At 53.7% G+C, this 70,753-nt stretch overlaps 1 protein-coding gene, 1 non-coding gene and 1 pseudogene across 3 annotated transcripts; 2 read left to right on the plus strand and 1 right to left on the minus strand.

The window, feature by feature from the left end:
- Positions 1-3,008: 3,008 nt before the first annotated feature.
- Positions 3,009-3,080, plus strand: trnag-ucc (transfer RNA glycine (anticodon UCC)). Its single transcript has one exon. It is a non-coding gene; the product is annotated as a tRNA-Gly (tRNA).
- Positions 3,081-15,568: 12,488 nt separating this feature from the next.
- LOC147082089 (uncharacterized) lies at positions 15,569-24,826 on the plus strand (annotated as a pseudogene). Its single transcript, XR_015076310.1, has 3 exons — positions 15,569-15,644; positions 22,902-24,001; positions 24,705-24,826. The product of XR_015076310.1 is annotated as an uncharacterized LOC147082089 (transcript).
- A 5,422-nt stretch (positions 24,827-30,248) lies between these two features.
- On the minus strand, positions 30,249-43,824 carry LOC147082090 (uncharacterized). The gene is made up of 2 exons (XM_085980453.1): positions 43,787-43,824; positions 30,249-40,988 (listed from the first exon to the last, which is right to left on the minus strand). The coding sequence occupies exon 2, from the start codon at positions 40,980-40,982 to the stop codon at positions 38,964-38,966; it is 2,019 nt and encodes a 672-aa protein (XP_085836579.1). The 5' UTR covers positions 40,983-40,988; positions 43,787-43,824; the 3' UTR covers positions 30,249-38,963.
- Between the last annotated feature and the right edge of the window lie 26,929 nt (positions 43,825-70,753).

Consider the following 70,753-nt stretch of genomic DNA (forward strand, 5'->3'; position numbering starts at 1 on the left):
TCTCTCTCTCTCTCTCTCTCTCTCTGGTCCCGGCCTCTCTCTCTCTCTCTCCCGGTCCCGGCCTCTCTCTCTCTCTCTCTCTCTCTCTCTGGTCCCGGCCTCTCTCTCTCTCTCTCTCTCTCTGGTCCCGGTCTCTCTCTCTGGTCCCGGCCCCTCTCTCTCTCTCCGGTCCCGGCCTCTCTCTCTCTCTCCGGTCCCGGCCCCTCTCTCTCTCTCCGGTCCGGCCTCTCTCTCTCTCTCCGGTCCCGGCCTCTCTCTCTCTGTCCCTCTCTCTCTCCGGTCCCGGCCTCTCTCTCTCTCTCTGTCTCTCTCTCTCTCCGGTCCCGGCTCTCTCTCTCTGTCCCTCTCTCTCTCTGTCCCTCTCTCTCTCTCTCTCTCCGGTCCCGGCCTCTCTCTCTCTCTCTCTGGTCCCGGCCCCTCTCTCTCTCTGGTCCCGCCCTCTCTCTCTCTCCGGTCCCGGCCTCTCTCTCTCTCCGGTCCCGGCCTCTCTCTCTCTCTCTCTCTGGTCCCGGCCCCTCTCTCTCTCTCCGGTCCCGGCCTCTCTCTCTCTCCGGTCCCGGCCTCTCTCTCTCTCCGGTCCCGGCCTCTCTCTCTCTCCGGTCCCGGCCTCTCTCTCTCTCTCTCTCTGGTCCCGGTCTCTCTCTCTCTCTCTGTCCCGGCCCTCTCTCTCTCTCAGGTCCCGCCTCTCTCTCTCTCTCTCTGGTCCCGGTCTCTCTCTCTCTCTCCGGTCCCGGCTCTCTCTCTCTCTCTCTCTCTCTCTGGTCCCGGCCTCTCTCTCTCCGGTCCCGGCCTCTCTCTCTCTCTCGGTCCACGGCCCATCTCTCTCTCTCCGGTCCCGGCCTCTCTCTCTCTCCGGTCCGTCGCTCTCTCTCTCTCTCTGGTCCGGCCCCTCTCTCTCTCTTCCGGTCCCGGCCTCTCTCTCTCTCTCCGGTCCCGGCCTCTCTCTCTCTCTCCGGTCCCGGCCTCTCTCTCTCTCTCCGGTCCCGGCCTCTCTCTCTCTCTCCGGTCCCGGCCTCTCTCTCTCTCCGGTCCCGGCCTCTCTCTCTCTCCGGTCCCGGTCTCTCTCTCTCTCTCCGGTCCCGGCCTCTCTCTCTCTCTCCGTCCGCCTCTCTCTCTCTCTCCGGTCCGGCCTCTCTCTCTCTCCGGTCCCGGCCTCTCTCTCTCCGGTCCCCGGTCTCTCTCTCTCTCTCTCTGGTCCCGGCCCCTCTCTCTCGTCCGCTCTCTCTCTCGGTCCGCCTCTCTCTCTCTCTCCGGTCCCGGCCTCTCTCTCTCTCTCGGTCCCGGCCCTCTCTCTCTCTCTCTCTCTCTCTCTCTCGTCCCGGCCCTCTCTCTCTCTCTCTCTCGTCGTCCTCTCTCTCTCTCCGGTCCCGGCCTCTCTCTCTCTCTCCGGTCCGGCCTCTCTCTCTCTCTCGGTCCCGGCCTCTCTCTCTCTCTCCGGTCCCGGCCTCTCTCTCTCTCTCCGGTCCCGGTCTCTCTCTCTCTCTCCGGTCCCGGTCTCTCTCTCTCTCTCCGGTCCCGGCCCCTCTCTCTCTCTCTGTCCCTCTCTCTCTCTCTGGTCCCGGTCTCTCTCTCTCTCTCCGGTCCCGCCCCTCTCTCTCTCTGTCCCTCTCTCTCTCTCTGGTCCCGGCCTCTCTCTCTCTCTCTGTCCCTCTCTCTCTCTCTGGTCCCGGCCTCTCTCTCTCTCTCTGTCCCTCTCTCTCTCTCTGGTCCCGGCCTCTCTCTCTCTCTCCGGTCCCGGCCCCTCTCTCTCTCTCCGGTCCCGGCCTCTCTCTCTCTCTCCGGTCCCGGCCTCTCTCTCTCTCTCCGGTCCCGGTCTCTCTCTCTCTCTCCGGTCCCGGTCTCTCAGTTCAGTTCAGTTCAGTTCAAATGCTTTATTGGCATGAAAGTTTACAGAGAACCATATTGCCAAAGCTTACATTGCAAAAAGGTACAGTTTTCCAACATTCTGTAGGTGTCAATCGATTTGACATTTGTTGGGTATATACAATATTACTTTTAAACAATATTAATTTTAAACAGTCTTTCTACTTCATTTGGTACGTTCAATATTAATTTTAAACAGTCTTACTTTTAAACAGTCCTCAGGTTGTGACATGTTGTTACATATTTAGCCCCAAGGTATGGTCTGTCTCCTTCTCCTAGGACTAATCTCAATTTTGACAGATCATCCAATTCCTTGAAATCTGGGGTTGTTTGGCTTAGCTTGTTGAATAATATGTTTCTTGATGTGTTGAATTTTTCGCATTTTAGGAGGAAATGCATTTCTGTTTCAACCTCGCTCCGGTCCCGGCCCCTCTCTCTCTCTCTGTCCCTCTCTCTCTCTCTGGTCCCGGCCCCTCTCTCTCTCTCTGTCCCTCTCTCTCTCTCTGGTCCCGGCCTCTCTCTCTCTCTCTCCGGTCCCGGCCTCTCTCTCTCTGTCCCTCTCTCTCTCTCTCTCTCTCTCTCCGGTCCCGGCCTCTCTCTCTCTCTCTCTCTCTCTCTCTCTGTCCCTCTCTCTCTCTCTCTCTCTCTCTCCGGTCCCGGCCTCTCTCTCTCTCCGGTCCCGGCCTCTCTCTCTCTGTCCCTCTCTCTCTCTCTCTCTCTCCGGTCCCGGCCCCTCTCTCTCTCTCTCTCTTGTCCCGACCCCTCTCTCTCTCTCACACTCACCCTCTCCCGGTCTCCAGGCCCAGTCCTCGGCCTCTCCTCTCTCGGGCTCACTGCGCAGGCGCTCACCCTCCGCCCCCTACCCGTGTCTCAAAATCCGGGAAAAGATCAGAGTAAACCCGATTGATCTTCAATTCATTTTTGTGGATTATTGTTTTAAGTCATAAAGGACTTTAAAATAATAAATGGGGTGAGGGCTCAGTCTAAGCAAGATAACTATTCACAGTGGCCATTGTTAATTGTAGGGAAAGTGCCTCAGCATCGTGCTTACGCTCTGATTAAAATGAATTCAAAATATCGTGTTTGTCCCGCTGAAGATCCGAAAGAAGTGGTTAGTCTGTAAATATAAGATGCAGCTTATGTGAGCGATGGTGGTATAGTGGTGAGCATAGCTGCCTTCCAAGCAGTTGACCCGGGTTCGATTCCCGGCCATCGCAACCGAGATTTTTTTAACCCCTCGCAGGTCAGAACTGATTTATGGGAGACCTTACAACAGGATTTTATAACAAATAAAAATCTTAATTACAATTGACAGAATACTTTCATCAACTAATAAATGGGTTCTCAGTCAGAAGCAATGTTAAAAATGGTAGTTAATAAAACTTTAATCCTCCATGATTGTCCATCCATAATACAGCTGCCTGTCAGTGCTGTGTTATTTCAGCCTCCAGACTGTATTGAAAGCGATAGCATTGCCCTCAAATAGCCCAGAATCCCGGACACAGCAACACACGTGTTGGGAAGCTCACCCTGGCTACACAAGGACACTCAGTATTACACCACCCACAATGGGACACACACACAATGACACACAGAAAACCAGCAAGGGGCTTTCAGGACACACAAAGGGAGAGCTAGAGAAAGACACTGAGGATACCAGAGAGAGACAGACAAACAGACTGAGTAACACGAGCCAGAGACAGAGACTGAGGGAAAGACAGAGACTGCGAGAGAGACAGAGGGAGAGATAGACAGACAGGGAAAGAGAGACTGAGAGGAAGGGAGGGACTGGTATGAAGATGTTTTCTGTTGTGTAAATGTGTTCCCTATTATGTAAAGGTGTGCCCTGTTGTGTAATGATATTCTCTGTTGTTTAACGATGTTCTCTGTTGTGTAAAGACGTTCCCAGTTGTGCAAAGATGTTCTCTGTTGAGTAAATATGTTCTCTGTTGTGTAAAGATTTTCTCTATTGTGTAAAGCAGTTCTGTTGTGTAAATATATTTTCTGTTGTGTAAAGGCGTTCCCTCGTGTGCAAATATGTTTCCAGTAGTGCAAAGATGTTCTCTGTTATGTAAACTTGATGTAAGTAAAATATAAAGTGTGATAAAAGTAAGTGCGCTGCAACAGATGTTTTTCATTGGTGTAAATCAGAATGCAAATAGCATAGGATGTTTTTTGATCCATCGATCTCTGGGTTATGGGCCCAGCATGCTTCCGCTGCGCCACTCTGCTACTGGGTACAAGTCTGCTCCAGCTGCCTGTCAGTGCTAAGTGTTAGCGAGACAAATTTCAGCCTCTAGACTGCATTGAAAGCGATAACACTGAGGAAAACAGAGAGAGGCACAAAGATGTTCCCTGTTGTGTAAATGTGTTCCCTATTGTGTAAATGTGTTCCCTGTTGTGTAAATCTGTTCCCTATTGTGCAAAGGTGTTCCCTGTTGTCTAAAAGTGTTCCCTGTTGTGTAAAGGTGTTCCCTGTTGTGTAAAGGTGTTCCCTGTTGTGTAAAGTTGTTCTGTGTCACTGTCCGTCTCCTCACTGTGACCTTGTGCCAGGGTTTCACTGCGGCCAAGACCACCATCTGGTGGTGGAGAGGCGGTGCTGCAGGAATGTGTTGAAAGGGGAAAGTCGAGGCTGCTGCCTGTTTGCAGCATTTGCAGCTTATGTTGGTGCGAATAAAATGATTTGAAAATTGTGTCGCAGGTTTTTGTGCTTATTGCAGGTAGGCAGTTGATGTAAGTAAAGTGTAATAAAAAATAAGTGCGATGTGATCAGCAACAGATCGCTCTTGTTGGTGTAAAACAGAATGTAAATAGCAGAGGATGGTTTCGATCCATCGACCTCTGGGTTATGGGCCCAGCACGCTTCCGCTGCGCCACTCTGCTACTGGGTGCAAGTCATCTCCAGCTGCCTGTCAGTGCTAAGTGTTAGCGAGACAAATTTCAGCCTCCAGACTGCATTGAAAGCGATTACACTGAGGAAACCATAGAGTGGCACAAAGATGTTCCCTGTTGTGTAAATGTGTTCCCTATTGTGTAAAGGTGTTCCCTGTTGTGTAAATGTGTTCGCTGTTGTGTAGATGTGTTGCCTGTTGTGTAAAGGTGTTCCCTGTTGTGTAGCTGTGAGCGATAGAATAGATCAGAGTAAACCCGGGGAAAGATCAGAGTAAACCCGGGGAAAGATCAGAGTAAACCCGGGGAAAGATCAGAGTAAACCCGGGGAAAGATCAGTGTAAACCCGGGGAAAGATCAGAGTAAACCCGGGGAAAGATCAGAGTAAACCCGGGGAAAGATCGGAGTAAACCCGGGGAAAGATCAGAGTAAACCCGGGGAAAGATCAGTGTAAACCCGGGGAAAGATCAGAGTAAAGCCGGGGAAAGATCAGAGTAAAGCCGGGGAAAGATCAGAGTAAACCCGGGGAAAGATCAATGTAAACCCGGGGAAAGATCAGAGTAAACCCGGGGAAAGATCAGAGTAAACCCGGGGAAAGATCGGAGTAAACCCGGGGAAAGATCAGAGTAAACCCGGGGAAAGATCAGTGTAAACCCGGGGAAAGATCAGAGTAAACCCGGGGAAAGATCAGAGTAAACCCGGGGAAAGATCGGAGTAAACCCGGGGAAAGATCAGTGTAAACCCGGGGAAAGATCAGAGTAAACCCGGGGAAAGATCGGAGTAAACCCGGGGAAAGATCAGAGTAAACCCGGGGAAAGATCAGAGTAAACCCGGGGAAAGATCAGATTAAACCCGGGGAAAGATCAGAGTAAACCCGGGGAAAGATCAGAGTAAACCCGGGGAAAGATCAGTGTAAACCCGGGGAAAGATCAGAGTAAACCCGGGGAAAGATCAGAGTAAAACCGGGGAAAGATCAGAGTAAACCCGGGGAAAGATCAGAGTAAACCCGGGGAAAGATCAGAGTAAACCCGGGGAAAGATCGAAGTAAACCCGGGAAAGATCGGAGTAAACCCAGGGAAAGATCAGAGTAAACCCGGGGAAAGATCAGAGTAAACCCGGGGAAATATCAGAGTAAACCCGGGGAAAGATCAGAGTAAACCCGGGGAAAGATCAGAGTAAACCCGGGGAAAGATCAGAGTAAACCCGGGGAAATATCAGAGTAAACCCGGGGAAAGATCAGAGTAAACCCGGGGAAAGATCAGAGTAAACCCGGGGAAAGATCAGAGTAAACCCGGGGAAAGATCAGAGTAAACCCGGGGAAAGATCAGAGTAAACCCGGGGAAAGATCAGAGTAAACCCGGGGAAAGATCGGAGTAAACCCGGGGAAAGATCGGAGTAAACCCGGGGAAAGATCGGAGTAAACCCGGGGAAAGATCGGAGTAAACCCGGGGAAAGATCAGAGTAAACCCGGGGAAATATCAGAGTAAACCCCGGGGAAAGATCAGAGTAAACCCGGGGAAAGATCAGAGTAAACCCGGGAAAAGATCAGAGTAATCCCGGGGAAAGGTCAGAGTAAACCCGGGGAAAGATCAGAGTAAACCCGGGGAAAGATCAGAGTAAACCCGGGAAAAGATCAGAGTAATCCCGGGGAAAAATCAGAGTAATCCCGGGGAAAAGATCCATGCTAGTATTAGCCCTAATTTTGTTTAATATCCTCTTGTGTGGCGCCTTATCGAAATGCCTTCTGAAAATCCTAATACACCACGTTGTACGAAAGGCTGATATTTAAAGATATTTAGTAGATGAGAATCATATATGTATAAACTGAAGTGTAGCCATTGACCAAATAATATTACCCATAATTACTCCTGGGTAACTAAGATACTAAGACTTGTTCAGAATGCAGCTGCGAAGGACGGTCACAGGCAGTTTTGATTAAGCTTTGATAACAAACAGCCACAGGCTGCAAGTGAAGCTCAAATTGTTAAACAACATATTATAATGCTAAGTAGAAATTAGCGTTCGCTTAACAAAACTAATTGCAACAATATTTAAAGGATAATTAGTATAAGGATGTAAAACGGGAGAGATCATGGAAGTTTAGGTATTTATCTGGTAAATTGAAGTGAGATAGTCTGGATGCTTCAAGACTAGTGAAACAGCGCTGACACTGGCCCCTGGTATAAAGGCCTTGTACCAGGGAGGCAGGAAATGAAAGAGATGCGGCAAATTCCAATGCAGTGAAAAGCTATAAGCAAGATAACAAGACAGCGGGGCAGAGTTAGGGGAAAAGTACTGGAAAAGGAGTGGCCAGGTTACTAGCCTTAACCTGAGTTACAATGGTATTTTGACCATTAGAACCAATTAAAACAGGTGAAGACCATATATGGACACTGGCCAGACGAACTGTTGATAAGGAAAGGGTTAAAACCTCAATACTCCAAGAACAACTTTACACAAGGTTTTGCTGCGAAGAAAAGGAACAGACACACGACAACATTGCCTGTGTCCGAAAGGCTCCAGAGACCAAGGGTTGCGACTATGGCCTTTTGTTAAGTATTGATTACGCTGTAAGCTTAATAAATCTGACCTATTGCTCAAATATACTGGCTGCTGCCTATTGGTGTCTTGTCCAAGAACTCTGAGAGGTCACTTGATTGACTTACAATGTCCACTGGTTCCCCCTTATCTGTTCTGCTAGTTACAACTTCAAACAACTCTAACAGATTTGTCGAACGCGATTTCCCTTTCATAAATCCGTGTTGACTCTGCCCAATCCTGTAATAATTTTCAAAGTGCACATTCTTAATAATAGATTCTAGCATTTTCCCCACTACTGATGTCAGGCTAACTGGTCTGTAGTTCCCCGTTTTCTCTCTCCCTCCTTTCTTAAATAGTGGGGTTACATTTGCTACCTTCCAATCCGCGGGAACCGTTCCAGAATCTAGGGGATTTTGGAAAATGTCAACCAATGCATCCACTATCTCTATAGCCACCTCTTTCAAAACCTGAGGATGTAGGCCATCAGGTCCAGGGGATTTATTGGCTTTCAGACATGAGGAGACCCAGAGGGTGAGTTGGGGGTCTGGAACTCGCTGCCTCGAAAGGGCGGTAGAGGCAGAAACCCTCATCGCATTTAAACAGTACTCGGACATGTACTGGAAGTGCCGTAACCTACAGGGGGACGGACCCAGAGCTGGAAAGTGGGATTAGGCTGGATGGCTCTTTCTCGGTGGCCGAGTGGACTCCTTCGATGCCGTGAATTTGTGCGAATCACAAAACATGATTTCGCAGCGAATTATTGTGATCAGGAATGCACTGCCTGAAAGGGCGGTGGGAGCAGATTCAATCCTAACTTTGGAAAGGGGATCTGAATAAACACTGGGAGGAGGAAGGATGCAGGGCTGTGGGGGGGGGGGAGAGTGGACAGGCGGGCAGGGACTGACGGGACGGGGCCAGCACCGAATTAATGGGCCGACTGGCCTCTTCCAGTGCGGTGTCACTCCCTGTGAATGGACTCAGACCCCGCCCCCTGGGCACCATATGACAGGAGAGGCCCCGCCCCCTGGGCACCATATGACAGGAGAGGCCCCGCCCCTTGGGAACATTGTGACAGGAGAGGCCCCGCCCCCTGGGAACATTGTGATAGGTGAGGCCCCGCCCCCTGGGGAACATTGTGATAGGTGAGGCCCCGCCCCTGGGGAACATTGTGACAGGAGAGGCCCCGCCCCTGGGGAACATTGTGATAGGTGAGGCCCCGCCCCCTGGGAACATTGTGACAGGGGAGGCCCCGCCCCCTGGGCACCATATGACAGGTGAGGCCCCGCCCCCTGGGCACCATATGACAGGTGAGGCCCCGCCCCCTGGGAACATTGTGACAGGATAGGCCCCGCCCCCTGGGGAACATTGTGACAGGAGAGGCCCCGCCCCCTGGGAACATTGTGACAGGAGAGGCCCCGCCCCCTGGGAACATTGTGATAGGTGAGGCCCCGCCCCCTGGGAACATTGTGACAGGAGAGGCCCCGCCCCTTGGGAACATTGTGATAGGTGAGGCCCCGCCCCCTGGGAACATTGTGACAGGAGAGGCCCCGCCCCCTGGGAACATTGTGATAGGTGAGGCCGCGCCCCCTGGGGAACATTGTGATAGGTGAGGCCCCGCCCCCCTGGGGAACATTGTGACAGGTGAGGCCCCGCCCCCTGGGGAACATTGTGATAGGTGAGGCCCCGCCCCCCTGGGGAACATTGTGACAGGTGAGGCCCCGCCCCCTGGGAACATTGTGTCGGGAGAGGCCCCGCCCCCTGGGCACCATATGACAGGAGAGGCCCCGCCCCCTGGGGAACATTGTGATAGGTGAGGCCCCGCCCCCTGGGGAACATTGTGACAGGTGAGGCCCCGCCCCCTGGGAACATTGTGACAGGTGAGGCCCCGCCCCCTGGGAACATTGTGACAGGTGAGGCCCCGCCCCCTGGGAACATTGTGACAGGAGAGGCCCCGCCCCCTGGGAACATTGTGATAGGTGAGGCCCCGCCCCCTGGGAACATTGTGACAGGAGAGGCCCCGCCCCCTGGGCACCATATGACAGGGGAGGCCCCGCCCCCTGGGAACATTGTGACAGGAGAGGCCCCGCCCCCTGGGGAACATTGTGACAGGAGAGGCCCCGCCCCCTGGGAACATTGTGACAGGAGAGGCCCCGCCCTCCAGGGCACCATATGACAGGAGAGGCCCCGCCCCCTGGGAACATCGTGACAGGTTAGGCCCCGCCCCCTGGGAACATTGATATAGGACAGGCCCCGCCCCCTGGGAACATTGTGACAGGAGAGGCCCCGCCCCCTGGGAACATTGTGATAGGAGAGGCCCCGCCCCCTGGGGAACATTGTGATAGGAGAGGCCCCGCCCCCTGGGAACATTGTGACAGGTTAGGCCCCGCCCCCTGGGAACATTGTGGCAGGAGAGGCCCCGCCCCCTGGGAACATTGTGATAGGTGAGGCCCCGCCCCCTGGGAACATTGTGACAGGAGAGGCCCCGCCCCCTGGGAACATTGTGATAGGAGAGGCCCCGCCCCCCTGGGGAACATTGTGACAGGAGAGGCCCCGCCCCCTGGGGAACATTGTGACAGGAGAGGCCCCGCCCCCTGGGAACAAAAGGCCCCGCCCCCTGGGAACATTGTGACAGGAGAGGCCCCGCCCCCTGGGAACATTGTGATAGGAGAGGCCCCGCCCCCTGGGAACATTGTGATAGGAGAGGCCCCGCCCCCTGGGAACATTGTGATAGGAGAGGCCCCGCCCCCTGGGAACATTGTGATAGGAGAGGCCCCGCCCCCTGGGGAAACATTGTGATAGGAGAGGCCCCGCCCCCTGGGAACATTGTGATAGGAGAGGCCCCGCCCCCTGGGAACATTGTGATAGGAGAGGCCCCGCCCCCCTGGGGAACATTGTGATAGGAGAGGCCCCGCCCCCTGGGGAACATTGTGATAGGAGAGGCCCCGCCCCCTGGGGACATTGTGACAGGAGAGGCCCCGCCCCCTGGGGACATTGTGACAGGTGAGGCCCCGCACCCTGGGGACATTGTGACAGGAGAGGCCCCGCCCCCTGAGGACATTGTGACATGAGAGGCCCCGCCCCCTGGGGACAGTGTGACAGGAGAGGCCCCGCCCCCTGGGAACATTGTGACAGGAGAGGCCCCGCCCCCAGGGGATATTGTGACAGGAGAGGCCCCGCCCCCTGGGAACATTGTGACAGGAGAGGCCCCGCCCCCTGGGAACATTGTGACAGGAGAGGCCCCGCCCTCCTGGGCACCATATGACAGGAGAGGCCCCGCCCCCTGGGAACATTGTGACAGGAGAGGCCCCGCCCCCCTGGGAACATTGTGACAGGTTAGGCCCCGCCCCCTGGGAACATTGATACAGGACAGGCCCCGCCCCCTGGGAACATTGTGACAGGAGAGGCCCCGCCCCCTGGGAACATTGTGATAGGAGAGGCCCCGCCCCCTGGGGAACATTGTGATAGGTGAGGCCCCGCCCCCTGGGAACATTGTGACAGGTTAGGCCCCGCCCCCTGGGAACATTGTGACAGGAGAGGCCCCGCCTCCTGGGAACATTGTGATAGGTGAGGCCCCGCCCCCTGGGAACATTGTGACAGGAGAGGCCCCGCCCCCTGGGCACCATATGACAGAAGAGGCCCCGCCCCCTGGGAACATTGTGACAGGATAGGCCCCGCCCCCTGGGGAACATTGTGACAGGAGAGGCCCCGCCCCCTGGGGAACATTGTGACAGGAGAGGCCCCGCCCCCTGGGAACATTGTGACAGGAAAGGCCCCGCCCCCTGGGAACATTGTGACAGGAGAGGCCCCGCCCCCTGGGAACATTGTGATAGGAGAGGCCCCGCCCCCTGGGAACATTGTGATAGGAGAGGCCCCGCCCCCTGGGAACATTGTGATAGGAGAGGCCCCGCCCCCTGGGAACATTGTGATAGGAGAGGCCCCGCCCCCTGGGAACATTGTGATAGGAGAGGCCCCGCCCCCCTGGGGAACATTGTGATAGGAGAGGCCCCGCCCCCTGGGGAACATTGTGATAGGAGAGGCCCCGCCCACTGGGGACATTGTGATAGGAGAGGCCCCGCCCCCCTGGGGAACATTGTGATAGGAGAGGCCCCGCCCCCTGGGGAACATTGTGATAGGAGAGGCCCCGCCCCCTGGGGACATTGTGACAGGAGAGGCCCCGCCCCCTGGGAACATTGTGACAGGAGAGGCCCCGCCCCCTGAGGACATTGTGACATGAGAGGCCCCGCCCCCTGGGGACAGTGTGACAGGAGAGGCCCCGCCCCCTGGGAACATTGTGACAGGAGAGGCCCCGCCCCCAGGGGACATTGTGACAGGAGAGGCCCCGCCCCCTGGGAACATTGTGACAGGAGAGGCCCCGCCCCCTGGGGAACATTGTGACAGGAGAGGCCCCGCCCCCTGGGAACATTGTGACAGGAGAGGCCCCGCCCTCCTAGGCACCATATGACAGGAGAGGCCCCGCCCCCTGGGAACATTGTGACAGGAGAGGCCCCGCCCCCTGGGAACATTGTGACAGGTTAGGCCCCGCCCCCTGGGAACATTGATACAGGACAGGCCCCGCCCCCTGGGAACATTGTGACAGGAGAGGCCCCGCCCCCTGGGAACATTGTGATAGGAGAGGCCCCGCCCCCTGGGGAACATTGTGATAGGAGAGGCCCCGCCCCCTGGGAACATTGTGACAGGTTAGGCCCCGCCCCCTGGGAACATTGTGACAGGAGAGGCCCCGCCCCCTGGGAACATTGTGATAGGTGAGGCCCCGCCCCCTGGGAACATTGTGACAGGAGAGGCCCCGCCCCCTGGGAACATTGTGACAGGAGAGGCCCCGCCCCCTGGGAACATTGTGACAGGAGAGGCCCCGCCCCCTGGGGAACATTGTGACAGGAGAGGCCCCGCCCCCTGGGGACATTGTGACAGGAGAGGCCCCGCCCCCTGGGGACAGTGTGACAGGAGAGGCCCCGCCCCCTGGGAACATTGTGACAGGAGAGGCCCCGCCCCCTGGGGAACATTGTGACAGGAGAGGCCCCGCCCCCTGGGGAACATTGTGACAGGAGAGGCCCCGCCCCCTGGGAACAATAGTGACAGGAGAGGCCCCGCCCCCTGGGAACATTGTGACAGGAGAGGCCCCGCCCCCTGGGGAACATTGTGACAGGAGAGGCCCCGCCCCCTGGGAACATTGTGACAGGAGAGGCCCCGCCCCCTGGGAACATTGTGATAGGAGAGGCCCCGCCCCCTGGGAACATTGTGATAGGAGAGGCCCCGCCCCCCTGGGAACATTGTGATAGGAGAGGCCCCGCCCCGTGGGAACATTGTGATAGGAGAGGCCCCGCCCCCTGGGGAACATTGTGATAGGAGAGGCCCCGCCCCCTGGGAACATTGTGATAGGAGAGGCCCCGCCCCCTGGGAACATTGTGATAGGAGAGGCCCCGCCCCCCTGGGGAACATTGTGATAGGAGAGGCGCCGCCCCCTGGGGACATTGTGACAGGAGAGGCCCCGCCCCCTGGGGACATTGTGACAGGAGAGGCCCCGCCCCCTGGGGAACATTGTGACAGGAGAGGCCCCGCACCCTGGGGACATTGTGACAGGAGAGGCCCCGCCCCCTGAGGACATTGTGACATGAGAGGCCCCGCCCCCTGGGGACAGTGTGACAGGAGAGGCCCCGCCCCCTGGGAACATTGTGACAGGAGAGGCCCCGCCCCCAGGGGACATTGTGACAGGAGAGGCCCCGCCCCCTGGGAACATTGTCACAGGAGAGGCCCCGCCCCCTGGGGAACATTGTGATAGGAGAGGCCCCGCCCCCTGGGGAACATTGTGACAGGAGAGGCCCCGCCCCCTGGGGAACATTGTGATAGGTGAGGCCCCGCCCCCTGGGAACATTGTGACAGGAGAGGCCCCGCCCCCTGGGGACCTTGTGACAGGTTAGGCCCCGCCCCCTGGGGAACATTGTGACAGGAGAGGCCCCGCCCCCTGGGGACCTTGTGACAGGTTAGGCCCCGCCCCCTGGGAACATTGTGACAGGTTAGGCCCCGCCCCCTGGGAACATTGTGATAGGTGAGGCCCCGCCCCCTGGGAACATTGTGACAGGAGAGGCCCCGCCCCCCGGGGAACATTGTGACAGGGAGGCCCCGCCCCCTGGGAACATTGTGACAGGAGAGGCCCCGCCCCCCTGGGGAACATTGTGACATTAGAGGCCCCGCCCCCCTGGGGAACATTGTGACAGGAGAGGCCCCGCCCCCCTGGGGAAAATTGTGACAGGAGAGGCCCCGCCCCCTGGGGAACATTTTGACAGGAGAGGCCCCGCCCCCCTGGGGAACATTGTGACAGGAGAGGCCCCGCCCCCTGGGAACACAGTGACAGGAGAGGCCCCGCCCCCTGGGGAACATTGTGACAGGAGAGGCCCCGCTCTGCAGGGAACATTGTGACAGGAGAGGCCCCGCCCCCCCGGGAACATTGTGACAGGTGAGCCCCGCCCCCTGGGAGCATTGTGACAGGAGAGGCCCCGCCCCCCAGGGAACATTGTGACAGGAGAGGCCCCGCCCCCTGGGGAACATTGTGACAGGAGAGGCCCCGCCCCCTGGGAGCATTGTGACAGGAGAGGCCCCGCCCCCCAAGGAACATTGTGACAGGAGAGGCCCCGCCCCCTGGGGAACAATGTGACAGGAGAGGCCCCGCCCCCTGGGGAACATTGTGACAGAAGAGGCCCCGCCCCCTGGGAACACTGTGACAGGAGAGGCCCCGTCCCCTGGGAACACTGTGACAGGAGAAGCCCCGCCCCCCTGGGAACATTTTAACAGGAGAGGCCCCGCCCACTGGGGAACATTGTGACAGGAGAGGCCCCGCCCCCCTGGGGAACAATGTGACAGGAGAGGCCCCGCCCCCCTGGGGAACATTGTGATAGGAGAGGCCCCGCCCCCCTGGGGAACATTGTGATAGGAGAGGCCCCGCTCCCTGGGGAACATTGTGATAGGAGAGGCCCCGCCCCCTGGGGACATTGTGACAGGAGAGGCCCCGCCCCCTGGGGACATTGTGACAGGAGAGGCCCCGCCCCCTGGGGAACATTGTGACAGGAGAGGCCCCGCACCCTGGGGACATTGTGACAGGAGAGGCCCCGCCCCCTGAGGACATTGTGACATGAGAGGCCCCGCCCCCTGGGGACAGTGTGACAGGAGAGGCCCCGCCCCCTGGGAACATTGTGACAGGAGAGGCCCCGCCCCCTGGGAACATTGTGACAGGAGAGGCCCCGCCCCCTGGGGAACATTGTGATAGGAGAGGCCCCGCCCCCTGGGGAACATTGTGATAGGAGAGGCCCCGCCCCCTGGGGAACATTGTGATAGGTGAGGCCCCGCCTCCTGGGAACATTGTGACAGGAGAGGCCCCGCCCCCTGGGGACCTTGTGACAGGTTAGGCCCCGCCCCCTGGGGAACATTGTGACAGGAGAGGCCCCGCCCCCTGGGGACCTTGTGACAGGTTAGGCCCCGCCCCCTGGGAACATTGTGACAGGTAGGCCCCGCCCCCTGGGAACATTGTGATAGGTGAGGCCCCGCCCCCTGGGAACATTGTGACAGGAGAGGCCCCGCCCCCCGGGGAACATTGTGACAGGAGAGGCCCCGCCCCCTGGGAACATTGTGACAGGAGAGGCCCCGCCCCCCTGGGGAACATTGTGACATGAGAGGCCCCGCCCCCCTGGGGAACATTGTGACAGGAGAGGCCCCGCCCCCCTGGGGAACATTGTGACAGGAGAGGCCCCGCCCCCTGGGGAACATTTTGACAGGCGAGGCCCCGCCCCCCTGGGGAACATTGTGACAGGAGAGGCCCCGCCCCCTGGGAACACAGTGACAGGAGAGGCCCCGCCCCCCCGGGAACATTGTGACAGGTGAGCCCCGCCCCCTGGGAGCATTGTGACAGGAGAGGCCCCGCCCCCCAGGGAACATTGTGACAGGAGAGGCCCCGCCCCCTGGGGAACATTGTGACAGGAGAGGCCCCGCCCCCTGGGAGCATTGTGACAGGAGAGGCCCCGCCCCCTGGGGACAATGTGACAGGAGAGGCCCCGCCCCCGGGAACATTGTGACCGGAGAGGCCCCGCCCCCTGGGGAACATTGTGACCGGAGAGGTCCCGCCCCCTGGGAATACTGTGAGCGGAGAGGCCCCGCCCCCTGGGAACATTTTGACAGGAGAGGCCCCGCCCCCCTGGGATCATTGTGACAGGTGAGGCCCCGCCCACTGGGAAAATTGTGACAAGAGCGGCCCCGCCCCCTGGGAACATTGTGACAGGAGAGGCCCCGCCCTCTGGGCCTGCACTCGGGCGGGAACCTGTGAGTGGAGCTGGCGAGAGACGGAGGTGAGTGAGGCCGGGGGAGCGAGTGAGAGAGAGGTCGGCTTCACTGTGAGCGGGGCCCGGATCAGTGGGAGAGAGAGAAGCCGGGGGACAGAGTGAGGGAGGGAGGAAGGCCGGGCCCAGACTGTGCGGGGCCGGGGATCGGGCGGTCCCGCGGCCTCCAGTCCCGAGAAAACAGCGGAATCTTCCCCGGACTGTGAACACTGGACCGCGGGGAAAGGGGGAACATTGGACCGCGGGGAAAGGGGAACATTGGACCGCGGGGAAAGGGGGAACACTGGACCGCGGGGAAAGGGGGAACATTGGACCGCGGGGAAAGGGGGAACATTGGACCGCGGGGAAAGGGGGAACATTGGACCGCGGGGAAAGGGGGAACACTGGACCGCGGGGAAAGGGGGAACACTGGACCGCGGGGAAAGGGGAACACTGGACCGCGGGGAAAGGGGGAACACTGGACCGCGGGGAAAGGGGGAACACTGGACCGCGGGGAAAGGGGGAACACTGGACCGCGGGGAAAGGGGGAACACTGGACCGCGGGGAAAGGGGAACACTGGACCGCGGGGAAAGGGGGAACACTGGACCGCGGGGAAAGGGGGAACACTGGACCGCGGGGAAAGGGGGAACATTGGACCGCGGGGAAAGGGGGAACACTGGACCGCGGGGAAAGGGGGAACATTGGACCGCGGGGAAAGGGGGAACATTGGACCGCGGGGAAAGGGGGAACATTGGACCGCGGGGAAAGGGGAACACTGGACCGCGGGGAAAGGGGAACACTGGACCGCGGGGAAAGGGGGAACACTGGACCGCGGGGAAAGGGGGAACACTGGACCGCGGGGAAAGGGGAACATTGGACCGCGGGGAAAGGGGGAACACTGGACCGCGGGGAAAGGGGGAACACTGGACCGCGGGGAAAGGGGGAACACTGGACCGCGGGGAAAGGGGGAACATTGGACCGCGGGGAAAGGGGGAACATTGGACCGCGGGGAAAGGGGGAACATTGGACCGCGGGGAAAGGGGGAACACTGGACCGCGGGGAAAGGGGGAACATTGGACCGCGGGGAAAGGGGAACACTGGACCGCGGGGAAAGGGGGAACACTGGACCGCGGGGAAAGGGGGAACACTGGACCGCGGGGAAAGGGGGAACATTGGACCGCGGGGAAAGGGGGAACACTGGACCGCGGGGAAAGGGGGAACACTGGACCGCGGGGAAAGGGGGAACATTGGACCGCGGGGAAAGGGGGAACATTGGACCGCGGGGAAAGGGGGAACATTGGACCGCGGGGAAAGGGGAACACTGGACCGCGGGGAAAGGGGGAACACTGGACCGCGGGGAAAGGGGGAACATTGGACCGCGGGGAAAGGGGGAACATTGGACCGCGGGGAAAGGGGGAACACTGGACCGCGGGGAAAGGGGGAACATTGGACCGCGGGGAAAGGGGGAACACTGGACCGCGGGGAAAGGGGGAACATTGGACCGCGGGGAAAGGGGGAACACTGGACCGCGGGGAAAGGGGAACACTGGACCGCGGGGAAAGGGGGAACATTGGACCGCGGGGAAAGGGGGAACACTGGACCGCGGGGAAAGGGGGAACACTGGACCGCGGGGAAAGGGGGAACACTGGACCGCGGGGAAAGGGGGAACACTGGACCGCGGGGAAAGGGGGAACACTGGACCGCGGGGAAAGGGGGAACACTGGACCGCGGGGAAAGGGGAACACTGGACCGCGGGGAAAGGGGGAACACTGGACCGCGGGGAAAGGGGAACACTGGACCGCGGGGAAAGGGGGAACACTGGACCGCGGGGAAAGGGGAACACTGGACCGCGGGGAAAGGGGAACACTGGACCGCGGGGAAAGGGGGAACACTGGACCGCGGGGAAAGGGGAACACTGGACCGCGGGGAAAGGGGGAACACTGGACCGCGGGGAAAGGGGGAACACTGGACCGCGGGGAAAGGGGAACACTGGACCGCGGGGAAAGGGGGAACACTGGACCGCGGGGAAAGGGGAACACTGGACCGCGGGGAAAGGGGGAACATTGGACCGCGGGGAAAGGGGAACACTGGACCGCGGGGAAAGGGGGAACACTGGACCGCGGGGAAAGGGGAACACTGGACCGCGGGGAAAGGGGAACACTGGACCGCGGGGAAAGGGGAACACTGGACCGCGGGGAAAGGGGGAACGTTGGACCGCGGGGAAAGGGGGAACACTGGACCGCGGGGAAAGGGGAACACTGGACCGCGGGGAAAGGGGGAACACTGGACCGCGGGGAAAGGGGAACACTGGACCGCGGGGAAAGTGGGAGCGTTGGACCGCGGGGAAAGGGGGAACATTAGACCGCGGGGAAAGGGGGAACGTTGGACCGCGGTGAAAGGGGAACACTGGACCGCGGGGAAAGGGGGAACACTGGACCGCGGGGAAAGGGGAACGTTGGACCGCGGGGAAAGGGGGAACACTGGACCGCGGGGAAAGGGGGAACGTTGGACCGCGGGGAAAGGGGAACGTTGGACCGCGGGGAAAGGGGGAACACTGGACCGCGGGGAAAGGGGGAACATTAGACCGCGGGGAAAGGGGGAACGTTGGACCGCGGGGAAAGGGGAACACTGGACCGCGGGGAAAGGGGGAACGTTGGACCGCGGGGAAAGGGGAACACTGGACCGCGGGGAAAGGGGGAGCGTTGGACCGCGGGGAAAGGGGGAACACTGGACCGCGGGGAAAGGGGAACACTGGACCGCGGGGAAAGGGGGAACACTGGACCGCGGGGAAAGGGGGAACACTGGACCGCGGGGAAAGGGGAACACTGGACCGCGGGGAAAGGGGAACACTGGACCGCGGGGAAAGGGGGAACACTGGACCGCGGGGAAAGGGGAACACTGGACCGCGGGGAAAGGGGAACACTGGACCGCGGGGAAAGGGGGAGCGTTGGACCGCGGGGAAAGGGGGAACATTGGACCGCGGGGAAAGGGGGAACACTGGACCGCGGGGAAAGGGGGAACATTAGACCGCGGGGAAAGGGGGAACGTTGGACCGCGGGGAAAGGGGAACACTGGACCGCGGGGAAAGGGGGAACGTTGGACCGCGGGGAAAGGGGAACACTGGACCGCGGGGAAAGGGGGAACGTTGGACCGCGGGGAAAGGGGAACACTGGACCGCGGGGAAAGGGGGAACGTTGGACCGCGGGGAAAGGGGGAACGTTGGACCGCGGGGAAAGGGGGAACGTTGGACCGCGGGGAAAGGGGGAACTTTGGACCGCGGGGAAAGGGGGAACTTTGGACCGCGGGGAAAGGGGAACATTGGACCGCGGGGAAAGGGGAACATTGGACCGCGGGGAAAGGGGGAACATTGGTCCGCGGGGAAAGGGGGAACATTGGACCGCGGGGAAAGGGGGAACATTGGACCGCGGGGAAAGGGGGAAAACGACCGTGGGGAAAGGGGGAACATTGGACCGCGGGGAAAGGGGGAACATTGGACCGCGGGGAAAGGGGGAACATTGGACCGCGGGGAAAGGGGGAACATTGGACCGCGGGGAAAGATGGAACACGACCGTGGGGAAAGGGGGAACACTGGACCGCGGGGAAAGGGGGAACATTGGCCCGCGGGGAAAGGTGGAACATTGGACCGCGGGGAAAGGGCAGGGGGAACGAAGTAGTTGACTCAGAGACTAGTGTCCTGAATTTAAATAAAGGAGACTACGATGGTCTGAGGCGCGAGTTGGGTAGGATTGATTGGGGAATGTCACTCAAAGGGTTGACGGTGGATAGGCAATGGCAAACATTCAAAGACCGCATGGATGAACTACAGAATTTGTTCATCCCAGTTTGGCATAAAAATAAAACAAAAAAGGTGACTCAACCGTGGCTAACGAGGGAAAGTAGGGATAGCATAAGATCCAAGGAGAGGACATATAAATTGGCCAGAAAAAGCAATATTCCTGAGGATTGGGAGCAGTTTAGGATTCAACAAAGAAGGACAAAGGGATTAATTAAGAAAGGGAAAATAAAATATGAGAGTAAGCTTGTAGGGAACATAAAAACTGACTGTAAAAGCTTTTATAGCTATGTGAAGAGAAAAAGATTGGTGAAGTCAAGTGTAGGTCCCTTGCAGTCAGAATCTGGGGAATTTATAATGGGGAACAAACAAATGGCAGACCAATTAAATACATATTTTGGTTCTGTCTTCACAAAGGAGGACACAAATAACCTCCCAGAGATGTCGGGGAACATAGGGTCTGATGAAAGGGAGGAACTGAAAGAAATCAGTATTTGTAGGGAAATGGTGTTGGGGAAATTGATGGGATTGAAGGCCAATAAATCCCTAGGGCCTGATAATCTACATCCTAGGGTACTTAAGGAAGTGGCCCTAGAAATAGTAGATGCATTGCTGATCATCTTCCAACATTCGATGGAATCTGGAACAGTACCCATGGATTGGAGGGTAGCTAATGTTACCCCACTATTCAAAAAAGGTGGTAGAGAGAAAACGGGGAATTACAGACTGTTAAGCCTGACATCGGTAGTGGGGAAAATGCTAGAGTCCATTATAAAAGATGTAATAGCAGAGCACTTGGAAAACAGTGACAGGATCGGACAAAGTCAACATGGATTTACAAAAGGTAAATCGTGCTTGACTAATCTACTGGAATTTTTTGAGGATGTAACTAGTAAAATAGATAAGGGAGAACCAGTGGATGTGGTGTATTTGGACTTTCAGAAGGCTTTCGATAAGGTCCCACATAAGAGATTAGCGTGTAAAGTTAAGGCACATGGGATTGGGGGCAAGGTATTGACTTGGATAGAGAACTGGTTGGCAGACAGAAAGCAAAGAGTTGGAATAAACGGGTCTTTTTCCGAGTGGCAGGCAGTGACTAGTGGGGTACCGCAGGGATCGGTCCTTGGACCCCAGCTATTCACAATATATATTAATGATCTAAACAAGGGAACTAGATGTAATATCTCCAAATTTGCAGACGACACAAAGCTGGGTGGGCGTGTGTGCTGTGAGGAGGATGCCGAGAAACTACAGGATGATTTGGACAGGTTGGGTGATATGGCAGATGCAATATAACGTGGATAAATGTGAGGTTATCCACTTTGGTGTCAAAAACAGGAAGGCAGATTATTATCTGAATGGCAATAGATTGGGAGAAGGGGAAGTGCAACGAGACCTGGGTGTTCTTGTGCACCAGTCGCTGAAGGTAAGCATGCAGGTGCAGCAGGCGGTTAAGAAGGCAAATGGTATGTTGGCCTTCATAGCGAGAGGGTTCGAGTACAGGAACAAGGATGTCTTGCTGCAGTTGTACAGGGCCTTGGTGAGACCACACCTTGAGTATTGTGTGCAGTTTTGGTCGCCTTATCTGAGGAAGGATGTTCTTGCCATGGAGGGAGTGCAGCGAAGATTCACCAGGCTGATACCTGGGATGGCAGGAATGACGTATGAGGAGAGATTGGGTCGATTGGGCTTATACTCGCTGGAGTTTAGAAGAATGAGGGGATCTCATTGAAATGTATAAAATTCTGACAGGACTGGACAGACTAGATGCAGGAAGGATGTTCCCGATGGCGGGGGAGTCCAGAACCAGGGGTCACAGTCTAAGGATAAGGGATAGGTCTTTTAGGACAGAGATGAGGAGGAATTTCTTCACCCAGAGAGTGGTGAACCTGTGGAATTCTCTACCACAGAAGGCAGTTGAGGCCAATTCATTAAATATATTCAAGGAGTTGGATATATTTCTTAAGGCTAAAGGGATCAAGGGATATGGGGAGAAGGCAGGGACAGGGTACTGAATTTGGATGATCAGCCATGATCTCATTGAATGGCGGAGCAGGCTCGAGGGGCCGAATGGCCGACTCCTGCTCCTATCGTCTATGTTTCTATGGAACATTGGACTGTGGGGAAAAGGCAGGGGGAACATATGCAGTCAATGTAGCTGAATATCGGGCGCTGCGTACGATGTCCGATCCGGTACCGCCCGTTATCATAGAATCGTTACAGCGCGGAACAAGGCCATTCAGCCCATCGAGCTTGTGCTGGCTCTCTGCAAAAGCTCCTCAGTTGTTCCCATTGCCCCAGCTTTCCCCGCAGCCGCCGTCAATGCAGCTGAATATCGGGCTGCGTACGACAGGCGTCCAATCCGATGTCGCTGCACTGCCCGAGACCAGTTCCTAGGCCACGATCTTTGACCCGCACCACAGACTCCACTCCCATACCATTGAATGCAGCCACCTCCCTGACCTAGCCGGTCTCAGACTGAAGCAGGCCACTCACAATTTTGTTTGTTTGGTCCTGAGCTGAGCTGAGCTGCTCCAAAGAGACTGGATCAATGACTAACCTCCCACTTCCTATCATCAATGACTAAGATTGCCTTCTCTCACCTCTGCCTCTACGCCAGGCCCTGAGACGCCGAACCCTGACACACACCCTTGTCTCTCCATACCCGGGTGCGCCAACACTCCTGCACAGTGGCTTCCCATGCTCCTCGCTTCAGAAAGTCCAGATTGCGGCCTTGATCCTGCACCAAGTCTCAGTTGTTCATCGTTCCGCGTCCTTGCTGACCATCATTAGTTCCTGTCAATAACATTCATTTTAAAATGCTCATCTTCGTCCCTAAATCCCTCCATGGCCTTTTCCCCACCTGACCTCTGCAAGCTCCTCCTCCCCAATGCACTGCTCTGATTACAGCTCTTTTATACATCCCCCCCCTTCTTTGGCCCAATATTGGTGGGCCAGCTTGCAGTTGAGGGGTCCTCTCCCTCGATCGATCGATTGATCTGTCTCTGGATCTCGCTGTTTCTCTGTCTCTCTCTGGACTTAACCTCTTGTCCTTTCTTCCACCTTTACAATTCTTATGGCCAGGTTTTTTGATCCATGTTTCTCTTTCTCCCTCCCTCTCTGGCTCATTGACAATTCTGTACCGTGGGATGTTTTCTACATTGAACCTGCTCCATTTCCATTAAGCAGTAAGTGGAACTCTCGTGGCTTGCTGCTGTTACAGGGGAGCGTGTGTTGTCAGCAGTGAAGCATTCGCTTTGCATGTGGCCGACCCTGGGCTGTAAACTGTCCCTAATTCACCACTCATTGTATAAAAGGAGGTGTGGGGTGTGGATATCGGGGCACTCGTGCTGGCCAGTTGTCTTGTGAGCTTGGAGGTGGAACACATTGTTCGGCTTTCACTGTACTTTGTGCTGGCAGACAGGGTCTGAGGACATCGATCGCTGGCAAGAATCCCGTGAGGTGTTTATTGAGGTGGGTTTTCTTTGTTCAGATTTGGCAGATGGAGTTTGTTCAGACACGATGGAAGGAAGGGTCACCATGGAAACGGAACTGTTGGTAAATGACCAGCCGGGATCATCCGCAGCCTCTGGACCCCGTCAACAGGTAGTAACCCCTCGGGAAAGGGGGCAGCTTTCGCTGTGCTGTGTGGGGGAAGGGGTTCAAGGGACCCAGCCTTTTAAACAGGCACCTGCCTGTTCACACCAGAGAGAAACCGTTTGTGTGCGCAGTGTGCAAGAAGAGATTCCGCACAGCCAGTCACTTGGCACAGCATTGGAGAACACACAGCGGGGAAAAACCCTTCCGATGTGTGGCGTGCGGAAAGCGATTTGGCCAGTCCGGTAACTTGACAAACCATCAGCGCACTCACACGGGAGAGAGACCGTTCGAATGCGCCACGTGTAAAAAGCGATTCCGCACGCACAGTAATTTGATGCAGCATCGCCGCAGTCACACTCGAGTGAAACTGTTCGAGTGCACGGTGTGTAATAAGTGGTTCTGCACCTCCCACGAGCTGACAGTGCATCAGAGAATTCACACTGGAGAGAGGCCCTTCGAATGCTCCATTTGTGCGAAGCAGTTTGCCCAGGCTGGTAACCTGATAAAGCACCAGCGGATTCACACGGGAGAGCGACCGTTCGAATGTCTAGTGTGTGAAAAGAGATTTTGTACCTCCCATGAACTGACTGTCCATCAGCGAACTCACAGTGGGGAGAAACCGTTCGAATGTCCAGTGTGTGAAAAGCGCTTTATCCAGTCCAGTACATTGACTGTCCATCGCCGGATTCACACTGGGGAGAAACCGTTCAAATGTCCAATGTGTAAAAAGCGCTTTATCCAGTCTGGTCACTTGACAATCCATCAGCGAACTCACGTTATGTAGAAACACTTGGAACTGTATTCTGCTCAACCGCCATGGCATCAGTGAATTCAGACTGGACACAGTTTTGAAGGCAGTAGTTTGGATTCCTCGAATTCTCCTGGAAGCGTTCCTGTGCCATCAGTGAGTGGGTCTCACCCAAGGCTCTGACGTTCTAAAGCTGATTGCTTTGCCACAGTGATGTGTCGGGAGATCACTGTGGCTGATAATTGGTAGGAGGATGTTTAACATGTTCGTGTCAGGCAAGACCTGTTTAAAATATAGGCTGGGCACCAGGAGGGGCGGGCAGGCCAGAGACCGAGGGGGGGGGGGGGGGGGGATGGCAGGGGTAGAGTTGGGGGGGGGTGGTGGGGGTAGGGGTGGAGTTGGGGTGAGGCCGGGAATCGCTTCACTTCCGCGGGCCGGTGGAAGGAAACTCTCGAGAATCCGGGCCCGGAGAGAGAAACACCGAGCCCAGGGACTGGAGCCTCGGCCTGGACCCTGAGCCATCCTCCTGTTCAAATCCCTCCATGGCCCTCGCCCCCCTCCCCATCTCTGTAACCTCCTCCAGCTCCAACAACCCTCCGAGATCTCTGTGCTCCGATTCTGGCCTCTCGCGTGTCCCCGATTTCCATCGCTCCACCATTGGCGGCCGTGCCTTCAGCTGCCTGGGGCCCTGAGCTCTGGAATTCCCTCCCTAAGCCTCTCCGTCTCGCCGCCGCCTCCTCCTTTAAAGACGCTCCTTAAAACCGACCTCTTTGACCAAGCTTTAGGTCACCTGTCCTAATTTATCCTCGTGGCTCGGTGTCGCTTTGTGTGCTGATCGCTCCTGTGAAGCGCCTTGGGACGGTTTTAAAGGCGCTTTATAAACGCAAGTTGTAAATGTGAGAAACTGATTGTTTTAAAATATTAACGTGCGATGCTTTTTGTTTCCAGGACTAAAGCCAGAGCCGGTGGACACAGGTTTGAAGCAGGCGACCTGCAGAGCCCACACACAGACCCACCCCCACCCCCAGTGATCTGACTGTTGTTGCAGAGCAGCAGTCGGACGGTATGAGTGCGATCAAGGTTGAGGGCAGGCGGACTGGAACCGTGGAGAGGCCCTTTGAGTGCACGGTGTGCGGGCTGCGGTGCAGCACCTCGTCGAACCTGGACCAGCACCAGCGCAGCCACCAGGGCAAGAGGAGCTTGGCCTGTCCCGTGTGTCAGCGGCAATTCAAACGCTCCTTTAACCTGGTGACCCACCAGCGCGTCCACAGCGGGGAGAGACCCTTCCGGTGCACAGATTGTGGCAAGTGCTTCACCCAGTCATCCAACCTGAACAGGCACCGTCGCAGCCACGCCAGTGAGAAGAGCTTCACCTGCTCCGTGTGTGGCAAGGGCTTCACTCAGTCTTCTTACTTGTCCCGGCACCGACGTATTCACACCCAGGAGGGGCCCGCCAGTTGCCCCAGGCCTGACCTGGGCACCCACCAGGTGGCACAGAGAGGGAGGGATGGTGACTGTGGGCAGGAGCCCAGTCCCACCTGCCTGGTGTACCCGGGGGCGCAGAGAGGGAGGGGCAGTGACTCTGGACAGGAGCCTTACCCGAGGGGACAGAGAGGGAGAGACACTGACTCTGGGCAGGAACCTTACCCGAGGGTACAGAGAGGGAGAGACACTGACTGTGCGCAGGAACCTTACCCGAGGGGACAGAGAGGGAGGGGCACTGACTGTGGGCAGGAACCTTACCCGAGGGGACAGAGAGGGAGGGGCACTGACTGTGGGCAGGAACCTTACCCGAGGGGACAGAGAGGGAGAGACACTGACTGTGGGCAGGAACCTTACCCAAGGGGACAGAGAGGGAGAGACACTGACTGTGGGCAGGAACCTTACCCGAGGGGACAGAGAGGGAGAGACACTGACTGTGGGCAGGAGCCTTGCCTGAGGGGACAGAGAGGGAGAGACACTGACTGTGGGCAGGAACCTTACCCGAGGGGACAGAGAGGGAGAGACACTGACTGTGGGCAGGAGCCTTGCCCGAGGGGACAGAGAGGGAGAGACACTGACTGTGGGCAGGAGCCTTGCCTGAGGGGACAGAGAGGGAGAGACACTGACTGTGGGCAGGAACCTTACCCGAGGGGACAGAGAGGGAGAGACACTGACTGTGGGCAGGAGCCTTACCTGAGGGGACAGAGAGGGAGAGACACTGACTGTGGGCAGGAACCTTACCCGAGGGGACAGAGAGGGAGAGACACTGACTGTGGGCAGGAACCTTACCCGAGGGGACAGCGAGGGAGGGGCACTGACTGTGGGCAGGAGCCTTACCCGAGGGGACAGCGAGGGAGGGGCACTGACTGTGGGCAGGAGCCTTGCCTGAGGGGACAGCGAGGGAGGGGCACTGACTGTGGGCAGGAGCCTTGCCTGAGGGGACAGAGAGGGAGGGACACTGACTGTGGGCAGGAATCTTACCCGAGGGGACAGAGAGGGAGGGACACTGACTGTGGGCAGGAGCCTTGCCTGAGGGGACAGAGAGGGAGAGACACTGACTGTGGGCAGGAGCCCACCCGCCCGGCGTACTCTGGGGTCTCTCGGCCGTTCCCTGGGTGCGCTGCGTCACTTGATTCCGCCAGTTACCAGCAGCTCCACCGGACTGAAGCAGCAGGAGGTCTCGCTCACCAGCACCATCCCAGGGATAGGAGATCGGTGAGCGGTCCTGGGCAGTTGAGCGACCCGGTTAACCCCGGCCGGGTCAGGTGCGCAGTGGGCGGGAAGCCCAGCGGTCCCCGCCTCGGTCCGGCTCAGCCTCAGCGTGCCCAGGTGAGCAGAGCAGATGCGGCTGATGTCCCACAGTTGCAGGTCTCTGGCACCGCGGGACCCCTCGCTTACCCCTCGCGCGGGAAGGTGGAGCCTCACCGTCAGTTCCAGAGCAAGGGGCTGACGGTCAGGTTGATGTGGGAGAAGGGCTTTAACCAGTCGTCCACCCGAACTCGCCACCGACTCACCCACGCACCCGAAGCCAAGCCATCCCTCGACCAGTTGGATGAGAATCCCTCCGCTTGTCCGCACTTTGGAGACCACTTCAACCGATCGTCCCATCGGTGCCCTCAGAGGGGGAAGAGACCCTCCACGCTCGGCCAGTTGTTCAACCGGGACAGTCACGCCGTGGAGAAACTGTTCACCTGTCCTGTTTGCAGAAAAGGCTTCCGGCGGTCCTATCAGCTCATCCGGCATCAGCTCCTCCATGTCCAGGATACACCGTTCAAATGCTGGGAATGTAGTGTGGAATTCACGGCCCCCTTCGATCTGGCGCAGCACCAGTGTCCCCGAGGCACGGGCCCCAAGCTCTTGAGCTGCGGCCTCTGCGGGAAAAGTTTCAGCCGCTCGTCCTACCTGCTGATCCATCAGCGAGTGCACACGGGCGAAAAACCCTTCACTTGCGCCACATGTGGCAAGAGTTTCAGCCAGTCCTCAAACCTCACCCGCCACCAGCGGACACACGTGGCCAATTCCAGACAGATTGCACCCAGGATCACAGAGCCCAGTATCGGCGAACACAGTCTGTAAAACAAATGGGGCAACTTTTGTCCTCCCAGCTTTTAAATCGATCGCCCTCTTGGTTGTTCCTGCACTCTGTTTCTGGCTCTCTTCTGCTCCCAGATCAGGGACTCAACGACCAGGCTCCAGCAGGGCTGGAAACCTTATTCTCGTTCATTAACTATAACTTTACGTTTTGCAAATTAAACGGGAGGACACTTTTTCCATCAAGATTGGGTTTGAAATCAAACCTGAAGTTTCTGTGCATTTTGGCAAGGTGATTGTTTCTGCAGTTGTTCCCATTACTCACAACAGCATTCATGTGGTAAAACCTTTGCTGCAGTAAAGATGACCCAGGGAGCCTAAATCGAACAGCATTAGACACCGAGCCACACAGGGAGAGGTGACCAAAAGCTTGGGTCAAAGGCAGGTTTTAAGGAATGTCTTAAAGGAGGAAAGAGAGGGGTTTAGGGAGGGAATTCCAGAGCTCAGGGCCCCAGGCAGCTGAAGGCACGGCCGCCAATGGTGGAGCGATGGAAATCGGGGATGCTCAAGAGGCCGGAATTGGAGGTTAGGGTGAAAGCCCAATGCTATTCCACCCGTCCATACATGTAGCAAGCTGTTATCCTGAACACAGACGGTGCGGTCAATTATAGCACCGTTACCGCTGCCCAGTCCACTCGGTGTGAACCCGAGATCTCCCTGGTTTGTATGTCTCGAAGCTGGAGACTTTCCCCTCTGTGTCATAGGCCTGGGGAATGTGATGGGCCCTACTTTGTAATAAGGAGAAACTGTTTCCAGCGGCAGGTTTGGGAACTGGAGGATGGACACAGATAATTGGTAACAGAACCAGAGGGGAGGTGATTGAAAAACATTTTTACACAGCGAGTTGTGATCTGGAACGCGCTGCCCGAAAGGGCGGCGGAAGCAGATTCAATAGTAACTTTCAGAAGGGAAAAAATTCACAGGGCTGTGGGGAAAAAGTGGGACTAATTGGAGAGCTCGACCACAGAGCAGGCACAGGCACGATGGGCTGAATGGCCTCCTGCGCTGTATCGTTCTATGATTCGAAGTTAAACTATGAATTTGCTGTTGATGCCGATTGACTACTTACAGCTTGTGATGTTTGCGACCATGTCCAGCCAAGGGAACACCATCTGTGGAGGTAATGCTGTCACTCCTAGCTGTGAATTAACAATGCAGAATCCCAACAGAAGGAACTCTAACCCTGTAAAGTGAGCAGTGAAACTCGTCCCACGGTCAATGTTGGCTGACTGGAATTGCCTTAAATTTAACCCAACTAATCCATTGTGATTCTGACACTGAGTTGTGTGTGTGATTATTACCTTGAGGTGTGATTACTTTTATGCAGTCAAAAAGGGGTGAAATAAAGTTGTTGCCAGGAATGAAATCAAACCGTGTTCAGTTCATTACTTAATAAATCTGTGGTGCTCCATTTCGCTTTATCTCCAACAGGTAATTTGGCCAAAATTCAACGCAAGCTATAGGTATTTGCACTTAATAGTAACGCATTTGTTCAAGAACTCAAAAGTGGTAACCTCAGTCAAAAGGTCGTGGGTTCGCGACCCACTCCAAAGACTTCAGCACATAAGCCAGGCCGAAATTCCAGTGCAGTAGTGAGGGAGCACCGTGCTGTTGGAGGGGCAGTGCTGAGGGGGCACCGTGCTGTTGGAGGGGCAGTGCTGAGGGGGCACCGCGCTGTCAGGGGCAGTTCTGAGAGCTCCGCACAGTCGGAGGGACAGTGCCGAGGGAGCGCCGCGCTGTCGGAGGGGCAGTGCTGAGGAGGCACCGCACTGTCAGAGGGGCGGTACTGAGGGAGTGCTGCGCTGTCAGAGGGGCAGTGCCGAGGGGGCACCGCACTGTCAGAGGGGCAGTGCTGAGGGGGCACCGCACTGTCAGAGGGGCAGTACTGAGGGAGCGCCGCGCTGTCGGGCAGTGCCGAGGGAGCGCCGTACTGTCGGGAGGTGCAGTACTGAGAGAGTGCGGAAGTGTCAGAGGGGCAGTGCCGAGGGAGCGCCGCGCTGTTGGAGGGGCAGTGCCGAGGGAGCGGCGCACTGTCGGAGGGGCAGTGCCGAGGGAGCGCCGTACTGTCGGGAGGGGCAGTACTGAGAGAGTGCGGCAGTCAGAGGGGCAGTGCTGAGGGAGCGCCGCGCTGTCGGAGGGGGAGTGCTGAGGGAGCGCCGCGCTGTCGGAGGGGCAGTGCCGAGGGAGCTCCGTACTGTCGGAGGCTCAGTACCGAGGGAGCGCCGCACTGTCGGAGGGGCAGTACTGAGGGAGTGCCGCACTGTCGGAGGGGCAGTACTGAGGGAGCGCCGCACTGTCGGAGGGGCAGTACTGAGGAAGCGCCGCACTGTCGGAGGGGCAGTACTGAGGGAGCGCCGCACTGTCGGAGGGGCAGTGCCGAGGGAGCGCCGCACTGTCGGAGGGGCAGTACTGAGAGAGTGCGGCAGTGTCGGAGGGGCAGTGCTGAGGGAGCGCCGCACTGTCGGAGGGGCAGTGCTGAGGGAGCGCCGCACTGTCGGAGGGGGAGTACTGAGGGAGCACCACACTGTCAGAGGGGCAGTACTGAGGGAGCACCGCACTGTCGGAGGGTAGTGCCGAGGGAGCGCCCTACTGTCGGAGGGGCAGTACTGAGGGAGTGCTGCACTGTTGGAGGCGCAGTACTGAGGGAGCGCTGCACTGTCGGAGGGGCAGTACTGAGGGACAGCCACACACGAGATCAACACACTGTATTGTCCCGCTGACATTGCAGCGCTCCCTCAGTACACGTGTGACCTGGTGTGACGTGACACTGTGTGTGTTGACCTAGTTTGTGACCTGGAGACAGAGACCCGGTGATTGTGTGTTGGTGTGCGAGCGAGATAGAGTGTGTAATCTGCAGCATATCTGTGATGAATAGGCTCAGCTTCATACAACACAAATAAAGTAATCGAGTTAAATCAATTCACCAAACTTTCCACTTTAATATTTCAAACAATTTTAATTGTGATACTTAAGAGAACATGTCCCACTTCTCAAAGGTGGGGATGGGATTTTTTGGAGAAGGTTTTGGGCTATAAAATGGCAATTGTTTGTAGTGTTTGTGATATGTGCCCCATTCCCAAGTGATGACAATAAATTGGTGGCAGTTAGTTGCACGGTAACATTCAATCTCTGGACATCAACTCACAAGAGCAACACTTGCCCGCTTCATTGATTTCAGAATGGAGCGATGAAAATTGATAATTCAGTTCCTCACACGCCGTTTCTTTCTAAACCTTGTAAATCCAATCAATGGCCGTCACTTAGGTGTGGTGGTTCTACTTTTAGTCCTTTGTCTATGATTTCCAGTATCATTCATTTCTCTAACCTGAACTTCCACCTCCTCCGTTTAAAAAAAAGCTGCTTAAAAACATTTTGTTTCCTCTTGAACCAAACTGTTTTCTCCCCTAAAGCCCAAGACTTGACCATATCTGGTAAAGCTCTTCTCCGGCAGCTCACTCACACTCATAAAGCTTCTGTCTGACAGGTCCCCGGTGGAGACTCCCTCTTTAGTGTCTGTTTTATCAATACCATGATCAGTTCTTCATTTTCTTCCCTTCCTAACCCTGCGCTCGCCCTCATCTTGTTTCCACAGGATCGAAATCAAACCCAGACTTCTCCAATTCATTCCTACCAAGACCTTCCATTCCTTCAACAATCCTCAGCCTTTTAAACCCCTGGCTTGGTATTACTACATCACCATGTGTGATTTACATAATCTCGTTCTCTTTCGCTCAGTGGTCCTGCACTATTAGCCCTGCTTGAGTGTTCCAATTAAAGAGAGTGTCTGTCAGGGACCCCTTTTAAAGAGGGAGTCTCTCTCTGTCAGGGACCCCGTTTAGAGAGGGAGTCTCCATCAGGGACCCCGTCTAGAGAGGGAGTCTCTCTCCGTCAGGGACCCCGTTTAGAGAGGCAGTCTCTCTCCGTCAGGGACCCCGTTTAGAGAGGCAGTCTCTCTCCGTCAGGGACCCCGTTTAGAGAGGGGTTCTCCGTCAGGGACCCCTTTTAAAGAGGGAGTCTCTCCCCGTCAGGGACTCCCTCAGCTGACACATTGATCCATGGGCCCTCGGCTCCCTCCAATACTTCAGCACAGTGGACAGTTCTCATACCCAAGGCCAGACAACGCTACACGCCTGAGGCCGACATCATCTGGCTGAGGGTGCAGCTGGGTTTGTGGACTGGGAATCCCATCTGACTGGGAATCCCATCTGACACCATCTTCCCCCTTTCCCAGCCACAGTTAATAGGAAAACCCAGAGCGAGCATCACTCTTTCCATTTAAAATCATCTGATGTGAAAGTAATAATGACCTTCCTTAAAGGTGAGGAAAGTCGGCAAATCTGATGTTCAGGCCTTCAGGTAGTTTTTGTAAATGTGCAAAATCTGCAGTAAGATTAATAATGCTCCAACTTTTTAAAGTGTGATAGATCGGCTGTCAATGTTTGTGGTAATAACCACCATTGGGCCTGTAATGTTATCGATCCCCAGGCTAGAGTTACAAACTGTTAGAATGAGCGTGGGGGAGAGAAAGGAGAGACATGTCCTCTTAGTTTGCTGAATACTAAAATAATCAGAGTCTCTAGGTTACGGGTAAAAAACAAAAACTAAATACACTTCATATTACAGCACGGCCCTAAACAGTAACAACTTAAACAGCTTATACATACGTCAGTTGTGGTCATAGATTAGATAATGCCGAGTCCCAGCAATTTATTCCCATGGTTAATCCTGCAATCGACTGGGAATTGCACCCTGGCAGTGCCTGAGATCTGTTAGTGATGGGAAAATCAAGTGTTCCCCACTGGCTACTGCTCTCCATCCTTTCGAATTCAGGAGAGAATGCCCACTATCCTTCCTCTTACACTAACTCGGGACACTGTATTTTTGGTATAAAACCTCAGCCAGCCCTTGCTGTGGACATGAATACTCGCGGTCAGTCTACTCCATGAGGTACAATGCGCAGAGGGATTCACACAATTACTGAGAATCAGTCTGTAGTGGAGCTGCAGGTAGTTCCATGTCCCTTATAGCAGCTGTTGTACAGGGCCCGATCCTCCTCTGCCTACACTGACCTTAATGGCAATTACTCAGTCTACCTGTGTATAATAGGCGACTGCACACAAACGCAAGACACAAAGGAACTGCATCAAAAAATGTGTAAAGGAAATCTACTTTACATTTTTCTACATAAATTTAGATTTATAGTTACAGCACAATACTAGATAGATTAGCAGAAATTGGAAAACTAGACAAGTTCATTCAATACATACTAATTTAATTGTTAGAATTAACCTTTTAACAAAGTTATTGCGAGCTGGAGAGAAGGAAGTAGAAATTTCACAGTGCTCCAGCACCGTAATGATCGCGGTGATAACATTCTCTGATGGAACAAAACACTGTCCAACTCCCGCAGCTTTGCTGCTTAACTCAATGATCCACGACTAAAGCGTTACCCTCAGATTAGGGTGCCTTCATTAACCTCTTTCGGTATCGATATTGGATCAACTCACCAGTATAGCTAAAGAACTCGGGAAAATTCGTGCAATCTTTCTGCACCTAAAACATAAGAACACAAGAACTAGGAGCAGAAGTCGGCCATTCGGCCCCTTGAGCCTGCTCCGCCATTCAATAAGATCACGGCTGATGATCTACCTCAACTCCACCTTCCTCATCCTTTGAAGATAAGCTTGGACACATGACGACTGGTGTCCCACCAGAGAGGGTGAGAGATTTAATGCTCCAAATTGTAAGTGTAGATGGCAGTAAATTACTTCTACAGATTGAAGGTCAGTACTTGCAGCAGTTTCTGCTGTCTGTTGCGAGACGATGGACTTGTCGGAAAGCAAGTCAATAAAAGTACTTAGTGCAGCTTAAACAGTTTGGTGCTCTGATGAGGGAAAGCCAGTGGGCTCTTTCCAGAAGCACCAATGTCTGAAAGGGGCTTTTCCCCTTTCCCCCTCAGTATGACTGAGAGGATGAGGAAAGATTCACTAGTGATCGTGACTGGGGTAAAAATGGCCCAATCTCTCACATCAAAGAGCAAAACACACCCCTAAATCTGCAGGGAAACAAGGTAAAGACTTATTCACTGCCCTTGGTCTGAATCTCAATATTCGCCCATATTTTTCCAGTCATACTTCGCCAAAAAGACAACAAAGATCAAATTCTCAATCACATTACTTAAGACTTGTGATCAAATACGTCAGAATCAGTCAAGAGTCACTTCAGTGTTCGATACCAGGATTCAGTGTCAGTAATTCACAAACACTGATTCCAAATACGTCAGATCAGGATCAGGATCTCCCTCAGTGTTCAATACCAGGATTCAGTGTCAGTAATTCACAATTACTCCAAATACGTCAGATTAGAATCAGGATGACCTCAGTGTTCAATATCAGGTCAGACACTGACCCACAGATGGGCTCCACTCACACAGCACAGCAGTGCTGGAATCTCGAATGTTTGTGGTACGTAGTTGCGTGTTGTACACATTGTGTAAACACGCTCTCCACTCTTCCTTTGGAGCAAAGTACTGATATTTAATTCCACAGGTATCTGCCAGTATCCTGTGAGGAAGGACTGGTTCAGACAATAGCCAAGATTCCCGGGGCCACGGGATTTGGGTCATTTTCAGTTTGTGACACAACAGCACTACCTACACCAGACCGCACAGGGCCCAAAATACCTCTGGAATCAAAACTTTAAGTAACATGAACCCGTAGGATGAGTGAGCAAGAATTAATACCGTGTTCATCATCCCTCCAGGGAAACATCATGGCATCCAACAGCACATTGAATAATTTAACTCATTCTGGTCCCTTGCTGGGCACATTATCTCACTTTTAATCCCAATATATCTGTTCCAATTTCCCATTTACATCTCTAAATCCTACTTAATTGACTTTAAATTAATATTCTGGGTTCACCTTATCTACCAATTAATAATAGTTTATACACTTCAAAGCAGTTTCCTCACTGCTATTTCTGTTCCCCCTTCTAAAAACACTGGAAATGTGACATAAAACCAGATAATGATGCAAGTACACATTATATCCATCAGCAGGGTCATATTTTGGGTGTATGTGCTTTGTAAGAATGTAATTTTTCCAATTCTGAAGGACCTGCAGTGTATTTCCAGCATTTTATGATTTATTTTCTATCTTTGTGATGTAGTGACTATAAACTAAACAACACTCTCAGTTATGAGGCCTCAGAGAAGGTTAGGGAGAGATTGACCAGAATGGTACCGGGGATGAGGGGCTTCAGTGATGTGGAGAGACTGGAGAAGCTGGGGTTGTTCTCCTTAGATCAGAGAGGGTTAAGGGGAGATTGACCAGAATGGTACCAGGGATGAGGGACTTCAGTGATGTGGAGAGACTGGAGAAGCTGGGATTGTTCTCCTTGGAGCAGAGAAGGTTAAGGGGAGATTGACCAGAATGGGACCAGGGATGAGGGACTTCAGTGATGTGGAGAGACTGGAGAAGCTGGGATTGTTCTCCTTGGAGCAGAGAAGGTTAAGGGGAGATTGACCAGAATGGTACCAGGGATGAGGGGCTTCAGTGATGTGGAGACTGGAGAAGACTGGGGTTGTTCTCCTTGGAGCAGAGAAGGTTAAGGGGAGATTGACCAGAATGGTACCAGGGATGAGGGACCTCAGTGATGTGGAGAGACTGGAGAAGCTGGGATTGTTCTCCTTAGAGCAGAGAAGGTTAAGGGGGAGATTGACCAGAATGGTACCAGGGATGAGGGACTTCAGTGATGTGGAGAGACTGGAGAAGCTGGGGTTGTTCTCCTTAGAGCAGAGAAGGTTAAGGGGAGATTGACCAGAATGGTACCAGGGATGAGGGACTTCAGTGATGTGGAGAGACTGGAGAAGCTGGGATTGTTCTCCTTGGAGCAGAGAAGGTTAAGGGGAGATTGACCAGAATGGTACCAGGGACGAGGGACTTCAGTGATGTGGTGAGACTGGAGAAGCTGGGATTGTTCTCCTTGGAGCAGAGAAGGTTAAGGGGAGATTGACCAGAATGGTACCAGGGACGAGGGACTTCAGTGATGTGGAGAGACTGGAGAAGCTGGGATTGTTCTCCTTGGAGCAGAGAAGGTTAAGAGGAGATTTAATAGAGATGTTCAAAATCATGAGGAGTTTTGATGGAGTAAATAAGGAGAAACTGTTTCCAGTGGCAGGAGGGTCGGTAACCAGAGGACACAGATTGAAGATAATCAGCAACAGAACCAGAGGGGAAATTAGGAGAATTCAATTTTTTTTTTTAAAAACAGAGTTGTTGCTCAGCTCAAAGTCAAATATGATATTAAGGTTTCTTCCAAATTCTTTAAAATTATGAAGGGGTTTGTTAGGGTAGATGTGGCAAAGGTGTTTCCACTTGCGGGCAAGGCCAGAACTGGGGGCCATAAATATAAGACAGTCACTAATAAATCCAATAGGGAATTCAGGAGAAACTTCTTTACCCAGAGAGTGGTGAGACTGTGGCTGAGGCGAACAGCAGAGATGCATTTAAGGGGAAGCTGGATAAACACATGAGGGAAATAGCAATAGGAGCGAGATGAAGTTAAGCTGGGAGGAGGCTCGTGTGGAGCATAAACACTGGCACAGGCCAGTTGGGCCGAATGGCCAGTTTCTGGGCTGTAAATACTATCTGGTTCAGTCGGAGACAGTGGCCGGGGAGAGGGATGGAACTGGTGACAAAGGGTTGTGGCGGGGGCCGATGATTATGGCGTTAGTCGTCCCAATCATTAGGTGGAGGAAATTTCTGCTCATCCAGGACTGAATGTCGGACAAGCAGTCTGACAACGCAGAGACCGTGGAGCGGTCGAGAGAGGTGGTGGCGAGGTCGAGCTGGGTGTCGTCAGCGTACATGTGGAACCTGATGATGTCGGTGAGGGGCAGCATGTCGATGAGAAATAGGAGGGGGCCAAGGATAGATCCTTGGGGGACAGCAGAGGTAACGAAGTGGGAGTGGGAAGATCGAGAAGGTCCCGCGCGGGCCGCTCACGGGCTGTTCTAAGATACCGCGCGAGAGCAGCGATCAGGAAGTCCCGCGCGGGCCGCTCACGGGCTGTTCTAAGATACCGCGCGAGAGCAGCGATCGGGAAGGTCCCGCGCGGGCCGCTCACGGGCTGTCCTGATACCGCACGAGAGCAGCGATCGGGAAGGTCCCGCGCGGGCCGCTCACGGGCTGTCCTGATACCGCACGAGAGCAGCGATCGGGAAGGTCCTGCGCGGGCCGCTCACGGGCTGTTCTAAGATACTGCACGAGAGCAGTGGACGTGCAGCTAATTCAGACTGCACCGAATACGTTCCAAACATAGAGGAGGAATGACCAGGGTGAGAGAGTAATGGCTTTACTCGGAGCCAGGATATCAAAGGTGAAGCTGAGGGAGGCTGAGCAGATCGGTAGCTGCAGAAATGTTGTGTTGAATGGAGGGCCAAAGGCTGGACAGTTGGAATTATGGAAGTGCGGTTGTAAGTGACTTGGCGGAGAGTTTTTTCCAGAGACGGACACAGAAGGAAGTGGGGTTGAGTGGGGGAAGGGGGACGTGAGTGGTGATTGGATACAAGGAAGTGATCGGAGATGACTCTATCTGTGATTGACCTGATGGGAGTAGCGAGGCCCCGTGAGATGGCAGGTCAAAGGGGTGGCCGTGAATATGGGTAGGGCAGTTTAAATGGAGGGAGGACAGGCGGGCAGTGAACTCAGAGAGGAGAGGAGAGGAGAACTGAGATGGAGATTGAAATCACCGAGGATGAGGCGTCACTGAGGGTGGAAATCCCGGGGAGAAACTCAGGGTTGGGGTGTGGTAGACAATGGAGAGGCTCGAAGGAGGAGATACCGGAGGAGATGGGGCAGAAGACTAGCTGTGATTGGGTGATAAGGGCCACACCGTCACTATGGCAGTGCGAGCAGGGGAAGAGTAGCCAGGATTCAGTCAGGAGCAAGGGGTCACCCACAATAAGGTCATGCAAAGCAGGAGGGGGAAAGGCGGAGTGGGAGGAGGGGGAAAGGCGGAGTGGGAGGAGGGGGAGAGGCGGAGTGGGAGAGGCGGAGCGGGAGGAGGGGGAGAGGCGGAGTGGGAGGAGGGGGAGAGGCGGAGCGGGAGGAGGGGGAAAGGCGGAGTGGGAGGAGGGGGTGAGGCGGAGCGGGAGGAGGGGGAGAGGCGGAGCGGGAGGAGGGGGAAAGGCGGAGTGGGAGGAGGGGGTGAGGCGGAGCGGGAGAGGCGGAGCGGGAGGAGGGGGAAAGGCGGAGCGGGAGAGGCGGAGTGGGAGGAGGGGGAGAGGCGGAGCGGGAGGAGGGGGAGAGGCGGAGTGGGAGGAGGGGGAGAGGCGGAGTGGGAGGAGGGGGAGAGGCGGAGTGGGAGGAGGGGGAGAGGCGGAGTGGGAGGAGGGGGAGAGGCGGAGTGGGAGGAGGGGGAGAGGCGGAGCGGGAGGAGGGGGAGAGGCAGAGCAGGAAAGGCGGAGCGGGAGGAGGGGGAGAGGCGGAGTGGGAGAGGCGGAGCGGGAGGAGGGGGAAAGGCGGAGTGGGAGGAGGGGGAAAGGCGGAGTGGGAGGAGGGGGTGAGGCGGAGCGGGAGAGGCGGAGTGGGAGGAGGGGGAGAGGCGGAGCGGGAGGAGGGGGAAAGGCGGAGCGGGAGGAGGGGGAAAGGCGGAGGGGGAGAGGCGGAGGGGGAGGAGGGGGAAAGGCGGAGCGGGAGGAGTGGGAAAGGCGGAGCGGGAGGAGGGGGAAAGGCGGAGCGGGAGGAGGGGGAAAGGCGGAGCGGGAGGAGTGGGAAAGGCGGAGCGGGAGGAGGGGGAAAGGCGGAGGGGGAAAGGCGGAGCGGGAGGAGGGGGAAAGGCGGAGCGGGAGGAGTGGGAAAGGCGGAGCGGGAGGAGGGGGAAAGGCGGAGCGGGAGGAGGGGGAAAGGCGGAGCGGGAGGAGTGGGAAAGGCGGAGGGGGAAAGGCGGAGCGGGAGGAGGGGGAAAGGCGGAGCGGGAGGAGGGGGAAAGGCGGAGCGGGAGGAGGGGGAAAGGCGGAGCGGGAGGAGTGGGAAAGGCGGAGCGGGAGGAGGGGGAAAGGCGGAGCGGGAGGAGTGGGAAAGGCGGAGCGGGAGGAGGGGGAAAGGCGGAGCGGGAGGAGGGGGAGAGGCGGAGTGGGAGGAGGGGGTAAGGCGGAGTGGGAGGAGGGGGAAAGGCGGAGTGGGGGAAAGGCGGAGTGGGGGAAAGGCGGAGCGGGAGGAGTGGGAAAGGCGGAGCGGGAGGAGGGGGAAAGGCGGAGTGGGAGGAGGGTGTAAGGCGGAGTGGGGGAAAGGCGGAGTGGGGGGGAGAGGGATAGGCGGAGTGGGAGCTGCCTGGTCCCCAACAGTCGACACTGATGATGGCGGGTCAGAGAGGGAGAACGGCTCACGGGCTGAGGTTGGGCAGCACCAGTGATAACGGAGTCTCAGCCCGAGTTATCTTCAGGGAAGGAGGGAGGAAGGTTAATGAAAGCCAGGCTACAGTATATTCGACATCTACGCAAGCCAGTGATTCCCAGCCTCCACTTTTCTAACCAACCATAATGTCGCCCTCGCCGCACTGTGCGGTGCATTGCCCACTTCAGGTCACAGTCGGGTGCAGGGTACATTCTCACTCAGTGTTTGCGGCGGGCTAACATTGGGAGGCCGTGCCTCCCGTGTGAGTGCGCTGGTGTTTAAGGAGGGTTGAGGAATGGGTGTAGCTCTTGTCACAGACGGAGCAGCGGTGGGGCTTCTCTCGCGTGTGAATGCGCTCGTGAACTGAAAGGTGAGACAGCTGCGTGAAGGTCTTGTCACACAGCGGGCATCTGAAGGGCTTTTCCCCGGTGTGAATGCGCAGGTGGACCGACAGCGAAAAGGACTGAGTGAAACTCTTCTGACAGAAGGAGCACTGGTACGGTTTCTCGCCAGTGTGAATGCGCTGGTGTTTGGAAAGAGACGACGATTCGGTGAAGCTCTTCTCGCAGACGATGCACTGAAACGGTTTCTCGCCCGTGTGGAGCCGATAGTGATTCAGAAGATTACTGGATTTAGTGAAAGTCTTTCCGCAGATGGAGCAGGGGAAAGGCTTCTGGCCGCAGTGAAAGCGCTGGTGCTCCGACAGGGTGGAGGACGTCGTAAAGGTCTTTTCGCAGAGAGAGCAGGCGAAGGGCTTGTCGCCGGCGTGAACGCGCTGGTGCTGCGAGAAGGAAGCCAGGTTGGTGAATGTTTTCTGACAAACTGGGCAGTCAAAGAGCTTCTGTCTGGTGTGGATGCGCTGGTGCTTGGAGAGAGAGGAGGAGTCAGTGAAGCTCTTCTCGCAATACTTGCAATGAAACGGTTTCTCCCCAGTGTGAATGCGCTGGTGCACAGCGAGGTTGGAGGAGTGAGTGAACAGCTTTTCACAGACGAGACACTTGAAGGGTTTTTCCCCCGTGTGAATGCGCTTGTGGACGGAGAGTGACGCAGACTGGGTGAAGGTCTTGAGACAGAAGGAGCACTGGTACGGTTTCTCCCCAGAGTGGATGCGCTGGTGCCTGGACAGAGAAGACAACAAAGAAAAATTCTTCTCGCACACGACGCAATGGAACGGTCTCTCCCCACTGTGAATCAGCTGGTGATTCAGAAGGTTCGTCGAGGAGGCAAAGGTCTTGCCACACACCAGACACCAGAACCGCTTCTCCCCGGTGTGGATTCGCTGGTGTTTGGAGAGGGACGAGGAATCGGTGAAGCTCTTGGCGCAGTAAGTGCAGTGAAACGGCTTCTCCCCGGTGTGGATGCGCTGGTGGTTCAGGAGCGAAGAGGAGTGAGTGAAGCATTTCTGGCACACGGAACATTTGAAAGGCTTTTCTCCGGTGTGGATGCGCTGATGCACCGAGAGGGAAGACGACTGAGTGAAGGTCTTGTTACAGAAGGAGCAGCGGAAAGGCTTTTCCTTGAAGTGAAGACAATGATGACTTGAGAGGGAGGACAGTTCGGGGAAGACCTTCTCACAGAAAGCACACTGGAAAGATTCATTTGCCGTCTCCTTCAGGCTGTTCATTGATGGAAAGCGATCGGGTTTCTCCGCAGCGTGGGTTTGTTGGTGCTTTGATAGCAAGGGCAGTCCAGCAAGTGTCTTTGGGCGTACCGGATTCTGCAAAGCTTGATCCCCCATTTGAACGTGGTCGTGGTTTACAAGGTCACTCGATTGGGTCAATGTCTTCTGACAGAGCAAACACAGGAAGTGTATCTCGCCGTGAGCAGGCTGATGTTTAAAAACCGATGGTAAATCACTAAATGTTTGCCCACAGACATTGCACAGGATAAAGAACTCCCCAGCAAGGCCCCCGCCTTCACCGCAAGGCTGTCCACTGATTTCAGGTTCAAACGCGTCCTCACTGGGCTCACGTTTACACGGTGTCAGCAACATCTGGGATAAACAACCGTCTGCAATCTGGGAGGGTCGGCCTTCAAACATGTCGGTGCCAGCGGCATCGTGCCTGCCCTGCGCCCGAGGACATGGAACAAGATTCGAGGAGTTCTGGACCAGGGCATGAGGTTTCTGCTCCAACTCGACATCTTCGTACAGAACCTTAACCGAAGCGCCATCGCCAACCAGCAGTACTTTCACCAGAGGCGACTGCCAAGCCTGCGCCCCTGGGCTAGGTAAACTTTCACCCGACGCTTCCATTGCCCTCTGCAAATAAAAACATAACCGAAGACGTTAGGATTCTCATTCACTCAGAACTCTCTGCCTTTAAACTCTTCACTTCACCATTTGTCAAGATTCTGCACTGTGAATATGGAATGTCATGTTCTGCTCCCCTTCTCCCAGTGAGGACCCTTCACACTGAATCCTCACAATATCTCACCCCGACCCCCTCACCCTCCCCCCAGTGAGGACCCTTCACACTGAATCCTCACAATATCTCACCCCGACCCCCTCACCCTCCCCCCAGTGAGGACCCTTCACACTGAATCCTCACAATATCTCACCCCGACCCCCTCACCCTCCCCCCAGTGAGGACCCATCACACTGAATCCTCACAATATCTCACCCCGACCCCCTCACCCTCCCCCCAGTGAGGACCCTTCACACTGAATCCTCACAATATCTCACCCCGACCCACTCACCCTCCCCCCAGTGAGGACCCTTCACACTGAATCCTCACAATATCTCACCCCGTCCCCCTCACCCTCCCCCCAGTGAGGACCCTTCACACTGAATCCTCACAATATCTCACCCCGACCCCCTCACCCTCCCCGCAGTGAGGACCCTTCACACTGAATCCTCACAATATCTCACCCCGACCCCCTCACCCTCCCCCCAGTGAGGACCCTTCACACTGAATCCTCACAATATCTCACCCCGTCCCCCTCACCCTCCCCCCAGTGAGGACCCTTCACACTGAATCCTCACAATATCTCACCCCGTCCCCCTCCCCCTTCTCCCAGTGAGGACCCTTCACACTGAATCCTCGCAATATCTCACCCCGACCCCCTCACCCTCCCCCCAGTGAGGACCCTTCACACTGAATCCTCACAATATCTCACCCCGTCCCCCTCACCCTCCCCTTCTCCCAGTGAGGACCCATCACCCTCTCCCCCACTCACCCCCTGCTCCCTCTCGCCTTCCCTCTCCTCCCCTTCTCCTTCCCTCCCTCTCCTCCCCTTCTCCTTCCCTCCCTCTCCCCCTTTCTCCATCCCTCCCTCTCCCCTCTTCTCCTTCCCTCCCTCTCCCCTCTTTCTCCTTCCCTCCCTCTCCCCCTTTCTCCTTCCCTCCCTCTCCCCCCTTTCTCCTTCCCTCCCTCTCCCCCCTTTCTCCTTCCCTCCCTCTCCCCCCTTTCTCCTTCCCTCCCTCTCCCCCCTTTCTCCTTCCCTCCCTCTCCCCCCTTTCTCCTTCCCTCCCTCTCCCCCCTTTCTCCTTCCCTCCCTCTCCCCTTCCCTCTCCCCCCTTTCTCCTTCCCTCCCTCTCCCTTTCTCCTTCCCTCCCTCTCCCCCTTCTCCTTCCCTCCCTCTCCCCCCTTCTCCTTCCCTCCCTCTCCCCCTTCTCCTTCCCTCCCTCTCCCCTTTCTCCTTCCCTCCCTCTCTCTCCCCCCTTCTCCTTCCCTCCCTCTCCCCCTTCTCCTTCCCTCCATCTCCCCCTTTCTCCTTCCCTCCATCTCCCCCTTTCTCCTTCCCTCCCTCTCCCCCTTTCTCCTTCCCTCCCTCTCCCTCCCCCCTTTCTCCTTCCCTCCCCCTCCCCCCTTTCTCCTTCCCTCCCCCTCCCCCCTTTCTCCTTCCCTCCCCTCCCCCCTTTCTCCTTCCCTCCCCCCTTTCTCCTTCCCTCCCTCTCCCCCCTTTCTCCTTCCCTCCCCCTCCCCCCTTTCTCCTTCCCTCCCCCTTTCTCCTTCCCTCCCTCTCCCCCCTTTCTCCTTCCCTCCCTCTCCCCCCTTTCTCCTTCCCTCCCTCTCCATTTCTCCTTCCCTCCCTCTCCCTCCTTTCTCCTTCCCTCCCTCTCCCCCCTTTATCCTTCCCTCCCTCTCCCCCCTTTATCCTTCCCTCCCTCTCCTCCCTTTCTCCTTCCCTCCCTCTCCCCCCTTTCTCCTTCCCTCCCTCTCCCTCCTTTCTCCTTCCCTCCCTCTCCCCCCTTCCCTCCCTCTGCCCCCTTTCTCCTTCCCTCCCTCTCCCCCCTTTCTCCTTCCCTCCCTCTCCTCCCTTTCTCCTTCCCTCCCTCTCCCCCCTTTCTCCTTCCCTCCCTCTCCCCCCTTTCTCCTTCCCTCCCTCTCCCCCCTTCCCTCCCTCTGCCCCCTTTCTCCTTCCCTCCCTCTCCCCCCTTTCTCCTTCCCTCCCTCTCCCCCCTTTCTCCTTCCCTCCCTCTCCCCCCTTTCTCCTTCCCTCCCTCTCCCCCCTTTCTCCCTCTCCCCCTTTCTCCTTCCCTCCCTTTCTCCTTCCCTCCCTCTCCCCCCTTTCTCCTTCCCTCCCTCTCCCCCCTTTCTCCTTCCCTCCCTCTCCCCCCTTCTCCTTCTCTCCCTCCCTCCCTCTCCATCACACCCCCTCTCCCCTCCCTCGTTCTCCTTCTCTCTCTCCCTTTCTCTGTCCCTCTCTGTCCCTCCCTCTCTCTCTTTTTCCATCCCTCCCTCTTTCTCCTTTCCTCCCTCACTCTCTTTCTCCTTCCCTCCTGCCCACTCCTCCTCCCTCCCTCTTTCTCCATCCCCCTCTCCCCCTTTCTCCTTCCCTCTCTCTCCTTCCCTCTCTCTCCATCACTCTGTCCCTCCCTCTCTCTCCATCCCTCCCCCTCTCTCCATTACTCCCTCGCCATCCCTCCCTCTCTCTCCTTCCCTCCCTCTCGCTTTCTCCTTCCCCCCCCTCTTCTTCGTTCCCTCTCTCCTCCTCCTTCCCCCTCTCTCTCCTTCCCTCTCTCCTTCACTCTCTGTACCTCCCTCTTTCTCCTTTCCTCCATCCCTCCCCCTCTCTCCTTACCTCCCCCTTTCTCCTTCCCTCTCTCTCACCCACCGTCGTTCCTCTCGCAGCAAATGGCGGCCAGGCCGGGCCTGGAGTTACTGCGCCTGCGCGGTGACCCCGCTCTGGAGATGGAGCGCCTGCTGCCTCGCGCGGAACTCTGGGAGAGATGGCGGCCATTGCTCGGCCCGGAGCCCCGCCCACAAAAACACCAACTCCTCAAACACCAACTCCACACCCAGCCCGGCACACACACCAACTCCACACCCAGCCCGGCACACACACCAACTCCACACCCAGCCCGGCACACACACCAACTCCACACCCAGCCCGGCACACACACCACCTCCACACCCAGCCCGGCACACACACCAACTCCACACCCAGCCCGGCACACACACCAACTCCACACCCAGCCCGGCACACACACCAACTCCACACCCAGCCCGGCACGCACACCAACTCCACACCCAGCCCGGCACACACACCACCTCCACACCCAGCCCGGCACGCACACCAACTCCACACCCAGCCCGGCACACACACCACCTCCACACCCAGCCCGGCACACACACCAACTCCACACCCAGCCCGGCACAAACACCAACTCCACACCCAGCCCGGCACACACACCACCTCCACACCCAGCCCGGCACACACACCAACTTCACACCCAACACAGCACACACACCAACTCCACACCCAGCCCGGCACATAAACCAACTCCACACCCAGCCCGGCACACACACCAACTCCACACCCAGCCCGGCACATACACCAACTTCACACCCAGCCCGGCACGCACACCAACTCCACACCCAGCCCGGCACACACACCAACTCCACACCCAACCCAGCACACACACCAACTCCACACCCAGCCCGGCACAAACACCAACTCCACACCCAGCCCGGCACACACACCAACTCCACACCCAGCCCGGCACACACACCAACTCCACACCCAGCCCGGCACACACACCACCTCCACACCCAGCCCGGCACACACACCAACTCCACACCCAGCCCGGCACACACACCAACTCCACACCCAGCCCGGCACACACACCAACTCCACACCCAGCCCGGCACACACACCAACTCCACACCCAGCCCGGCACACACACCAACTCCACACCCAGCCCGGCACACACACCAACTCCACACCCAGCCCGGCACACACACCAACTCCACACCCAGCCCGGCACACACACCAACTCCACACCCAGCCCGGCACACACACCACCTCCACACCCAGCCCGGCACACACACCACCTCCACACCCAGCCCGGCACACACACCAACTTCACACCCAACCCGGCACACACACCAACTCCACACCCAGCCCGGCACATAAACCAACTCCACACCCAGCCCGGCACACACACCAACTCCACACCCAGCCCGGCACACACACCAACTTCACACCCAGCCCGGCACGCACACCAACTCCACACCCAGCCCGGCACACACACCAACTCCACACCCAACCCAGCACACACACCAACTCCACACCCAGCCCGGCACAATCACCAACTCCACACCCAGCCCGGCACACACACCAACTCCACACCCAGCCCGGCACACACACCACCTCCACACCCAGCCCGGCACACACACCAACTCCACACCCAGCCCGGCACGCACACCAACTCCACACCCAGCCCGGCACACACACCAACTCCACACCCAGCCCGGCACACACACCAACTCCACACCCAGCCCGGCACAAACACCAACTCCACACCCAGCCCGACACACACACCAACTCCACACCCAGCCCGGCACACACACCAACTCCACACCCAGCCCGGCACACACACCAACTCCACACCCAGCCCGGCACACACACCAACTCCACACCCAGCCCGGCACACACACCAACTCCACACCCAGCCCGGCACACACACCAACTCCACACCCAGCCCGGCACACACACCAACCCCACACCCAGCCCAAACCCCACACCAAACACTCCCCAATCGCACCACCCTCTCAACCACTCACCAACCCCTCACCACAACGCTTCTGCCACACCCCAATCCATCCCCAACCCCTCACTCTCATCCCTCCACATCCCCCCCTGGGTAATATACAGAGTAAAGCTCCCTCTACACTGTCCTATCAAACACTCCCAGGGCAGGTACAGCACGGGGTAAGATGCAGAGTAAAACTCCCTCTACACTGTCAAATCAAACACTCCCAGGGCAGGTACAGCACAGGGTTAGATACAGAGTAAAGCTCCCTCTACCCTGTCCCATCAAACACTCCCAGGGCAGGTAAAGCACGGGTTAGATACAGAGTAAAGCTCCCTCTATACTGTCCCCATCAAACACTCCCAGGACAGGTACAGCATGGGTTGGACACAGAGTAAAGCTCCCTCTACACTGTCCCATCAAACACTCCCAGGGCAGGTACAGCACGGGTTAGATACAGAGTAAACATAAGAACATAAGAAATAGGAGCAGGAGTAGGCCAATCGGCCCCTCGAGCCTGCTCCACCATTCAATAAGATCATGGCTGATCTGATCCTAACCGCCAATCCACTATCACAGAACCATCTCCTGAATCTAACAGAATTAGACACACGAAATAGGAGCAGGATCAGGCTACACAGCCCCTGGGCCCGCTCCGCTACCCACAGGGCCATGACTGATCCGAACCTAGACTCATGTCCAAATTCCTGCCCGCTCCCCGTAACCCTTAATTCCCTTTACTTCTAGGAAACTGTCTATTTCTGTATTAAATTTATGTAATGATGTAGCTTCTACAGCTTTTTGGGGCAGCATATTCCATGGACCTACCACCCTCTGAGTGAAGTAGTTCCTCCTCATCTCAGTTTTGAAAGAGCAGCCCCTTATTCTAAGACTATGCCCCCTAGTTCTAGTTTCACCCATCATCGGGAACATCTTCCCTGCATCCACCCGATCCAACCCCTTCACAATCTTATATGTTTCAATAAGGTCGCCTCTCATTCTTCTGAACTCCAATGAGTAGAGTCCCAATCTACTCAACCTCTCCTCATATGTCCATCCCCACATCCCCGGGATTAACCGAGTGAACCTTCTTTGTACTGACTCGAGAGCAAGTATGTCCTTTCTTAAGTATGGACACCAAAACTGTATGCAGTATTCCAGGTGCGGTCTCACCAATACCTTGTACAACTGAAGCAATACCTCCCTATTTTAATATTCTATCCCCCTAGCAATGAAAGCCAACATTCCATTGGCCTTCTTAATCACTTGCTGCACCTGCATACTAACCTTTTGAGTTTCGTGCACCAGGACCCCCAGATCCCTTTGTACTTCAGTACTTTCCAGTTTCTTGCCATTAAGATAATAACTTGCTCTACGATTTTTCCTGCCAAAGTGCATAACCTCACACTTTCCAGTATTGTATTCCATCTGCCAAATCTCTGCCCACTTACTTAGCCTGTCTATGTCCCCTTGAAGGTTTTTTGTGTCCTCCTCACTCACTACTTTCCCCCCCATCTTAGTATCATCTGCAAACTTTGATATGTTACACTCGGTCCCCTCCTCCAAATCGTTAATATAGATTGTAAAGAGTTGGGGACCCAGCACTGACCTATGCGGAACACCACTAGTTACTGATTGCCAGTCTGAGAATGAACCATTTATCCCAACTCTCTGCCTTCTGTTAGATAGCCAATCCTCTATCCATGCCAGAATATTACCCCCAATCCCATGATTTTTTATCTTAAGCAATAATCTTTTGTGTAGCACCTTGTCAAATGCCTTTTGGAAGTCTAAATACACTACGTCCACTGGTTCCCCTTTATCCACCCTATATGTTACTTCCACAAAGAACTCCAGCAAATTTGTCAAACATGACTTCCCCTTCATAAAACCATGCTGACTTTGTCTTATTAAATTATGATTATCCAAATGTCCTGTTACTGTCTCCTTAATAATGGACTCCAAAATTATACCTACCACAGATATAGTTTCCAGCCTTCTGTCTACTGCCCTTTTTAAATAAGGATGTTACATTAGCAGTTTTCCAGTCTGCCGGGACCATTGCTGAGTCCAGGGAGTTTTGGAAAATTATTACCAATGCATCCACAATCCCTACCGCCACTTCCCTCAAGACCCTAGGATGTGAGCCATCAGATCCAGTTGATTTATCCGCCTTGAGTCCCATTATTTTACCAAGTACCACTTCCTTAGTGATTTTGTTCGTGTTTAGCTCCTCCCCCCCTTTAGCCCCCTCTTTGTCCAGTGTTGGGATATTCTTAGTGTCTTCTACTGTAAAGACTGATGTAAAATATTCATTCAGTGTTTTTGCCATCTCCATATTTCCCACCATTAATATCCCGGTCTCATCCTCTAAGGGACCAACATTTACTTTAGCCACCCTTTTTCTTTTTATATAACTATAAAAACTCTTACTATCTGTTTTTATATTTTTTGCTAATTTACTTTCACAATCTATCTTCCCTTTCTTAATCAATCTTTTTGTTATTTTTTGCTGTCTTTTAAAGCTTTCCCAATCCTCTATCCTCCCACTAGATTTGGCTACCTTATATGCCCTTGTTTTTAGTCGAATACTATCCTTAATTTCTTTACTTAGCCACGGATGGCTGTCTTTTCTTTTACACCCCTTTCTTCTCAGTGGAATATATATTTTTTGGAAGTTGTAAAATAACTCCTTAAATGTACACCATTGATCATGTATCGTCTTACCCTTTAATCTATTTTCCCAATCCACTGTACTCAATTCCGCTCTCATACCTTCATAGTCTCCTTTATTCAAGCTTAGCACGCTTGTTTGAGATCCAACCTTCTCACCCTCTAATTGAATATGGAATTCAACCATGTTATGGTCACTCATTCCAAGGGGATCCTTTACTAGGACATTTTTAACTAATCCTGTCTCGTTACACAGGACCAGATCTAAGGTTGCCTGCCCCCTGGTCGGTTCAGTTACATACTGCTCAAGAAACCCATCCCTAATACAGTCAATGAACTCATCCTCAAGGTAGCCCTGCCCAATTTGATTTGTCCAATTAATATGATAGTTAAAATCCCCCATAATTATAGATGTTCTCTTATTACAAGCCTCAACTATTTCCTGATTGATACTCCGTCCAACAGAGTTGCCACAGTTCGAAGGCCTATAGACTACGCCCACTAGTGTTTTTTTCTGCTTATTATTCCTTACCTCCACCCAAACTGTTTCATTATCCTGATCTTTTGACCCAATATCATTTCTCTGTATTACAGTGATTCCTTCATTAACATAGCCACCCCACCTCCCCTTCCTTCCTGCCTGTCCTTCCTGATCGTTAAATAACCTGGTATGTTTAATTCCCAGGCATTGTCACCCTGCAGCCATGTTTCTGTAATGGCCACAAGATCATACCCATATGTAGTTATTTGTGCCATCAACTCATCTATTTTGTTACGAATGCTACGTGCATTCAGATAGAGAACTTTCAAAGATGTTTTGTGACACTTAGTTCCTGCTTTTGCCCTTTTTATTACTTTACCTTTTACTCCATACCTTCTGCCCCTTCCTGACATGCTCTGGTTTTTAATTTCCCCACTGCTACCTAAGTCTATGACCTTCTCTGTTGTCATTTGTATTATTTGCTCTCTAGGAACCTCCCCCCCACTAGTTAGTTTAAAGCCTTCTCTACAGCCCCTCTACAGTGTAAAGCTCCCTCTACACTGTCCCCATCAAACACACCCAGGGCAGGTACAGCACGGGTTAGATACAGACTAAAGCTCCCTCTACACTGTCCCATCAAACACACCCAGGGCAGGTACAGCACGGGTTAGATACAGACTAAAGCTCCCTCTACACTGTCCCATCAAACACTCCCAGGGCAGGTGCAGCACGGGTTAGATACAGAATAAAGCTCACACACATACACATAAGTCCCGTACCTGCCCTCCACTGTTCTCTGTATGGAAGAGGTATCGGACACCTGGGTTGTTGGTGAAGGAGCCTGCGGACTGCACACTGGCGATCATCAGTGCCCAGAACTTCCCCCTGTGGAATGAGAGAGAGAGAGACTGATGTGCCTTCAATAACCACAAAACTAGAAGTTATAGACTTTAACAAGTTGGCTTTTAATCACTAAGATCAGAGCTAACATCTCAACACACTGACTGGCTCACAGGAATGAGTCATACAGGTTAGTCAGGAAAGAGGAAGTGAAACTATACACCGTGTGGGGGAGGGTAATATACATGAGTGCAAAACGAATACAGGCAAGAACAAACAGATTTCATTACATTCACCCCTTCTTAAGATTTAGTCCATCGGGGTGATGTTTCTTAAAAGTTGGTATAAGTGAGTCTGTCAGGAGGTTTTGCGGTTCTCAGTGATCGGCGCAAAGCCGGTTGGGGTGCCTCTAGGGGAGTGGATTCTGGTTCCTCCGCTGTCTGGGCCTCCGCAGTGTCTTCCAGGTTACCTGCAGTGTCCTCCAGGTTAAAGTTGGGTATTGATACCTCTGGGCGTCCTGTCTCTTTGTGTAGGTCTTCCTCGGGTAGTCTCTCATCGTTTTCTCTGCTCCCCGAGGGAGTGAGGTCTTTTATGGAAACAGTGTCCTCTCGCCCGTCAGAGTATTCGATATAGGCGTACTGAGGGTTTGCATGGAGGAGCTGTACCTTTTCCACAAGGGGGTCCGTTTTATGGCCTCTCACGTGCTTCTGCAATAGTACTGTCCCCGGGGACGTCAGCCACGCGGGTAGAGATATGTCCGAGGTCGATTTCCGGGGGAAAACGAACATCTTTTCGTGAGTGGTAGCGTTAGTGGCTGTACATAACAGAGGCCTTATGGAGTGGAGCACGTCTGGGAGGACTTCCTGCCAGCGGGAGGTCGGAAGGCCTTTTGACTTTAAGGCTAACGTGACAGCCTTCCAAACAGTAGCATTCTCCCTTTCCACTTGCCCATTACCCCGGGGGTTGTAGCTAATGGTTCTGCTAGTGGCTATCCCCTTTGAGAGCAAGAACTGGTGCAGTTCGTCACTCATAAATGACGTCCCCCTATCGCTGTGTATGTAGTTCGGCATGCCAAACATGCAGAATAGATTACAGAGACACTTGATGACCGTGGCACTGGTCATGTCTGGGCAGGGAATGGCGAAGGGGAAGCGGGAATATTCATCGATGATGTTGAGGAAGTATACGTTATGGTCGGCAGAGGGAAGGGGTCCCTTGAAGTCCAGACTTAGGCGCTCGAATGGCCGTGTGGCTTTGATAAGGTGTGCACGGTCAGGCCTGTAGAAACGAGGCTTGCATTCCGCACAGATGCGGCAGGCTCTGGTCATTGCCCTGACCTCCTCGATGGAGTGGGGCAGATTGCGGGACTTTATAAAATGGTATAGTCGGGTGACCCCTGGGTGACAGAGGTCGCTGTGGAGACCCTGTAATTTGACCGTATGAATGCTGGCACACATTCCCCACGATAGGGTGTCTGGGGGTTCATTAAGGGCTCCCGGCCTGTACAAAATATCATAGTCGAACATGAATAGTTCGATCCTCCACCTGAGTATTTTGGCATTCTTGATTTTCCCCCTTTGTTTTTTATTAAACATGAAAGCCACCGACCGCTGGTCGGTGAGCAGGGTGAAACATTTGCCGGCTAGGTAGTGTCTCCAGTGCCGCACTGCCTCCACTATAGCCTGTGCCTCCTTCTCGACAGAAGAGTGCCTGATTTCAGGTCCCTGAAGGGTTCGGGAGAAGAAGGCCACAGGTCTCCCAGCCTGATTGAGGGCCGCAGCTAAAGCAAAGTCTGACACATCGCTTTCGACTTGAAAGGGAATGCTTTCGTCCACTGCACACAGTGCAGCCCTTTCAATGTCCTGTTTGATACTGGTGAAAGCCTCCCGAGCTTCAGCTGATAGTGGGAAGGACGTCGATTTAATGAGGGGTCAGGCCTTATCAGAGTAATTGGGCACCCATTGGGCATAATACGAAAAAAATCCCAGGCACCTTTTTAAAGCTTTGGGATTGTGTGGCAGGGGGCAGTTCCTTTAGGGGGCGTAATCGGTCAGGGTCCGGTCCAATTACCCCATCTTCCACCACACAGCCGAGGATACAGAGACGGGTTGTGTTGAAGACACATTTGTCTTCGTTGTCGGTTAGATTCAGCTTTAGGGCAGTTTTTAAAAATCTCGCAAGATTTAGATCGTGGTCTTGCTGGTTGTGCCCGCAGATAGTGACATTGTCCAGATAGGGGAAGGTAGCTTGTCATTTATTCTCGTCAACCATGCGGTCCATCTCACGTTGGAAGACCGAGACTCCATTTGTTACCCCGAAGGGCACTCTGAGAAAATGGTAGAGGCGTCCGTTCGCCTCAAAGGCGGTGTATGGGCGGTCCTCCATTCTAATGGGGAGCTGGTGATACGCAGATTTGAGGTCGATAGTCGAGAAGACTCAGTATTGCGCGATCTGGTTGACCATTTCTGATATGCAGGGTAAAGGGTAGGCGTCCAGCTGGGTATAAATATTAACAGTCTGGCTGTAGTCAATTACCATCTGTTTCTTTTCGCTATTTTTAACTATGACTACTTGGGCACACCACGGACTGGTACTGCATTCAATAATGCCTTCCCGCAGGAGTCTGTCCACTTCTGCCTTGATAAAGTGTCTGTCTTCCAGACTGTACCGTCTACTTTTGGTCGTTATGGGCCTACAGTTCGGAGCGAGATTAGCGAATAAAGAGGGCGGGCTGATTTTTAAGGTTGATAGGCCACAGACTGTGAGTGGCGGCTGGGACCCGCCATATGCTAGCGTGACACTTTCATGGTGGCACTGGAAGTCCAGGTCCAAGATTACATTAACACAGAGTTCTGGCATCATGAGGAGTTTAAAATCCTTGTAGTCCGTGCCTTTTACAGTCAGTGTTACCACACAGTAGCCCAAAATGTCCGAAGTGTGGGGCTTAGCAGCCATAGCAATTCTGCTCCATGTAGGGGTTACCGTTAATGAGTGCTGCCGTACCAGGCTAGGGTGGATAAAACTCTCGGTACTCCCACAGTCAATTAAACATTTCGTTAAATTCCCGTTTACCTGTATGTCCATCATGGATTTTGTTAGCGGGTGTGGCCTGGATTGATCCACCGTGATCGAAGCCACTGTTGGGCCCTGGGTGGCCGTTGAGTCGGGAAAAGATGGCGGATCCCAAGATGGCGGCCCGCACAGCACGCACGAGGCGGTGACGGAGTTGGAAATCAGATTCCCCCTGCAGACTTTGCTAAAATGCCCATTTTTCTTACATTTGAAGCATGTAGCGTCCTTCGCTGGGCATCGTTGTCTGGGGTGCTTGGCTTGGATGCAGAAGTAGCATTTCGGGCCTCGAGACATTGCCGCTGTAGTAGGACTCCTGGGTGAACTTCTGTGTGGGGACTCCGGCGGTGTAGTGCTGGTCTGAGACCTGGATGGGGAAGATGGCTGATTCCAAGATGGCGGCCCACTCAGCGTGCACAAGGTGGTGAGGGCCGCATGGCCAGAAGAATAAGAGTCAGAGTTTTTCTGGGCCACGTCCAGCGATCGCGCAGTGGCCACTGCCTTTTTTAAGTCCAGGACTGTTGTGTATGTAATAGGTATGTTACTTTAAACCTATGGCCAGGGCAGCACTACTTTGTAGGGCGTAGTGATACCGTAGTTCCACTCCTGGCCATAGGGGTATAAATAGTACTGTGGGTACTGATCTCCCCTCAGTTTCCCGCCTGTTGGTATTAAGTAAAGACCTACGTTGAATCTTCCAAGCTGTCTCATCATTATTGCATTAAGTATAGACACATACTTTATACTGGCGACGAGTAAGGTTCGAACTCACCAGTACACGGTGCAACGAAGGAATGGTAGCAGTACGGAGAGAGAAGGAGAGAGGCTTCTTACCAGCCAGCCTGCAGAGTCCAGCGTCGACCGAAGGAGGCCGCCCAGCACTCCGGGTTCGGGAGGAGCGGCAGCAACGGAGCGAGAGAGAGAGGTTTCCAGCGGCGGCTGCGGCAGCTGAGAGAAGAGGCTGAACGGGCGCTCCAGCCACGGGGCAAAAGTCCACCCAGGGCCAGGTAAACTGAAATCCTTCCCGGGGAACGGGAGCTGCAAGGGCCAGAACGGGCAGGCGATCTGGGGAACAAATGGAGCCACAAGGACTAGCGGTCCATGAGAGGGGAAGGTCGTTGTTAATAGCGGCAGTGGCAATAACGGGAGCTGCAAGGGCCAAAAATAACGACGCTGGAGAGAGGTCGTTGACAGCAGAGGGAGAAAAGGTGGGAAAAACGCCATCTAGTGGTGAAAGCGGGAAAAGTTTTTTTTTTCTCTTCAAAAGTTTAAAATGGCTAAAGAAGGTTGTTTGTCAGCATTTGTGGAGGACACAGAAGAGTGGGATGCCTATATCGAAAGGCATGAACTTTATTGCATAGTATACAAGGTGGAAGATGACCAAAAGGTAGCAACCTTATTAAATTTTATGGGGGCAAAAACATACGGTCTGCTGAGGAATCCTCTTACTCAGAAAAGCCAGCAGACAAAACGTACGCCCAAATTGTTGATATGTTAAGGGAACATTTAAACCCTAAGCCACCATTTATAGCGGAAAGGTACCGCTTCTACAGACGCGACCAAAGGAATGATGAGTCGCAGGCAGCCTATTTAGCTGAGCTCAGAAGGTTGTCCAAACATTGCCAGTTTGGAGCCGTATTGGCGGACGCGATCAGAGACAGATTTGTCTGTGGCATGTTAAATGAGAATACATGTAAACGGTTGCTAGCCAAGAAACAGCTCAGCCTAGATCAGGCGATTGAAATAGCATTGGTCCATGAAGCAGCAGCACAGGGTGCTGCTCAAATGCGACAAAACACAACCGGCTATGACACCCATGAGGTGACATTTCACAAAGGTAAATGCTACCGTTGTGGCAAAACCACCCACGACCAAAGTAATTGTTGGTTGCATGATAAAATATGCCGGCAGTGAGGGAAAAAGGGGCATATAGTGAAAGTTTGTCGGTCTGGTACGAAACCCAATCGTGGGGGCAATCTGAGCAGTACCAAGGCAAGGACAAAAATACATAAGATGTCTGACAGTAGCTCAGATGAGTCACAGGAAGGCACAAAAGCAGAGCCTAAAGGTCTGGGATGTCTCAAGTTATATGGTGTAGACAAAACGGAGGACCACAGCACAATGTGGGTTAAAATGAAGGTAGCAGGCGTCGAAGTTAATATGGAGCTGGACACGGGTTCAGCCCTATCAGTAATTAATGAACAAGATTATAACAGGCTTTTCAAACGCATTCCCTTAAAGGATACGGAAATTAAATTTAAAACATATACGGGTAAAAAAGTTTACCCGAAGGGAAAAATGCAAGTAACAGTTAAATACAATGGCAGAAAAGTGCCAGGACTTTATTTATACGTCCTACCAGAAGGTGGACCACCACTTTTGGGTAGGGAATGGATAAGAAAAATCCATTTCGACTGGAAGTCGATACACGAGTTAAAAGTAGAGACCACCACGGATGATACAACCATTACAAGCAGGCTGTCGAAACTATTGGCAAAAACGCCAGAGGTGTTCCAACAAGGGCTGGGGACCTTAAAGGACATTAGAGCAAAAATAACTATTGCTCAAGACGCAAACCCCAAGTTTTGTAAGGTCATACCGGTGCCTTATGCCATTCGGCCAGCTGTGGAAGCAGAACTGGATGCCTTAGAGAGTGCAGGTGTCCTTACAAAGATTGAGTGGAGCGAGGGGGCCACGCCCATCATCCCAGTTATAAAGAAATCTGCAAATAACACACCGGGGGAACCAAAGAAGGTTCGCATTTGCGGGGATTTTAAGATAACTATTAACCCAGTCCTGCACACGGTACAGTATCCGCTGCCGCAGATAGAGGACATATTCGCATTGTTAGCTGGGGGTAGACACTTTACGAAGATTGACCTTTGTCAAGCTTATTTACAGATGGAGGTGGAGCAGGACTCGAAAAAGCTCCTAACGATTAACACACACAAGGGATTGTACCAGTACAATCGCCTGGTATTTGGTGTGGCGTCCGCCCGGGCAATATGGCAGAGGACCATGGAACAGGTCCTACAGGGCATTCCAGGAACGCAATGCTACCTGGATGACATCCTGGTGACAGGACAAATGGATAACAACCACCTCGCTAACCTGGAGCGAGTACTTCTGTGGTTACAACAATACGGACTCAGGGCAAACAAGCAGAAATGTGAGTTTTTCCAGGAACGTGTCTCATACTGTGGTCACATTATAGATGTAAGAAATCACACAACACCAGGTTATAGTCCAACAGCTTTATTTGAAATCACAAGCTTTCGGAGCGCTGCTCCTTCTTCAGGTGAAGTGGAGAAATGCATAAAGACACAGCTTATATAGTCAGAGAATCATGTCAGATGTTTACAGGTAACCTTTCCAACTGCCATTTATCACACCTCGGCAGAGAGATAATCACAGCAGTCAAAGGTGTGAATGGTGTCCAAACAGGTCAGTCAGGGAAACATTACATCAAAGAACAATGAGGTGGGGTCACAAGGGGTCAAATATTGCAGATGCTGGGGTCTGTATGAAAAACAAAAAAACAGACAAAAAACATTTTTTTTTTTGGCTGGAAATCACAGCAGGTCCGGCCGCATCTGTGTAGAGAGAACAAGCCAATGTCGACTCGAGTCTGGATGACCCTGCATCAGGTGGGGTTACATGTAGCGTGACATGCTCAAGCTGTCAGGAGATGCATCAATGCCAGATTCATCAGCCGCACTCACAAGACAGTCCAGAATGTCACCCGAGCACAACGCAACGCCATCCACGCTCTCAAGACCAACCGCAACATCGTCATCAAACCAGCAGACAAAGGAGGTGCCATCGTCATACAGAACAGAATGGACTATTGCAAAGAAGTATACCGACAACTGGACAACCAGGAACACTACCGACAGTTACCCGCAGATCCGACCAAAGAACACACCCGCCAACTCAACAGACTGATCAAAACCTTCGATCCAGACCTTCAAAGCATCCTACATGCTCTCATCCCACGTACTCCCCGCGTGGGTGACTTCTACTGCCTCCCAAAGATACACAAAGCCAACACACCTGGACGTCCTATCGCATCAGGCAACGGAACCCTGTGTGAGAACCTCTCTGGATATGTCGAGGGCATCCTGAAACCCATCGTACAGGGAACCCCCAGCTTCTGTCGCGACACTACAGACTTCTTACAGAAGCTCAGCACCCACGGACCAGTTGAACCAGGAACACTCCTCGCCACGATGGACGTCTCGGCACTCTACACCAGTATCCCCCACGATGACGGCATCGCTGCGACAGCCTCAGTACTCAACACCATCAACAGCCAATCTCCAGACGCCATCCTACAACTCATCCGCTTCATCCTTGACCACAATGTCTTCACCTTCGACAACCAGTTCTTTACCCAAACACACGGAACAGCCATGGGGACCAAATTCGCACCCCAATACGCAAACATCTTCATGCACAAGTTCGAGCAAGACTTCTTCGCTGCACAGGATCTCCAACCAACGCTATACACCAGATACATCGACGACATTTTCTTCCTATGGACCCACGGCGAAGAATCACTGAAAAGACTACACGATAACATCAACAAGTTCCATCCCACCATCAAACTCACCATGGACTACTCCTCAGAATCAGTCTAATTCCTGGACACACGAATCTCCATCAAAAACGGACACCTCAGCACTTCACTCTACCGCAAGCCCACGGACAACCTCACGATGCTTCACTTCTCCAGCTTCCACCCTAACCACGTTAAAGAAGCCATCCCCTATGGACAAGCCCTGCGAATACACAGGATCTGCTCAGACGAGGAGGAACGCGATGGACACCTACAGACACTGAAAGACGCCCTTGTAAGAACGGGATATGACGCTCGACTCGTCGATCGACAGTTCCGACGGGCCACAGCGAAAAATCGCATAGACCTCCTCAGAAGACAAACACGGGACATAACCAACAGAGTACCCTTCGTCGTCCAGTACTTCCCCGGAGCGGAGAAACTACGCCATGTTCTTTGCAGCCTTCAACATGTCATCGATGATGACGAACACCTCGCTAAGGCCATCCCCACGCCTCCACTACTCGCTTTCAAACAGCCGCCTAACCTCAAACAGACCATCGTTCGCAGCAAATTACCCAGCTTCCAGGAGAACAGTGACCACGACACCACACAACCCTGCCACAGCAACCTCTGCAAGACATGCCAGATCATCAACACAGATACCATCATCACACGTGAGGACACCACCCACCAGGTACATGGTACATACTCATGTGACTCGGCCAACGTTGTCTACCTCATACGTTGCAGGAAAGGATGCCCCGGAGCATGGTACATCGGCGAGACCATGCAGACACTGCGACAACGGATGAATGGACACCGCGCAACAATCACCAGGCAGGAGTGTTCCCTCCCAGTCGGGGAACACTTTAGCAGTCAAGGACATTCAGCCTCCGATCTTCGGGTAAGCATTCTCCAAGGTGGCCTTCGAGACACACGACAACGCAAAATCGTCGAGCAGAAACTGATAGCCAAGTTCCGCACCCATGAGGACAGCCTTAACCGAGATCTTGGGTTCATGTCACGCTACATGTAACCCCACCTGATGCAGGGTCATCCAGACTCGAGTCGACATTGGCTTGTTCTCTCTACACAGATGCGGCCGGACCTGCTGTGATTTCCAGCCAAAAAAAAAAAATGTTTTTTGTCTGTTTTTTTGTTTTTCATACAGACCCCAGCATCTGCAATATTTGACCCCTTGTGACCCCACCTCATTGTTCTTTGATGTAATGTTTCCCTGACTGACCTGTTTGGACACCATTCACACCTTTGACTGCTGTGATTATCTCTCTGCCGAGGTGTGATAAATGGCAGTTGGAAAGGTTACCTGTAAACATCTGACATGATTCTCTGACTATATAAGCTGTGTCTTTATGCATTTCTCCACTTCACCTGAAGAAGGAGCAGCGCTCCGAAAGCTTGTGATTTCAAATAAAGCTGTTGGACTATAACCTGGTGTTGTGTGATTTCTTACATTTGTCCACCCCAGTCCAACTCCGGCATCTCCACACCATGGCTACTATCGACACCACAAACTGCCGGCTCAAAGTGGAGAGGATCTCCAAGAAGATCGCGCATATCGACACAGACATCAAGTTTCTACAGAGATGCAAGAAAGCAGACAAGATCCCGAAAGGACTACAGATCACTAACCCACTCAAGTCGACCTACAACACAGACTACGCTGAGAGACTCTGCCGTCGTACCTCTCGCACACTCCTCAACCATCTCGTACACCAGCTCTACAGCAGACGCCGCAACCTCGAAACCGAGATGGAGTCCATGTTCTCAGCCTGTGCTCAGGACGCAGCAGACCAGCTACGAGACACCGCCAAACAAACAAGGCAACGGAACTACGCTACCTACATGCACACCAAGAACAGGAAGCTTGAGAAACTTGGCATCACCAGCAGCAGCAACCAAGCCTCCCCCGGTACCACGGTTGAAACCACAGGGAAATCCATCATCAACCTGTCCGACCACACCCTTCAACCAGACGAAATTGAAGTTCTCAGCCGAGGGCTCAATTTCTGCCCCACCACCAAAATGGACCCCATCGGTCTCGCGGCAGACACAGAGGAATTCATCAGGAGAATGAGGCTCCGGGAATTCTTCCACAAATCCCAAGATGTCAGCAGCGAACCCAATGAAACAATCAATGAGCCGGAACAGCAGACAGAGGGATCCGCAGTGCAGCGACCGAAGAAGAAAGAGTCAAATTGGACCCCTCCGGAGGGTCGCTGCCCTAAGCTTGACATGTATGCTCAAGCTGTCAGGAGATGCATCAATGCCAGATTCATCAGCCGCACTCACAAGACAGTCCAGAATGTCACCCGAGCACAACGCAACGCCATCCACGCTCTCAAGACCAACCGCAACATCGTCATCAAACCAGCAGACAAAGGAGGTGCCATCGTCATACAGAACAGAATGGACTATTGCAAAGAAGTATACCGACAACTGGACAACCAGGAACACTACCGACAGTTACCCGCAGATCCGACCAAAGAACACACCCGCCAACTCAACAGACTGATCAAAACCTTCGATCCAGACCTTCAAAGCATCCTACATGCTCTCATCCCACGTACTCCCCGCGTGGGTGACTTCTACTGCCTCCCAAAGATACACAAAGCCAACACACCTGGACGTCCTATCGCATCAGGCAACGGAACCCTGTGTGAGAACCTCTCTGGATATGTCGAGGGCATCCTGAAACCCATCGTACAGGGAACCCCCAGCTTCTGTCGCGACACTACAGACTTCTTACAGAAGCTCAGCACCCACGGACCAGTTGAACCAGGAACACTCCTCGCCACGATGGACGTCTCGGCACTCTACACCAGTATCCCCCACGATGACGGCATCGCTGCGACAGCCTCAGTACTCAACACCATCAACAGCCAATCTCCAGACGCCATCCTACAACTCATCCGCTTCATCCTTGACCACAATGTCTTCACCTTCGACAACCAGTTCTTTACCCAAACACACGGAACAGCCATGGGGACCAAATTCGCACCCCAATACGCAAACATCTTCATGCACAAGTTCGAGCAAGACTTCTTCGCTGCACAGGATCTCCAACCAACGCTATACACCAGATACATCGACGACATTTTCTTCCTATGGACCCACGGCGAAGAATCACTGAAAAGACTACACGATAACATCAACAAGTTCCATCCCACCATCAAACTCACCATGGACTACTCCTCAGAATCAGTCTCATTCCTGGACACACGAATCTCCATCAAAAACGGACACCTCAGCACTTCACTCTACCGCAAGCCCACGGACAACCTCACGATGCTTCACTTCTCCAGCTTCCACCCTAACCACGTTAAAGAAGCCATCCCCTATGGACAAGCCCTGCGAATACACAGGATCTGCTCAGACGAGGAGGAACGCGATGGACACCTACAGACACTGAAAGACGCCCTTGTAAGAACGGGATATGACGCTCGACTCGTCGATCGACAGTTCCGACGGGCCACAGCGAAAAATCGCATAGACCTCCTCAGAAGACAAACACGGGACATAACCAACAGAGTACCCTTCGTCGTCCAGTACTTCCCCGGAGCGGAGAAACTACGCCATGTTCTTTGCAGCCTTCAACATGTCATCGATGATGACGAACACCTCGCTAAGGCCATCCCCACGCCTCCACTACTCGCTTTCAAACAGCCGCCTAACCTCAAACAGACCATCGTTCGCAGCAAATTACCCAGCTTCCAGGAGAACAGCGACCACGACACCACACAACCCTGCCACAGCAACCTCTGCAAGACATGCCAGATCATCAACACAGATACCATCATCACACGTGAGGACACCACCCACCAGGTACATGGTACATACTCATGTGACTCGGCCAACGTTGTCTACCTCATACGTTGCAGGAAAGGATGCCCCGGAGCATGGTACATCGGCGAGACCATGCAGACACTGCGACAACGGATGAATGGACACCGCGCAACAATCACCAGGCAGGAGTGTTCCCTCCCAGTCGGGGAACACTTTAGCAGTCAAGGACATTCAGCCTCCGATCTTCGGGTAAGCATTCTCCAAGGTGGCCTTCGAGACACACGACAACGCAAAATCGTCGAGCAGAAACTGATAGCCAAGTTCCGCACCCATGAGGACGGCCTTAACCGAGATCTTGGGTTCATGTCACGCTACATGTAACCCCACCTGATGCAGGGTCATCCAGACTCGAGTCGACATTGGCTTGTTCTCTCTACACAGATGCGGCCGGACCTGCTGTGATTTCCAGCCAAAAAAAAAATGTTTTTTGTCTGTTTTTTTGTTTTTCATACAGACCCCAGCATCTGCAATATTTGACCCCTTGTGACCCCACCTCATTGTTCTTTGATGTAATGTTTCCCTGACTGACCTGTTTGGACACCATTCACACCTTTGACTGCTGTGATTATCTCTCTGCCGAGGTGTGATAAATGGCAGTTGGAAAGGTTACCTGTAAACATCTGACATGATTCTCTGACTATATAAGCTGTGTCTTTATGCATTTCTCCACTTCACCTGAAGAAGGAGCAGCGCTCCGAAAGCTTGTGATTTCAAATAAAGCTGTTGGACTATAACCTGGTGTTGTGTGATTTCTTACATTTGTCCACCCCAGTCCAACTCCGGCATCTCCACACCATGCACATTATAGATAAGGAAGGCCTGCATAAGTCCCCGGAAAAGATCGAGGCAGTAGTGAAGGCCCCGCCCCCTGAGAATGTATCTCTGTTACGATCATTCTTAGGCCTTATAAACTATTACCATAAGTTCCTCCCGAACTTATCGTCCATTTTACATCCACTAAATTCATTGCTGCAAAAGGGAGTCTCCTGGAATTGGGACGAAGCGTATGAGGCTGCTTTTAAAAAGGGTAAGCAACTCATTACATCAAAGGAAGTGCTCGCACACTTTGACCCAAAAATGCCAATGAGGTTGGCATGTGACGCCTCCCCGTACAGTATAGGGGCAGTGTTGTCACACAAATTTCCCAACGGGACGGAGAGGCCAATAGCATTTGCCTCAAGGTCGTTAACTACAGCCGAAAGAAACTATGCACAAATCGACAGGGAGGCCCTCAGTCTGGTGTGGGGGGTAAAAAAATTCCACCACTACCTGCATGGGCAACGTTTCACACTACTGATGGATCATCAACCGTTGGTGTCGATATTTAATCCAACAAAAGGGGTGCCCCTGATGACGGCCCAAAGGCTACAGAGATGGTCACTGTTCTTAGGAGCACACCAGTACCTTATCGAATATAAGGGTACCAAACAGCATGGCAATGCAGATGGCCTGTCACGGCTACCCTTGCCTGCCGAGATCGAAGAGGTAGTACAGGACCCCGTGGAAATATATCATACGGCTGTTATGGAACACTTGCCCATCACCAGCCAATGTATCGAGCGGGAAACACGGAACGACCCGACATTGGCAAGGGTTTACGAATTAACCATGAAAGGCTGGCCGGCGCAGGGTGACGCATCATTGCCGGCGTTCTCGGCAAGGAAGGACCAGTTGTCCGTCTGCTGGGGCACATTGATGTGCGGAGCCAGGATGGTGGTCCCTCAAAAATTACAACATAAAGTGTTGCAGGACTTACACGAAGGTCATCTGGGGGGTGTCAAAATGAAATGCCTCGCCAGAGCCTACGTCTGGTGGCCCGGCATTGACAGGGACATTGAGGAAGTAGCAAAAGCGTGCCAAGGGTGCCAGATGGTACAGAACGTACCACCACAAGCCCCACTACATCCGTGGGAGTGGCCCTCAACGCCGTGGCAAAGGATCCACGTGGACTTCGCTGGCCCCTTCCTGGATGCGATGTTCCTTATTGTAGTGGACGCCCATTCAAAATGGCCGGAGGTCATAAAGATGTCATCAACGACAGCCGAAAAGACGGTCGCAGTCTTAAGGACCATTTTTGCCCGAAACGGGGTGCCCGAGCAAGTCTGTTCGGACAATGGGCCACAATTTGTGGCAGAAGAATTTCAAGCATTCCTAAAAAGGAATGGAGTGCGACATTATACGTCCGCACCATATCATTCGGCTACAAATGGGCTGGCAGAGCGATTTGTACAGACTTTTAAAAAGGCCATCAAGGCGATGGGGAGGAAAGGTTGCCACGACAACACAAGGTGGACAAATTCCTATTCGCATACCGTAATGATGCACATACAGTGACCAATTTGGCCCCCGCCGTCATGTTCTTTAATAGAAGGTTAAGGTCTCGCCTTGAATTGCTCAGACCAAATATTCGGAGAGATGTGGAAAACCGAGTATTTTGTAGGGCTCCTGACAGACAGACATGGAGCTTCGAGGTGTGTTGGCCCGTGATTATAGGAATGAAAAGTGATGGTCTGGTACGATAAAGGCCCGCCAGGGGCCCTTGATGTACACAGTTGAGACAGGGGAAGGCATAATCAGACGACATGCTGATCAACTTGTGGAGTCCAGAAACCCAACTGATTCACTACCTCAAATGTCTCAGCACATTGTTACAGCAGAATCACGGCCCAGCTCGTCATTACAGAGGTCTCAGGATTGCGAGGAGTTCAGGACTCCAGTGATCTCCATGGCGCAGGATGTGCCATCAGACACGGACGAGTCCAGCGATGAAGAGGTGACGGAAGTACCGCCGCCTACACCGAGACCGACTAGAGAAAGACGTTATCCTAGTCGAGACAGGAGGCCTCCTCAGAGACTGAATCTATAACATGTTTCTGTTTATATATATATATAAGTAGACAAGTCTTGATGTAAATATGTTATGTATATTGTGTTACCAAATGTTATTAGCCCTAGTTATGGGGCATCTATTGACTTAATTGCACGGGTACGTTTTAATTAAAAGGGGAGGAATGTTGTGTATGTAATAGGTATGTTACTTTAAACCTATGGCCAGGGCAGCACTACATTGTAGGGTGTAGTGATACCGTAGTACCACTCCAGGCCATAGGGGTATAAATAGTACTGTGGGTACTGATCTCCCCTCAGTTTCCCGCCTGTTGGAGTGACGTAAAGACCTACGTTGAATCTTCCAAGCTGTCTCGTCATTATTGCATTAAGTATAGACACATACTTTATAAAGGTGATGTCTGGAGGGTGAAGCAGAAGAAGCAGAAGAAGGAGAAGGAGAAGGTGATGTCTGGAGGGTGAAGCTGAAGAAGCAGAAGCAGGAGAAGGAGAAGGTGAAGTCTGGAGGGTGAAGCAGAAGAAGCAGAAGCAGGAGAAGGAGAAGGTGATGTCTGGAGGGTGAAGCAGAAGAAGCAGAAAAAGGAGAAGGAGAAGGTGAAGTCTGGAGGGTGAAGCAGAAGAAGCAGAAGAAGGAGAAGGAGAAGGGGAACTCTGGAGGGTGAAGCAGAAGAAGCAGAAGAAGGAGAAGGAGAAGGTGAAGTCTGGAGGGTGAAGCAGAAGAAGCAGAAGAAGGAGAAGGAGAAGGTGAAGTCTGGAGGGTGAAGCAGAAGAAGCAGAAGAAGGAGAAGGCGATGGTGAAGTCTGGAGGGCGAAGCAGAAGAAGCAGAAGAAGGAGAAGGAGAAGGTGAAGTCTGGGGGGTGAAGCAGAAGAAGAAGAAGAAGGAGAAGGAGAAGGTGAAGTCTGGAGAGCGATGCAGAAGAAGCAGAAGAAGGAGAAGGAGAAGGTGATGTCTTTAGGGTGAAGCAGAAGAAGCAGAAGAAGGAGAAGGAGAAGGTGAAGTCTGGAGGGTGAAGCAGAAGAAGCAGTTGAAGGAGAAGTAGAAGGTGAAGTCTGGAGGGTGGAGCAGAAGAAGGAGAAGGAGAAGGAGAAGGTGAAGTCTGGAGGGTGAAGCAGAAGAAGCAGAAGAAGGAGAAGGAGAAGGTGAAGTCTGGAGGGTGAATCAGAAGAAGTAGAAGAAGGAGAAGGAGAAGGTGCAGTCTGGAGGGTGAATCAGAAGAAGCAGAAGAAGGAGAAGGAGAAGGTGAAGGCTGGAGGGTGAATCAGAAGAAGTAGAAGAAGGAGAAGGAGAAGGTGAAGTCTGGAGGGTGAATCAGAAGAAGCAGAAGAAGGGGAAGGAGAAGGTGAAGTCAGGAGGGTGAAGCAGAAGAAGTAGAAGAAGGAGAAGGAGAAGGTGAAGTCTGGAGGGTGAAGCAGAAGAAGCAGAAGAAGGAGAAGGAGAAGGTGAAGTCAGGAGCGTGAATCAGAAGAAGCAGAAGAAGGAGAAGGAGATGGTGAAGTCTGGAGGGTGAATCAGAAGAAGCAGAAGAAGGAGAAGGAGAAGCTGAAGTCTGGAGGGAGAAGCAAAAGAAGTACAAGAAGGAGAAGGAGAAGGTGAAGTCTGGAGGGAGAAGCAGAAGAAGTAGAAGAAGGAGAAGGAGAAGGTGAAGTCTGGAGGGTGAAGCAGAAGAAGCAGAAGAAGGAGAAGGAGAAGGTGAAGTCAGGAGGGTGTATCAGAAGAAGCAGAAGAAGGAGAAGGAGAAGGTGAAGTCTGGAGGGTGAATCAGAAGAAGTAGAAGAAGGAGAAGGAGAAGGTGAAGTCTGGAGGGTGAATCAGAAGAAGCAGAAGAAGGAGAAGGAGAAGGTGAAGTCTGGAGGGTGAATCAGAAGAAGTAGAAGAAGGAGAAGGAGAAGGTGAAGTCTGGAGGGTGAATCAGAAGAAGCAGAAGAAGGAGAAGGAGAAGGTGAAGTCAGGAGGGTGAAGCAGAAGAAGTAGAAGAAGGAGAAGGAGAAGGTGAAGTCTGGAGGGTGAAGCAGAAGAAGCAGAAGAAGGAGAAGGAGAAGGTGAAGTCAGGAGCGTGAATCAGAAGAAGCAGAAGAAGGAGAAGGAGATGGTGAAGTCTGGAGGGTGAATCAGAAGAAGCAGAAGAAGGAGAAGGAGAAGCTGAAGTCTGGAGGGAGAAGCAAAAGAAGTACAAGAAGGAGAAGGAGAAGGTGAAGTCTGGAGGGAGAAGCAGAAGAAGTAGAAGAAGGAGAAGGAGAAGGTGAAGTCTGGAGGGTGAAGCAGAAGAAGCAGCAGAAGGAGAAGGAGAAGGTGAAGTCAGGAGGGTGTATCAGAAGAAGCAGAAGAAGGAGAAGGAGAAGGTGAAGTCTGGAGGGTGAATCAGAAGAAGTAGAAGAAGGAGAAGGAGAAGGTGAAGTCTGGAGGGTGAATCAGAGGAAGCAGAAGAAGGAGAAGGAGAAGGTGAAGTCTGGAGGGTGAATCAGAAGAAGTAGAAGAAGGAGAAGGAGAAGGTGAAGTCTGGAGGGTGAATCAGAAGAAGCAGAAGAAGGAGAAGGAGAAGGTGAAGTCTGGAGGGTGAATCAGAAGAAGCAGAAGAAGGAGAAGGAGAAGGTGAAGTCTGGAGGGTGAAGCAGAAGAAGCAGAAGAAGGAGAAGGAGAAGGTGAAGTCAGGAGGGTGAATCAGAAGAAGCAGAAGAAGGAGAAGGAGAAGGTGAAGTCTGGAGGGTGAATCAGAAGAAGCAGAAGAAGGAGAAGGAGAAGCTGAAGTCTGGAGGGAGAAGCAGAAGAAGTAGAAGAAGGAGAAGGAGAAGGTGAAGTCTGGAGGGTGAATCAGAAGAAGCAGAAGAAGGAGAAGGAGAAGGTGAAGTCAGGAGGGTGAATCAGAAGAAGCAGAAGAAGGAGAAGGAGAAGGTGAAGTCTGCACGGTGAAGCAGAAGAAGTAGAAGAAGGTGAAGGAGAAGGTGAAGTCTGGAGGGTGAATCAGAAGAAGCAGAAGAAGGAGAAGGAGAAGGTGAAGTCTGGAGGGTGAATCAGAAGAAGCAGAAGAAGGAGAAGGTGCAGTCTGGAGGGTGAATCAGAAGAAGCAGAAGAAGGAGAAGGAGAAGGTGAAGTCTGGAGGGTGAATCAGAAGAAGCGGAAGAAGGAGAAGGAGAAGGTGAAGTCTGGAGGGTGAAGCAGAAGAAGCAGAAGAAGGAGAAGGAGAAGGTGAAGTCTGGAGGGTGAAGCAGAAGAAGTAGAAGAAGGAGAAGGAGAAGGTGAAGTCAGGAGGGTGAAGCAGAAGAAGCAGAAGAAGGAGAAGGAGAAGGTGAAGTCTGGAGGGTGAATCAGAAGATGTAGAAGAAGGAGAAGGAGAAGGTGAAGTCTGGAGGGAGAAGCAGAAGAATTAGAAGAAGGAGAAGGAGAAGGTGAAGTCTGGAGGGTGAAGCAGAAGAAGCAGAAGAAGGAGAAGGAGAAGGTGAAGTCAGGAGGGTGAACCAGAAGTAGCAGAAGAAGGAGAAGGAGAAGGTGAAGTCTGGAGGGTGAATCAGAAGAAGTAGAAGAAGGAGAAGGAGAAGGTGAAGTCTGGAGGGTGAAGCAGAAGAAGCAGAAGAAGGAGAAGGAGAAGGTGAAGTCTGGAGGGTGAAGCAGAAGAAGTAGAAGAAGAAGATGGAGAAGGTGAAGTCAGGAGGGTGAATCAGAAGCAGAAGAAGGAGAAGGAGAAGGTGAAGTCTGGAGGGTGAATCAGAAGAAGCAGAAGAAGGAGAAGGAGAAGCTGAAGTCTGGAGGGAGAAGCAGAAGAAGTAGAAGAAGGAGAAGGAGAATGTGAAGTCTGGAGGATGCATCAGAAGAAGCAGAAGAAGGAGAAGGAGAAGGTGAAGTCAGGAGGGTGAATCAGAAGAAGCAGAGGAAGGAGAAGGAGAAGGTCAAGTCTGGAGGGTTAATCAGAAGAAGCAGAAGAAGGAGAAGGAGAAGGTGAAGTCTGGAGGGTGAAGCAGAAGAAGTAGAAGAAGGAGAAGGAGAAGGTGAAGTCTGGAGGGTGAATCAGAAGAAGCAAAAAAGGAGAAGGAGATGGTGAAGTCAGGAGGGTGAATCAGACGAAGCAGAAGAAGGAGAAGGAGAAGGTGAAGTCTGGAGGGTGAATCAGAAGAAGTAGAAGAAGAAGAAGGAGAAGGTGAAGTCTGGAGGGTGATTCAGAAGAAGCAGAAGAAGGAGAAGGAGAAGGTGAAGTCAGGAGGGTGAATCGGAAGAAGTAGAAGGAGAAGAAGGAGAAGGTGAAGTCTGGAGGGTGAAGCAGAAGAAGCAGAAGAAGGAGAAGGAGAAGGTGAAGTCTGGAGGGTGAATCAGAAGAAGCAGAAGAAGGAGAAGGAGAAGGTGAAGTCTGGAGGGTGAAGCAGAAGAAGTAGAAGAAGGAGATGGAGAAGGTGAAGTCAGGAGGGTGAATCTGAAGAATCAGAAGAAGCAGAAGAAGCAGAAGGAGAAGGTGAAGTCAGGAGGGTGAATCAGAAGAAGCGGAAGAAGGAGAAGGAGAAGGTGAAGTCAGGAGAATGAATCAGAAGAAGTAGAAGAAGGAGAAGGAGAAGGTGAAGTCAGGAGGGTGAATCAGAAGAAGCAGAAGAAGGAGAAGGAGAAGGTGAAGTCTGGACGGTGAATCAGAAGAAGAAGTAGAAGGAGAAGGTGAAGTCTGGAGGGTGAAGCAGAAGAAGTAGAAGAAGGAGAAGGAGAAGGTGAAGTCAGGAGGGTGAAGCAGAAGAAGCAGAAGAAGGAGAAGGAGAAGGTGAAGTCTGGAGGGTGAATCAGAAGATGTAGAAGAAGGAGAAGGAGAAGGTGAAGTCTGGAGGGAGAAGCAGAAGAATTAGAAGAAGGAGAAGGAGAAGGTGAAGTCTGGAGGGTGAAGCAGAAGAAGCAGAAGAAGGAGAAGGAGAAGGTGAAGTCAGGAGGGTGAACCAGAAGAAGCAGAAGAAGGAGAAGGAGAAGGTGAAGTCTGGAGGGTGAATCAGAAGAATTAGAAGAAGGAGAATGAGAAGGTGAAGTCTGGAGGGTGAAGCAGAAGAAGCAGAAGAAGGAGAAGGAGAAGGTGAAGTCTGGAGGGTGAAGCAGAAGAAGTAGAAGAAGGAGATGGAGAAGGTGAAGTCAGGAGGGTGAATCAGAAGAAGCGGAAGAAGGAGAAGGAGAAGGTGAAGTCTGGAGGGTGAATCAGAAGAAGCAGAAGAAGGAGAAGGAGAAGCTGAAGTCTGGAGGGGGAAGCAGAAGAAGTAGAAGAAGGAGAAGGAGAAGGTGAAGTCTGGAGGGTGCATCAGAAGAAGCAGAAGAAGGAGAAGGAGAAGGTGAAGTCAGGAGGGTGAATCAGAAGAAGCAGAAGAAGGAGAAGGGGAAGGTCAAGTCTGGAGGGATAATCAGAAGAAGCAGAAGAAGGAGAAGGAGAAGGTGAAGTCTGGAGGGTGAAGCAGAAGAAGTAGAAGAAGGAGAAGGAGAAGGTGAAGTCTGGAGGGTGAATCAGAAGAAGCAGAAGAAGGAGAAGGAGAAGGTGAAGCCAGGAGAATGAATCAGACGAAGTAGAAGAAGGAGAAGGAGAAGGTGAAGTCTGGAGGGTGAAACAGGAGAAGCAGAAGAAGGAGAAGGAGAAGGTGAAGTCTGGAGGGTCAATCAGAAGAAGCAAAAGAAGGAGAAGGAGAAGGTGAAGTCTGGAGGGTGAAGCAGAAGAAGTAGAAGAAGGAGATGGAGAAGGTGAAGTCAGGAGGGTGAATCAGAAGAATCAGAAGAAGCAGAAGAAGCAGAAGGAGAAGGTGAAGTCTGGAGGGTGAAGCAGAAGAAGCAGAAGAAGGAGAAGGAGAAGGTGAAGTCTGGAGGGTGAAGCAGAAGAAGCAGAAGAAGGAGAAGGAGAAGGTGAAGTCAGGAGGGTGAATCAGAAGAAGCAGAAGAAGGAGAAGGAGAAGGTGAAGTCTGGAGGGTGAATCAGAAGAAGCAGAAGAAGGAGAAGGAGAAGCTGAAGTCTGGAGGGAGAAGCAGAAGAAGTAGAAGAAGGAGAAGGAGAAGGTGAAGTCTGGAGGGTGAATCAGAAGAAGCAGAAGAAGGAGAAGGAGAAGGTGAAGTCAGGAGGGTGAATCAGAAGAAGCAGAAGAAGGAGAAGGAGAAGGTGAAGTCTGCAGGGTGAAGCAGAAGAAGTAGAAGAAGGTGAAGGAGAAGGTGAAGTCTGGAGGGTGAATCAGAAGAAGCAGAAGAAGGAGAAGGAGAAGGTGAAGTCTGGAGGGTGAATCAGAAGAAGCAGAAGAAGGAGAAGGTGCAGTCTGGAGGGTGAATCAGAAGAAGCAGAAGAAGGAGAAGGAGAAGGTGAAGTCTGGAGGGTGAATCAGAAGAAGCGGAAGAAGGAGAAGGAGAAGGTGAAGTCTGGAGGGTGAATCAGAAGAAGCAGAAGAAGGAGAAGGAGAAGGTGAAGTCTGGAGGGTGAAGCAGAAGAAGTAGAAGAAGGAGAAGGAGAAGGTGAAGTCAGGAGGGTGAAGCAGAAGAAGCAGAAGAAGGAGAAGGAGAAGGTGAAGTCTGGAGGGTGAATCAGAAGATGTAGAAGAAGGAGAAGGAGAAGGTGAAGTCTGGAGGGAGAAGCAGAAGAATTAGAAGAAGGAGAAGGAGAAGGTGAAGTCTGGAGGGTGAAGCAGAAGAAGCAGAAGAAGGAGAAGGAGAAGGTGAAGTCAGGAGGGTGAACCAGAAGTAGCAGAAGAAGGAGAAGGAGAAGGTGAAGTCTGGAGGGTGAATC

The sequence above is a fragment of the Somniosus microcephalus genome, unplaced genomic scaffold, assembly GCF_052327205.1.
Source record: "Somniosus microcephalus isolate GS21.2 unplaced genomic scaffold, FLI_Smic_1.0 scaffold179, whole genome shotgun sequence".
NCBI classification, from domain to species: Eukaryota; Metazoa; Chordata; class Chondrichthyes; order Squaliformes; family Somniosidae; genus Somniosus; species Somniosus microcephalus.

Coding starts and splice junctions, on each gene's coding strand:
- LOC147082090 (XM_085980453.1), bottom strand. CDS start 40,982: ATGGAAGCGTCGGGTGAAAGTTTACCTAGCCCAGGGGCGCAGGCTTGG.